Source organism: Salmo trutta, chromosome 40, assembly GCF_901001165.1.
Source record: "Salmo trutta chromosome 40, fSalTru1.1, whole genome shotgun sequence".
NCBI lineage: Eukaryota > Metazoa > Chordata > Actinopteri > Salmoniformes > Salmonidae > Salmo > Salmo trutta.
In genome coordinates, this window is record NC_042996.1 from 11,112,298 (window position 1) to 11,172,948 (window position 60,651).

The 60,651-nt window shown below is 42.0% G+C and overlaps 1 protein-coding gene, 2 long non-coding RNA genes and 1 pseudogene across 3 annotated transcripts; 1 reads left to right on the top strand and 3 right to left on the bottom strand.

The window, feature by feature from the left end:
- Nucleotides 1-717: 717 nt before the first annotated feature.
- LOC115180151 (zinc finger and SCAN domain-containing protein 20-like) lies at nucleotides 718-4,848 on the bottom strand (annotated as a pseudogene).
- Nucleotides 4,849-8,024: 3,176 nt separating this feature from the next.
- Nucleotides 8,025-11,480, top strand: LOC115180152 (immunoglobulin kappa light chain-like). The gene is made up of 3 exons (XM_029742035.1): nucleotides 8,025-8,259; nucleotides 9,610-9,726; nucleotides 10,908-11,480. The coding sequence occupies exons 1-3, from the start codon at nucleotides 8,025-8,027 to the stop codon at nucleotides 11,222-11,224; spliced, it is 669 nt and encodes a 222-aa protein (XP_029597895.1). The 3' UTR covers nucleotides 11,225-11,480.
- Nucleotides 11,481-30,337: 18,857 nt separating this feature from the next.
- LOC115180566 (uncharacterized) lies at nucleotides 30,338-31,428 on the bottom strand. Its single transcript, XR_003873112.1, has 2 exons — nucleotides 31,017-31,428; nucleotides 30,338-30,867 (listed from the first exon to the last, which is right to left on the bottom strand). It is a non-coding gene; the product is annotated as an uncharacterized LOC115180566 (long non-coding RNA).
- A 16,202-nt stretch (nucleotides 31,429-47,630) lies between these two features.
- LOC115180568 (uncharacterized) lies at nucleotides 47,631-59,233 on the bottom strand. Its single transcript, XR_003873114.1, has 2 exons — nucleotides 59,158-59,233; nucleotides 47,631-49,650 (listed from the first exon to the last, which is right to left on the bottom strand). It is a non-coding gene; the product is annotated as an uncharacterized LOC115180568 (long non-coding RNA).
- Between the last annotated feature and the right edge of the window lie 1,418 nt (nucleotides 59,234-60,651).

Below are 60,651 nucleotides of genomic sequence, written 5' to 3' on the forward strand. Positions count from 1 at the left end.
TACAAATGATGTCATACAGAAAACATCCCTGGTGGACGGAACCTGTATGAAAGCTGGTTACACAAAGGAAAGGGGGTTGGGCTTGAATGAAAGAGCGGGAAGATTTAGGAACACAGAAACAGCAGCAATGCTATCGTAAATACATTATCTTATGCATTCTAAATTACCGCCCATTTGGAAAAGGAAAATGCAATAAATATTTACTCTGAGCTGCGCTTCGGTAGATTGGTCGTAGATGCTGGCCGGGTTGGCCAACAGATCTTCCTGTAGTGGAAGAATATCAATGGTGGTAAATTGGATACGTGGTGGTATCTTCGTCTGGTTGTTAGACTGGATCCGTCGTCCGTCCTTTCCTAGCCCACGTTAGCAGCGGCTAACTCAACGGCTAGGAAGTATCACTTCTGTAGTGAATAAGCTCAAAGTTCATACCAGTTCATACCATAGCTCACGCCGAGGTTAGCTTAGTTCTGTCCTTGATATGTGTGCCTGTGCTTCCAGAATTAGGTGCCTGTGCTTCCAGAATTCTAGTGGTTTATTCCCAAGTCATGTTGAGGATAAAAATATGATTTGTTCACAGTCTCCCCCCAATGGTTAAAGCTGTTAACAACACAAACCTCAGTGTTTCGGTGAACCAAGATATAGGTTAAAACACATTGAGAGAAAGAAATCCCACAGTCACAGATATGATACAGTACCCAAACAGTCAGGCAATCAAACTCCACTCAAATGAATTTTATCTAAATTAGTTCACTTGAAAATAGCCCTAAAAGTACAGTGAGTTTGCTAAAACACAAATGTATATAAAATACACAAATATATACATAATAGCCAGCCTTTTGTTTGGTAAATCATAATGCAAGATGTTCATAACGTCATGAGGTTTTGAACAATTCTCGTTAGAGTATTCACTCAAGCCAATCCCTTTAAAAAGGTTTTGTTACGTTTAGTGAAAAGGACCTTATGTCACAACACATGTGCACTTACTGTGACATACATGACAAAGAACATACAGATAGTCCATTACACTTAGATTTAAGCACCTATACAAAGGTTAAATACATGTGTCTGATTTCCAACAGGAAACGTAGGATGGATGTTGAGTCCCTTCAGCAATATCCAACAAAGCAACAGTGCCTCTTTGATAGAATACAGTACCTCTCTGAAAACAACGCAGGAGACAGGTCTTTGTAATTGTTAATAAACCTCTTTTCCAAAGTCATTGTTGAGTCATTGCAGCTTTCCTGTGGCGCTACAAAGCTGTCTTCAGATGATCCCTAATCCAAGCTGCATCACATCCGGACGTGACTGGGAGTCCCATAAGGCGGCACACAATTGGCCCAGCCTCGTCCTGGTCCTCAATAAGAATTTGTTCTTAACTGACTTGCCTAGTTAAATAAAGGTTGAATAAAAAATGTAAAACAAATGCTTCCTTGTCGTAAGAATGAAATAATACTCAGGTTCAGTTGTGTTGACCTTGTCTGGCACTGCTCTGCTGTTTTCATGAAGCCCTGGTCAGCCATCATTTGAGAGATCTCTGTATGAATGTGTTCCAGTTCAGTGTTTCCCCTCAGGACCACTTGGATTCTGTCACTGACCCATATGTCGAGGGCTTCAGTCTCCTCAATGCTCCAGGGGAGATCTAGTTCCCATGGTGATGGACAGCTGCCTGATTCTGGAGAGCCTGAAATAAAAACAAAAAAAACAAAGGCCCAACGTTGATAGTATAATGAAAGATTAGGAGATTGTTTCCTTACCTGTTTCTTGGACTTGGCCACCTGGGACCTCTCCCATGTCTGTGGCGTCATTTGGTTCCTCAGCCAGAGAGTCACAGAATATATACTTGTTCCCGAATATTTGCACAAACTGATCGTAGAATTTGCACTCCACTTTTTCCCCTCCAATCCTGGGAAAATAAAACATAACATTTGGTTGTTGACACAATGCTTATTCCTCATATCTGGTTAGTTAATGAGCTTTGCTTTACTAACATGAGCATGGTAAACCTCTAACCTTGAATACAAAACTGATCCATCAGTATGGCGTCTTCATAATCAATTCACAATTATAAATAGTGGTTATCAATTTCAGATCCATATCTTATCCCCCATGGCTTACTGTTTGCTCTCGCAGAGCTGGCGGAAGTTGGCCTTTAGCAGCTCACTCTAGACTGGCACTGTTCGGCTGTCCTCAGGTAGCCCTCGTTGGCCATTGCCTGAGAAATCTCGGTGAAAATGTGTCTGTTTTTGGTGCAGCCCTTCAGACCCTCCTGTACCTCATCACTCCCCCAGATACTGAGGATGACCAGGGTCACTGTCGCTCCAGGGGAACTTGGAACCATCAGTTAAAGTAGGGCTAGCTGAAGACAGACACTCAATAAAGACATTGTTTACAGTGGGAAGGGGGTTAGGTTAGTTGAAATAAGACAACTCATAGAACATTTCATGAACATTTCAAGGGATGGTATGGCTTTGCTTTACCTTTCCTTTGGTCAACTTCATGTGTACACTCCCAGACAGCAGCTTCCTCATTGTCTAACGAATCTTCGGCCAAACTGTCGACGTTGAGCTCCCTCGAGAAAATCTCCTCCATCTGGTCGTAGAACTTACATTCCCTTCTGAGGAAACGAAAGATTAGACACACTGTTCAGAGGGAATTTCAGTTGGATCATTATATCCTCTGACCACATGTACTATGTAACAATAACAGTGATATAAACAAGACTGCAATTACATAGTTTATTAATGTGATGAAATTAAGTAAAGCATTGATTTGATAAATAAAAAATATAGCATCTCAATTTATACCCGATGTTGCGGTGTAATTTATGAAGTAAATAATTAGACATGAAATGGTAGTTATAAATCTTTTGCACTCACTTGTCATGGTGGAAGCTTGGCTTGAGTCGTTTGATGGGGGTGTGGCACTGTCAGCCGTCCTTATGAACCCCTGGGTCGTCATCCTCCGTGAGATGTACTCAAACACGTGTCTGTTCTTCAAACAGCCGCGGAGGAAGAGCTACACATAGTCCTCACCCCAGACCTCCAGCAGAGCCTGGGTCTCCCGACCAGACCAGGGCATCTTTCTGCTGGACTCTGTCACAGCGTAACTGGCTGGAGAAAAAAGAAACGTCCCTTTTTCAGGACCCTGTCTTTCAAAGATAATTCGTTGAGTGAATGGCAAGACTGTGCAAAGCTGTCATCAAGACAATGGGTGGCTACTTTGAAGAATTTAAAATATAAAATATAATTTGATTTGTTTAACACTTTTTTTTGTTACTACCTGATTCCATATGTGTTATTTCATAGTTTTGATGTCTTCACTATTATTCTCCAATGTAGGAAATAGTAAAAATAAATAAAAACCCTTGAATGAGTAGGTGTGTCCAAACTTTTGACTGGTACTGTTCATACACTTATAAATACATACAAATACACATACATACATATAAATACATATACATAACTATATATACACATCTTTAAAAAAATATATATATTTTCCTTTATTACTTTCTAACCCTACCACCCTTCCCCTAAATGGAGTAAACTAGTGAACAACATATTTTATTTTATCCTGCACATGTTAGCTTTTATAACAACAAACAGCAACTTTTTACTCTAATAAACGCCCCTTCTTCAGGACCCTGTCTTTCAAAGATAAATCGTAAAAAATCCAAATAACTTCACAGATCTTCATTGCTTGTTCAATGAACCATAAACAATTAATGAACATGCACCTGTGGAACGGTCATTAAGAGACTAACAGCTTACAGACGGTAGGCAATTAAGGTCGCAGTTATGAAAACCTAGGACACTAAAGAGGTCTTTCTACTGACTCTGAAAAACACCAAAAGAAAGATGCCCAGGGTCCCTGCTCATCTGCGTGAACGTGCCTTAGGCATGCTGCAAGGAGGCATGAGGACTGCAGATGAGGCCAGGGCAATAAATTGCAATGTCCGTACTGTGAGACCCCTAAGACAGCGCTACAGGGAGACAGGATGGACAGCTGATCATCCTCGCAGTGGCAGACCACGTGTAACAACACCTGCACAGGATCGGTACATCCGAACATCATACCTGCGGGACAGGTACAGGATGGCAACAACAACTGCCCGAGTTACACCAGGAATGCACAATCCCTCCATCAGTGCTCAGACTGTCTGCAATAGTCTGAGAGAGACTCGACTGAGGGCTTGTAGGCCTGTTGTAATGCAGGGCTTCACCAGACATCACTGGCAACAACGTCGCCTATGGGCAGAAACCCATCGTCGCTGGACCAGACAGGACTGGCAAAAAGTGCTCTTCACTGACAAGTCGCGGTTTTGTATCACCAGGGGTGATGGTCGGAGTCGAGTTTATCGTCAAAGGAATGAGCGTTACACCGAGGCCTGTACCTCGATTTGGAGGTGGAGAGTCCGTCATGGTCTGGGGCGGTATGTCACAGCATCATAGACTTACATAGAGGGTAAGGATGATGAGGAGGCACCATACATGTTTCCTGATCTGCTCCTTCAGTGGGATCTGGATTGAAGTCATCACACAAATCAACAATCTCTGCATCGAGGGAGAGAGTGTCGTTGCCTAGCACCGGCTTCAGGAACCTGTTGTATCTGAAGAGTAAGGGCTCCCCTCCATTTCTGTAGGTACGACCAGAGATAGAGGGAGGTGGAGAACAGTGAGAGGTGAAGGATTCATTTGTAACAATTCTCAATTTAGGCACCATGACTCGCCTTACCCACAAGTGATCTGTGCTTTCCACTTACGTCCTGCTGTGGAGACACTGTCGATAGGTTTTTCTCAGCCGCTTAACCCTCGAGTGGCACTGCTCAGCCGTTTTGAAGTGCCCCATGGAGGCCAGCTTCTCCGCTATGTCGGCGAAAATGTGCCCATTGCGGATGCAACTTCGGTGGCTCGTCTGGACCTCCTCGTTCCCCCACAGCTCATTGAGGACCAGCGTCTCTGGCTCCGACCACGGGGTGTATCACATCCCATCAGCACCTGCTCCGGGAGACATATACATTGGCAACCTCCAGATCGTAGGTACGGCTGATCGGATTGACTGAGTCTTCAGTGTAAACAGATAACCGTCTGTACTACCAATGTACCTGTGTCCTGGTCTACTGTTTGATCATCTCTTTCATCATACTCATCAATGGAGACTGCTTCATGACCAAGTATTCGCTCCAACTGATTGTAGAACTTGTATTCTAATCCTGTCACGTCCTGACCAGTAATAGGGGTTATTTGTTATTGTAGTTTGGTCAGGATGTGGCAGAGGGTATTTGTTTTATATGGTTTGGGGGTCATGTGTTTATAGAGGGGTATTGTATTTATGTGCTCCGGGGGTTTTGGTATATGTTCTTGTGTTGGTGTTCTAGGTTTTTCTAGTTTGTGTATTTCTTTGTTGGTCTGTGTGGCTCTCAATCAGGAACAGCTGTACATCGTTGTTCCTGATTGAGAGTCATATTTAGGGAGCTTGTTTTCACTTGTTTGATTGTGGGTAGTTGTTTTTGCATTGCTTGTAGTCTAGCCTGCAAGCCTGTTTACTGTTGTGTTACTCTGTTTTCTTGTTTTTCCCGTGTTCAAGTTTATAATGATGAGCACGCAACCCGCTGCGCCTTGGTCTAATTCCTATGACAGCCGTGACAAATCCCTTTCTTCCACATCTGAGAACAGCAGACAGAAAAGGAAGCCATTTTGAAGAGATAAAAAATTGTGGTCCGAAAATGTTTTAGGATACAGTAGTGTGGCTAGGGGTTAGATTAGAGTACACTTGTTTCTATGTTTCTCTAAGTTAATATCAATTAGGCAGGTTGCCTAGTGTTTAGAGGGTTGGACTAGTAACCGAAAGGTTGCAAGATCGAATCCCCTTGAAAAGGTAAAAATCTTTCATTCTACCCCAGAACAAGGCAGTTAACCCACTGTTGCTGGGCTGTCATTGAAAATAAGAATTTGTTCTTAACTGACTTGCCTAGTTAAATATAAAATTAACATTGGAAAGTGTCATTTAAACATGTGGGGCACAGACATAGTTTTTCCTGTTGTAGCACTGACGGAAGTTGTTCCTCATGGACTTGACTTTCCAAAGACACTGCTCTGGAGTCTTGGAGTACCCTTGGTCATCATCTTTTCTGATATGTCCATGTAGATGGGGCCATTGTGGATAAAGTCTCTCAGCACCCTCTGAACCTCGTCCTCCCCCCAGATGTCAATGAGGGCCAGGGTCTCAGGATCCGACCATGAGCCTGGTGTGATCCTCTCAGAAGTGGTGTTGTTGTCCACTTCTGTACACTCTAAATACAAAACAGCTCAATAACAACAACGTTTCTCTGTTTAGACTTGGCAAAGGTACTTGTGTTGAGGGGACGGCACTTACAGTAAAACCAGTAGCTTAACAAACAGGATTCAATATGACATACCCATGCAGGGTGTCATTAGAAAGTTTGCATAGTTTGAAATGAACTGAACTTTTACCTTGAGGTGAGTCACTGTTTGATTCCTCTGATATGTCCTTGGTCAAGTCTGTCACCACTGTTCTGGTGGTGGGAGGCTGCATCTCAAGTATTTGATCTAAAATATCATAGAACTTCAAATCAACCTGCTCAGATCCAGATGAACTAAAGAGCACAGGTAGAGAGAGATTGCAAAATTAGAATCAATCTGTAATCCAATTCACATTAGCTAAATAACAAATGTATCAATAACAGAAACTGAAACGCAATGATTACCAGATGGTTTCCTGACACTGCCGATAGCCGGCTTTCAAACGCTTTATCCTTTTGTGGCACTGCTCTGCAGTTCTGTAATTAGTACGGAAGTTGAGCTTTTCTGAAATCTCTGAGTATATGTGTCTGTTGTGCGGGCAGCGCTTCAGGTTCTGCTGCACAGTGTCGTCTCCCCAGAGCTCCAGGAGGATCATCGTCTCGCCGTCCACCCAGGGGATCTTCTTCCTGTCCTCTGGCACGCCCACCGCAGCCTCTGGATGGATCAGAGTAAAGGGGAAAGAGTGTGTGAGAAAGATTGGCCCAATCCCAAACCATCCACTCACCAGGTAAAAAACCTAGTTGTTATTTTAGATTCTGAACACAATTTGAAATCACACATTAGGAATGAGACCAAAATGCTGCAACACGGTCCTGACCAAGACCAGACGGAGAGTACACATTACACTGTTTTTAAAGGTCTCTGCACTGGATGCCTATGAGTTTTAGAATTCATTTTAAGATTTTTTTTTTTAATCAATCCATTATTGTGCACACCAATACATATCAAACATGCTTTTAAGTTATGCACCCAGTAGGTCCCTCAGTTCCTCTGGCACCTTTTAACCATCCCAAAGCCTAGGACCAAGAGGCATTGAGAGGCAGCCTTTAATTTGAAAGTGGTCTTAAAACACATATTTTTAGCTTTCCTTTCCTTAGGGTGCTTTTTTGTTGTTCAGTTTGTGTCAGTATTTTGTTTATATCTTGTTTGTTGTGTAGAAAATATTTCAGCTTTTATTTTCATTGTTATTTATTAGTTTGTTTTCCTGTAAAGCACATTGCATTCCATGTCTAGAAATGTGCTGTATAGATAAAGCTTGATTTGATTTGATTGTATTATACTAGTACTTCAGTACTAATAGTCCCTATTGTATTATACTAGTACTTCAGTACTATCAATCCCTATTGTATTATACTTGTACTTCAGTACTATCAGTCCCAATTGTATTATACTAGTACTTCAGTATGGTAGATATTAACACTGACATGGTTTAAAGGTGAACCTCATCTATAGTTTTGAACAGTATGTTGAGGTCATTTTGATATGGAAATGTACATTGTGAATACTAAATCTGATTATTAAATCTGAATATGTGATATCTGTTTACTGCATATCTCCTCTCCTCAACTCTCCTCTCCTCTCTTCCAGCTGGTCCCTCTGTCAGGCCCACAGTGTCTCTGCTCCCTCCTGTCCTCTGAACAGCTCTCTGGGGGCTCGGCCACTCTGGCCTGCCTGCTGAGCAGCTACTCCCCCCAGGGGGCGATGGTGAGCTGGGAGGTGGAGGGGGCGGAGGTGAAGGAGGAGGTCCTGACCAACTCAGAAGAAGAAAAGGGTGGCCGCTACAGCCACAGCAGCACCCTGACCCTGAGCAAGGCACGCTGTACAGTCTGTCTGAGGGAGGTTTTGTACGGCTCTGTATCACTGTGTGAACACTCCACCACTGTGGTAACTCTGACAGTAGTAATCTCCTGCATCTTCAGCCTGGACTCCACTGATGGTCAGAGTGAAGTCACTATGAGATCCACTGAATCTAGATGGAATCCCAGACTGAGGTGTTTTAGCATAGTAAATAAGGAGTTTAGGAGTTCCTTCAGGTTTCTGTTGATAGCAGGCTAGGTAGATATTACCATGGACATTACTGCTGGTTTTACAGTCAATAGTGACTTTCTGTCCTGGGAGAACAGCTTTCACTGCAGGAGTCTGAGTCACAATGTACTGTCCTCTGGATTCTGAAAAATAGAATAAAAACATGTATATGAAAGAAATATTACATAAAGTAATGAATAGTTCTGGATAGAAATTGATCACATTTCCGTTGTGTAGATTTAATTCACTTTCAACAATAAATTCAGAAAGTGTTAACCTAAAATGTTAACCTGCATGTAGCAATATTCAGACGAAGATGGTGATAAAAGTCATGGTTGTTGTGGGTTCTGTTGTCATGAAGGACAGCTCTCAGTCATGAAGTGTTCAACTGACAGGGCTATAAACACTCTTAGAGCAGCAGGGCAGATGCATTATGCAAATGAGTGTTTCAACTCTATTTCAGTGTCAATGAATTAGAATATATTTTGTCCTGCATGGGCTTGCTTTTATAATAATAGTAATTAGGTGGGTCCTTATATTTGTCCTATTTCACACATGTATATTATACACTCCACTACTGTGGTCACGGCCAGCATCTGCCATTATTAATGACGACCCTGGAGCAATTAGGGCTAAGTGCCTAGCAAAAGGGCACATCGACAGATGTTTCACAGTTTCGACCTGGGGATTTGAACTAGCAACCTTTTGGTTACTAGGCCAACACTCTATGCGCTAGCTACCTGCTGCCCTTTAATGACATCAAACATTAACTGTTTACTCAGGTAACTGATGTATGGCCACTTTTATGTCACATCACCTTTGTATTTTTATTCTGATGATGATCAGATATAATGAACTGTCTGTTCACTCATGCTTGGTCTCTCATGTAAGTTCCTCTAATCAGTTAGTGAACACATCTCTAAACTAAAGCTGGTAGGATTCCTCTGGAAGTGTTGTCTGTCCTCTGTGACTTTACCACCACTGTTAAATCTGAGATCAACATGTTTAATAAAGGAATATACAACATGGATCACTATCACTACTGCTGCTGCTGTTGTCTTTCATATGGACAATATGGAGGAATACTAGCAACACTGATCTAATGCAGGACTATAACGACAAACTAGGAGAACCTGAAACAGAGGAAGGAAAAAATACTCATATCTGGATTTAAGATTCAATTCATTTGTATTATCTAGAACAGTTTGTTTTACCTGGAAGATAGTCAAGTGTATTAGTTTTGATTATGATTCTGTATGACTGATCTTCACTGTTACAGCTGCAGCATCACAGCACAGAGAGGTTTTTGTACCAGCAGTAATAGGGATTGTATCACTGTGGAGGACTTTTGGTAGCGGCACCAGACTAGATGTTGGAAGTAAGTAAACAACTAAATTAACTGTTTTCTTCAACTTTTGATGTCGTGTTTCAATATTTCTATGAATTTAGCCTCAATATTGAGGATTTTTTTACTTACTTTTTTTTACATGATTTTGGGAAACAAAACTCAAATAATATAACCAGTTAGAAAATGAATGTTATTACATCTAATCACATTTGACCTGTCTTTAAACTACGAGAGTGTTTAGCCTACATTCTAGATTAGTTGTATGAATAAACATACTGCACCTTGTAGGAAATGTTCAATAAACAGTAGTTCCAGCAAATTCTTTAGGAAAACAAACAAACTTTATTTCTAATGAACAAGATAAAATCATCTTTGGCAAGTATTCATACCATATTAGAGTCAATGATTTGAACCACAGTCTAAAGATATTCAGCTTGCCCAATGGTCAGGAGGTTTTTGTACCAGCAGTAAGAGGGATTGTATCACTGTGGTACACTTTTGGTAGCGGCACCAGACTTGATGTTGGAAGTAAGTAACAAGATCTCTTGATATTTCTTTCTGATTACACCAAGTACATTATTCTTACACTCTGTCTCTATGAAAATATAGCAATTTTAGATTTTCAAATTTTTTAATAGATTTTTACTGAACCTTCTTTCAACTAACATTTTATTGAATCAAAATGTTAAATTGTAGGGTTATTTTTGTCTGATTTGTATGATTGCAGAATATAACTCTTAGTTCTGGTATGCCAATTTTCAATAGTATTGGATATAGTAGTCATTATTGTTGCATTGAGTTCATGGTAGCGTTCACTGTTAGTGTGAAGACAAAAGGTCTCAGTTATGTTTGTAACCAACTTCATGAACTAACATGGTTGATATGTGATTAAATATAATTTAGGCTCAAATTCTGCAAATACTATGAATATGACTAGGCCATTCTCATCAGATCCATTCCTAAATAATATCTGTATGACATGTATAACTGACGTCGTATAACTTGTAACTCTACTTATTTAATACTTGTTCAGTTCATAAATCTGCTTTATCATATTACTAAACAATCTCACTAAACAATCTAACTTTTACATTCATAATTAGAAGACATTTCCAATTCACTTCATTTTGATGTGTACTTTGCTGAAGATGAGCTCTTACTGTAGTTGTACTTGATGTAGTTAATAAGTTGATATGTTCTGTTTGTTCCAGGTAACAGTGCCCCCACCCTCACCGTCCTGCCCCCCTCTAGTGAGGAGCTGTCCAGTACAGCAACAGCCACACTGACGTGTCTGGCCAACAAGGGCTTCCCCTCAGACTGGACCATGAACTGGAAAGTGGATGGGACCAGAAAGGGGGAGGAGGCGAATCCCGGGGTCCTGGAGAAGGACGGTCTGTACAGCTGGAGCAGCACCCTGACTCTCACTGCCCAGGAGTGGACCAAGGCAGGAGAGGTGACCTGTGAAGCCCAGCAGAAATCCCAGACTCCAGTCACCAAGACCCTGAGGAAGGCTGACTGTTCTGGGTAGGACCCACCAGTCACACACCCCTGTGGAGAGAGATTGCTGGTTCCTCTGCTTTGACTTGCTTCGTTCTCTGATTTAGTGATCACTCTCATATAGACTAACAGGTGGCTTGACTTGAGTTCATGTGTCAATCCATTCTGTAGACTGAGATTTTGTTTGTTTTAGATTTGATGTGATTCTTTTTATTCACTATCATGTTTGCTTTGACGCTTCAGTTATGTAATAATGGATTCAAATAAAGATGTATTTTTGCAATGCATATTTGTGTTGTTTCTATTAATTAACTGGATCATAGATATATTTGGAATATTTGGAAAAATAAATGCATTCAGTAAGGCTGATTCATGGTGTCTTTGAAAACTTTCAGTCCTAAACCTCATTCTCACTGAACATCATCACTGACCAGTAATTAATACCATCACAATATACTATGATATAATAGAAGAGGTTCTGCCATGGAAGTAGTTGATGACTCTCTGTATTCATCAGGATACTGAGTCTGTGTCAGACCTGTTTAACTTCACAGACTTAACAGCAATAAAATAAGAACTATCACACAATCTACCGGTATCTTGGACATGTGTTATAGTCTGTGATTAGAAGCTAAATACATTATAAAAATGACTAATATTACAAGTGCCACTACTTCAAGATAGAGAGTAGAGTTATAGTCTTCTCTACCTCCAAGCCCCTGGGGACAGGGAGAACATCTGGTGACAGTGCTGCTCTATTCTGGGACACGCAGAACCACCGAGCCCAGTCTATGCAAATCACTTTCACTCCCACTGCTACCAGTCTAGTTTCAGTTTCACTGCCTGGACTGGGACAGATTTGAGTGGGTGGACAAGTTTTACTGTAACCTCTATGGTGGATTCAAGGAGGGGGACGTTCTTACAATGAATAAACCAGCATGTAATAGATGACATATAAGATGGGTATTACTAAAGACATGACTGCTAGGCGGCAAGATGGCGGACTGAACACAGCACTGCAAATCACCTCAAGATAAAAACTTAATATTCAATATCTATAAGTTAGACTCAATATTAGCACTTCACATACTGTTGGGTAATAACCTTCAATCTAGATAACAACACAAAACAAATCATAAGGTTAGAGAAATGTATCTACAAATATTAGGAAAACAAGCAACACCCAAACATGACGGAGGGTAAACAAGGAGAACCAATCTCCAAAAGAAAACGCCACTCCTCGATGAACACAGACGATTTAATCTTTTCACCCCGGGAATGGTAAGGGTGGAAACTGATCTGTTAAAATTGATAAATGACAAACTGGGCATAATTGAACTACCCAGTAATGATATAAATGAGTTGAAGGCGAGCCTCGAGATGAGTGACGAAAAAGCTGTGACAATGGAGAAAGAAACAAACAAGCTAAAAGGGACAGTCAAGAAGATTGAAATGGACATTAAGGAACTTAAAAAGGAGAACATCTTTCTGAGAGAAGCCTTACTTGACATACAGACTGGAACTATGAGAGAAAATCTGGTACTTACTGGTATCCAAGAGAAAGAAGGAGAAATTCCTGAAGGTGTAGTGAGGGAGTTCCTCCTAACAGCGCTTCAGTTCCCACGCGAAGCTGTTGACAAAATCCAACTCGAAATATACACTGTTTCAGACAGAGAGGACAGAGATATGAGTGCCCAATTGTTGCCAAATTTGCTTTCTTTAAAGATAAAATAATGGTCAAAATCCTTGGTAAAAGACTTGCTGGCATGAAAATAGTCATGAATGTAATTGCAGAACGCCGCAAAGTTCTGTACCCAATCTTCAAGGAGAATAGATTAAAAGGGAAACGTGTAGCTCTCGTAGTCGATAAACTGTATATTGATAACCAAATGTTCCGAGACACAAAGACTACTCCATGGCTAATACTAAACTACCCTATACCATTCTAGATAGGGGCAATGTTGGAAAATAGTATTAGACTTTCTGTTTATAGTATTTCATAAATTGATAAGACAGCATTAAAAGAAAGGATAATCAGCGAAATAATGATTTTTTTAAATATAAGGAACTGGAACACAAAAGTACCCAATCAACATGGTAGAGATAACCCATGCAGTAACCCATGGGAAGGCTGTCACACTCGGACATTCAGAGAGGTGGCATATTATTGTGGCCCTGGTGGCACAAAATAATCAAAGGCCTGACTGCACAGAGATGCTTGGGAAAATGGTCACAACGGGGGACCCTTGTGTGTGTGTTTCAGGGGACGAGGGTGTATCTGATCTCAGTCACCTAGGACTTGACAGTGGTTAATAATCAAATCTCCCAATTTTTGCCAGTTTTTGCTCAATTTTGCATGCCTTCTCAAACATCTGCAACTGTATATGCATTCGAAAATCAAGTCCTTTCTTGAGTTGGGCTCTGGGATGGAACAACTGTTGAGCATCTGAGTTTATGGTTGTTTGTGGGGGAAGGGGGTAGAGTGTGTATGAGTGTCTGTGTGTGTGTATGTATCCCACAACTGTTGCTAGGGAGTAAAGATGTTAGGGGCAATATAGGATGAATCACAATAATTGTTTGCTAAAATAATAATTTATTGACAAAAATAAAAAATTTGTAATGGCAATCCTGGTTACAAGTAATAATTCTTAGCATGAACTGCCTACATTATTATGACAATTATTTGTTAATTATGGAAATTAAGATAAGCAGGATTTTTAATATTAATATATTTTTTAATGACTATATATAATACAAATCGAGCTGAGGGCGATGGAAATGCTTTTGGCGGTTTATCTGCTTCTGTTCTGTGGGTGGCACTGTGTGCTCTTTTCGAAGGATGGGTCCCGGTCGCTTGGGGGTCCTGGGACCCGTGGGAACGGGGGTGGTCTGCTAGTCACTGGGATGACAACCCAACTTAAGATGGGGAGGGGTTTTAGTGGGTGGAATAGTGGGGAACAATTGGAGGTTTACTTAGTAGCAATGCAAATATCATGGTATATGGGCACTCAATCACTATGCTACTTTTTAATGGTGAGTTTACAAACGTGTTATGATAAATAGATTTGAAACTTGTATCTCATTATGGTAAATGGTGAAATAAGGATAGCCAGTTATAATTGTAATGGCTTAGCAGATAATAAGAAAAGACGATCAGTATTTACCTGGCTAAAAGAGAAGGAATATAATATCTATTGTTTACAGGAAACTCATTCAACAATTTAAAAATAAGTTGTGTGGAAAACGGACTGGAAAATATATTTCTCAAATGGGCAAAGAAATTCAAAAGCAATCAAACAATCAATCAAATGAATTTATAAAGCCCTTCTTACATCAGCTGATGTCACAAAGTGCTGTACAGAAACCCAGCCTAAAACCCCAAACAGCAAGCAATGCAGGAGTAGAAGCACGGTGGCAAGGAAAAACTCCCGAGAATGGCCGAAACCTAAGAAGAAACCTAGAGAGAAACCAGGCTATGAGGGGTGGCCAGTCCTCTTCTGGCTGTGCTGGGTGGAGATTATAACAGAACATGGCCAAGATGTTCAAATGTTCATAAATGACCAGCATGGTCAAATAATAATAATCACATTGGTTGTCGAGGTCAGCACCTCAGGAGTAAATGTCAGTTGGCTTTTCATAGCCGATCATTGAGAGTATCTCTACCGCTCCTGCTGTCTCTAGAGAGTTGGAAACAGCAGGTCTGGGACAGGTAGCACGTCCGGTGAACAGGTCAGGGTTCCATAGCCGCAGGCAGAACAGTTGAAACTGGAGCAGCAGCAGGTAGTCCTGAGGCATGGTCCTAGGGCTCAGGTCCCCCGAGAGAGAGAAAGAGAGAATTAGAGAGAGCATATTTCAATTCACACAGGACACTGGAGAAATACTCCAGATATAACAGACTGACCCTAGCCCCCCAACACATAAACTACTGTAGCATAAATACTGAAGGCTGAAACAGGAGGGGTCAGGAGACACTGTGGCCCCATCCGATGATACCCCCGGACAGGGCCAAATAGGCAGGATATAACCCCACCCACTTTGCCAAAGCACAGCTCCCACACCACAAGAGGGATATTTTCAACCACCAACTTACCATTCTGAGACAAGGCCGAGTATAGCCCACAAAGATCTCCGCCACGGCACAACCCAAGGGGGGGTGCCAACCCAGACAGGAAGACCACGTCAGTGACTCAACCCACTCAAGTGACGCACCCCTCCTAGGGACGGCATGGAAGAGCACCAGTAAGCCAGTGACTTGGCCCCTGTAATAGGGTTAGAGGCAGAGAATCCCAGTGGAGAGAGGGGTACCGGCTAGGCAGAGACAGCAAGGGCGGTTCGTTGCTCCAGTGCCTTTCCGTTCACCTTCACACTCCTGGGCCAGACTACACTCAATCATAGGACCTACTGAAGAGATGAGTCTTCAATAAAGACTTATAGTTTGAGACCGAGTCTGCGTCTCTCACATGGGTAGGCAGACCATTCCATAAAAATTGAGCTCTATAGGAGGAAGCCCTGCCTCCAGCTGTTTGCTTAGAAATTCTAGGGACAATTAGGAGGCCTGTGTCTTGTGACCGTAGCGTACGTGTAGGTATGTACGGCAGGACCAAATCGGAAAGATAGGTAGGAGCAAGCCCATGTATTGCTTTGTAGGTTAGCAGTAAAACCTTGAAATCAGCCCTTGCCTTAACAGGAAGCCAGTGTAGGGAGGCTAGCACTGGAGTAATATGGTCACATTTTTGGGTTCTAGTCAGGATTCTAGCAGCCGTATTTAGCACTAACTGAAGTTTATTTAGTGCTTTATCCGGGTAGCCGGAAAGTAGAGCATTGCAATAGTCTAACCTAGAAGTAGCAAAAGCGTGGATAAATTTTTCTGCATCAATTTTGGACAGAAAATTTCTGATCTTTGCAATGTTACGCAGATGGAAAAAAGCTGTCCTTGAAACAATCTTGATATGTTCGTCAAAAGAGAGATCAGGGTCCAGAGTAACGCCGAGGTCCTTCACAGTTTTATTTGAGACGACTGTATAACCATCAAGATTAATTGTCAGATTCAACAGAAGATCTCTTTGTTTCTTGGGACCTATAACAAGCATCTCTGTTTTGTCCGAGTTTAAAAGTAGAAGGTTTGCAGCCATCCACTTCGTTATGTCTAAAATAAAGGCTTCCAGCGAGGGCAATGTTGGGGCTTCACCATGTTTCATTGAAATGTACAGCTATGTGTCATCTGCATAGCAGTGAAAGTTAACTTCTTTGGGATAGGGGGCAGTATTTTCACGGCCGGATAAAAAACATTTAATCTGGTCACTACTCCTGCCCAGAAACTAGAATATGCATATAATTAGTAGATTTGGATAGAAAACACTCTAAAGTTTCTAAAACTGTTTGAATGGTGTCTGTGAGTATAACAGAGCTCATATGGCAGGCCAAAACCTGAGAAGATTCCAGGCAGGAAGTGCCCTGTCTGACAATTTGTTGTCCTTCTGTTACATCTCTATCGAAATTACAGCATCTGTGCTGTAACATGATAATTTCTAAGGCATCCATTGGCTCTCTAAAGCCGCCAGAAAGTGGAATTGGGTGTCTGCTGTCTCTGGGCAAAGTATAGGAGCAGAGTTTGTAAGTGGTCAGCCTGGGGACAGTGAGACTGGAGATGCCCCGAGAACTCGCCATGTTTTTCTTTCTCTCTTTGAATGAATACAACGTTGCCCGGTTGGAATATTATCGCTATTTTACGAGAACAATAGCATAAAAATGGATTTTAAACAGCGTTTGACATGCTTCTAAGTACGGTAATGGAATATTTTGAAATTTTTTGTCACGAAATGCGCTCGCACATTACCCTTCGGATAGTGACCTGAACGCACGAACAAAACGGAGGTATTTGGATATAACTATGGATTATTTGGAACCAAAACAACATTTGTTGTTGAAGTAGATGTCCTGGGAGTGCATTCTGACGAAGAACAGCAAAGGTAATCCAATTTTTCTAATAGTAATTCTGAGTTTAGGTGACCCCGAAGTTGGCGGATGTCAAAATAGCTAGCCGTGATGGCTGGGCTATGTACTCCGAATATAGCAAAATGTGCTTTCGCCGAAAAGCTATTTTAAAATCGGACATAGCGATTGCATAAAGGAGTTCTGTATCTATAATTCTTAAAATAATTGTTATGTATTTTGTCAACGTTTGTCATGAGTAATTTAGTAAATTCATCGGAAGTTTTCGGTGGGTATGCTAGTTCTGAACATCACATGCTAATGTAAAAAGCTGTTTTTTGATATAAATATGAACTTGATTGTACAAAACATGCATGTATTGTATAACATAATGTCCCAGGAGTGTCATCTGATGAAGATCATCAAAGGTTAGTGCTGCATTTAGCTGTGGTTTGGGATTATGTGATATATATGCTTGCTTGGAAAATGGCTGTGTGATTATTTGTGGCTATGTACTCTCCTAACATAATCTAATGTTTTGCTTTCGCTGTAAAGCCTTTTTGAAATCGGACAATGTGGTTAGATTAACGAGAGTCTTATCTTTAAAATGGTGTAAAATAGTTGATTGTTTGAGAAAATTGAATTTTGGTATTTTAGTTGGTTTTGTATTTCGTGCCGTGCGATGCCATTGGCTGTTGGCTAGGGGTTCCGCAGGCGGAACGGGGTTCCCATTGGTGATCAATGGTATCAACAGCAGCACTAAGGTCTTGGAGCACGAGGACAGATGCAGAGCCTCGGTCTGACGCCATTAAAAGGTAATTTACCACCTTCACAAGTGCAGTCTCAGTGCTATGATGGGGTCTAAAACCAGACTGAAGCATTTTGTATACATTGTTTGTCTTCAGGAAAGCAGTGAGTTTCTGCGCAACAGCTTTTTCTAAAAATTTTGAGAGGAATGGAAGATTTGATATAGGTCGATAGTTTTTTATATTTTCTGGGTCATGGTTTGGCTTTTTCAAGAGAGGCTTTATTACTGCCACTTTTAGTGAGTTTGGTACACATCCGGTGGATAGAGAGCCATTTATTATGTTCGACATAGGAGGGCCAAGCACAGGAAGCAGCTCTTTCAGTAGTTTAGTTGGAATAGGGTCCAGAATGCAGCTTGAAGGTTTAGAGGCCATGATTATTTTCATCATTGTGTCAAGAGATATAGTACTAAAACACTTGAGTGTCTCCCTTGATCCTAGGTCCTGGCAGAGTTGTGCAGACTCAGGACAACGGAGCTTTGGAGGAATACGCAGATTTAAAGAGGAGTCCATAATTTGCTTTCTAATGATCATGATCTTTTCCTCAAAGAAGTTCATGAATTTATTACTGCTGAAGTGAAAGCCATCCTCTCTTTGGGAATGCCGCTTTTTAGTTAGCTTTGCGACAGTATCAAAAATAAATATCGGATTGTTCTTATTTTCCTCAATTAGGTTGAAAAAATAGGATGATCGAGCAGCAATGAGGGCTCTTCGATACTGCACGGTACTGTCTTTCCAAGCTAGTCGGAAGACTTCCAGTTTGGTGTGGCACCATTTCCGTTCCAATTTTCTGGAAGCTTGCTTTAGAGCTTGGGTATTTTCTGTAAACCAGGGAGCTAGTTTCTTATGACAAATGTTTTTCGGTTTTAGGGATGCAACTGCATCTAGGGTATTGCGCAAGGTTAAATTGAGTTCCTCAGTTAGGTGGTTAAAACCTGTTAGGGACAGATGTTCCGCTAGGGGAACGCCTCACCAATATCCAATGGTATAGAGTGGCGCGAATTACAAATACCAAAAAAATGCTAAAACTTCAATTTTTCAAACATATTACTTTTTTACACCATTTTAAAGACAAGACTCTCCTTTATCTAACCACATTTTCCGATTTCGAAAAGGCTTTAAAACGAAAGCAAAACATTAGATTATGTCAGGAGAGTACCCAGCCAGAAATAATCACACACCCATTTTTCAAGCTAGCAAATAGGGATATTGTTATCCACGTCGGCACCAACGATGTTAGGATGAAACAGTCAGAGGTCACCAAGCGCAACATAGCTTCAGCGTGTAAATCAGCTACAAAGATGTGTCAGCATCGAGTAATTGTTTCTGGCGCCCAGTTAGGAGGAATGATGGCACAGATGCTGTTTCATCCTTTCCTGCACTGAAATTACCCTTGCCTAACGATTGCATCTGAAGTTGGGTTTGCAGCACAGCTATCCTCGCCTTAAGGCGATCGTTCTCCTATATATTATGAGTACATCGACTGCAACTAGAAGGCATCATGTTAATGTTACTACTTAGCTTCGGCTGTTGGAGGTCTTGACGAACCATGTCCAGATAAATCATCCGGAGTGAAAAGTTGAATGAAAAAAAAGTTGAGTGAGGGAAAAACAAAAAATATAAGCGGTAATTAAAAAGTAAAAATCATATAGTTGTCAGGTAGCAAAGTAAGGTTAGCAACAAACGCACAGCAGCACGTAAACAAGTCTGCAAGTTGTGACCGGAAATTACACCAAAACCTCGGATAAACCTCCGGTAATAGTTGGCAAACCCAAAGAACCGCTGCACCTCCTTTACCATGGTGGGAGTCGGCCAATTTCGCACGGCTGAAATGCGGTCACTCTCCATCTCCACCCCTGAGGTGGAAATGCGATACCCTAGGAAGGAGACAGATTGCTGGAAAAACAAGCATTTCTCAGCCTTGACGTACAGGTCATGCTCCAACAGGCGACCAAGCACCCTGCGCACCAGGGACACATGCTCGGCGCGTGTAGCGGAGTATATCAGAATGTCATCAATATACACCACTACACCCTGCCTGTGCAGGTCCCTGAAAATCTTGTCTACAAAGGCTTGGAAGACTGATGGCGGATTCATCAACCCATACGGCATGACGAGGTACCAGAGGTGGTACTGAAAGCCGTCTTCCACTCGTCTCCCTCTTGGATACGCACCCGGTTGTAAGCGCTCCTGAGATCTAGTTTAGTGAAGAAGCGCGCCCTGTGCATTGACTCAATCGCTGTGGTTATGAGTGGCAGCGGGTAACTATACCTCACAGTGATCTGGTTCATACCCCGATAGTCAAAACACGGGTGCAGACCTCCCTCTTTCTTTTTCACAAAAAAGAAACTCGAGGAGACGGGTGAAGTGGAGGACCGAATGTACCCTTGACACAGGGATTCGGAGACATATGTTTCCATAGCCTCCATCTCCGCCTGTGAGAGGGGATACACGTGACTCCTGGGAAGTTCAGCGTCTACCAGTAGATTTATCGCACAATCGCCCCGTCGATGAGGTGGTAATTGAGTCGCCTTCTTTTTAGAGAAGGCGAGAACCAAATCGGCATGTTTAGGGGGAATGCGCACGGTGGTGACCTGGTCTGGACTTTCCACCGTAGTAGCACCAATAGAAACCCCTAAACACCTCCCCGAGCAGTCCCGCGACCAACCCGTGAGAGCCCTCTGTGGCCAAGAAACAGTGGGGTCATGACAAACTAACCTGGGTAGGCCTAGCAGCACGGGAAACGCAGGAGAGTCAATAAGGAAGAGACTAATTCTCTCCTTGTGCCCCCCTTGCGTCACCATGCCCAGAGGAGCTGTGGCCTCCCTGATCAAACCTGACCCTAATGGTCGACTATCTAAGGCATGAACGGGGAAGGGCACAGCCACGGGAACAATGGGGATCCCTAATCTATGGGCGAACGATCTATCTATAAAGTTCCCAGCCGCGCCTGAATTTAACGAGCGCCTTATGCTGGGAATGCAGGGAAAACTCAGAAGAAGTGACAGACAAACATATGAGCAACAGAGGGCTCTGGGTGAGAATGGTGCCGGCTCACCTGGGGTGACGCCAGAGCTCCCTGCCTGCTGCCTCTATCCCCAGAGGAACCAACCCGGGACCGACCGGCAGTGTGACCTCTGCAGCCACAGATGGTGCACGAGCTGGAACCCCCTCCGGTCCCTCTGCGCATCGCCCCTCCCAGCTCCATAGGTATCAGAGAGCGGGTGCGGGGGGATGGAACCACCAGACCCCGATCTGAATGTCCGCAGGTAGCCAGCAGGTTGTCCAGCCGGATGGACAGGTCAAACGTGAGGGTGGTGTCTCTGCAGGCCAACTCCCTTCGGACATCCTTGCGCAGACTGCAGCGGTAATGGTCGATCAGGGCCCTGTCGTTCCATCCCGCGCCAGCAACCAGGGTCCTAAACTCCAGTGCGAACTCCTGGGAGCTCCTCGTCTCCTGCCTCAGATGGAAGATGCGCTCACCCAACCGGTCTACTCTCAGAAGGGGGTTGGAAGACTACCCGGGAAACGGAGGGTGAACTCCCGAAAGTGGTCCAACGCCGCATCTCCCTCCCTCCACATGGCGTTGGCCCACTCCAGGGCTTTCCCGGTGAGGCACGAGACGAGGGCGGACACCCTCTCATGGCCCGACGGAGCCGGGTGGACGGTGGCCAGGTATAGGTCCAGTTGTAGAAGGAACCCTTGTCAGTTCGCAGCCTTCCCATCGTATTCCTGGGGCAGGGAGAGACAAATCCCACTGGGACCAGGATGAAGAGTGGCGCTCAGTGGAGACCCCGGTTGTGCTGGTGGAGGCACTGGAAGAACTCCCTGTCTCTCCCAGTGGTCCATTGTCTGAACAACGCGGTCCATGGCAGTGCCAAGATGTTGCAGCATTGCTACGTGCTCCCGGACATGCTCCTCCACCCCTATAACCGGGGTACCTGCTCCTGTTGACTCCATAGTATTGGTCCGTAATTCTGTAATGCGATGTTACTGGCGGCAGTGAAATGAGGCGCAGGAGAGCGGAAACTGATTTACAACGGTTGTGTTTAATAACCATAAACCACCGTCAACAGAATAATACAATAAATGGGTCAAACAAAACCCAGTAACTACCAGCATACCGTGCACAAGCGCCACAACAAACAATTACGGACAAGGACATGGGGGGGAAACAGAGGGTTAAATATACAACATGTAATTGTTGGAACCAGGTGTGATGGAAGACAAGACAGAACCAATGGAAAATTAAAAATGGATCGGCGATGGCTAGAAGGTCGGTGACGTCGACCGCCGAACTTTGCCCGAACAAGGAGAGGGACCAATTTCGGCAGAAGTCATGACAGTGTGACAACATGAGGAAGACAGCAGTGTCGATGCAAATGAAGCTGGCCGTCATAAGGCTCAGAAAAGAAATTCAGTAAATCAGGAAAATTGCAAAAACCCTGGGCATGCCCAAGTCAACAGTTTGGTTCATCATTAACAAGAAAAGAACAACCGGTGAACTCAATTATGTCAAAAGACCCGGTAGACTGAGGAAGAACACCGTAGTAGATGACCGGAGAATACACTCTATGGTGAAGAAAACCCCCCTGACAACAGCCCAACAGATCACAAACACTCTCCTGTATGCAGGTGTAGATGTGTCAAAGTCTACCATATGTAGAAGATTACACCAGCAGGACTACAGAAGGTACACTACATGATGCAAACCACTGATAAGCCTGAAGAACAGAAAGGTGAGATTACAGTTTGCTAAAAAGCACCTAAAAGAGCCCCAAGAGTTCTGTAAAAAAGTATTGTAGACAGATGAGACAAAGATGAACATGTACCAGAGTTATGGAAAGAGGAAAGTGTTGAGAAAAAAAAGACATGCCCATGATCGAAAGCATACCACCTCATCCGTGAAACATGGTGAAGGGGGTGTTATGGCTTGGGCCTGTATGGCTGCCAGTGGAACAGGCTCACTTGTCTTCATCGATGATGTGACTGCAGACAGAAGTAGAACAATGAATTCTGAAGTCTACAAAAATATTTTATCTGCTCACATAAAACCAAATGCCTCCAAACTCATTGGAAGGCACTTCATCATGCAACAAGACAATGACCCTAAACATACTGCTAGAGCAACGAAGGGGTTTTTGATGGCCAAAAAGTGGAAAATCCTTGACTGGCCGAGTCAATCACTGGATCTGAATCCAATTGAACATGCATTTTACATGCTGAAGAGGAGACTGATGGCAAAAAGTCCCCAAAACCAGCAGGAACTGTAGATGGCTGCAGTACAGGCCTGGCAGAGCATTCGTGGAAGATACCCAGCGTCTGGTGATGTCGATGCATCGCAGACTTCAAGCAGTCATTGCATGCAAAGTATATGAGACCAAATATTAACAAAGTTTACTTTATTCTCATTATGTTAAACTGTCCAATGTTTTTTTTTATGCCCGAAAATGGGGGGGACTATGTACAAAAGCTTCTATGATTTCTAAACGGTTCATCCGATATGTATGACAATACCCTCAAATTAAAGCTGACAGTCTGCACTTCACCCCCATTGTCATTGTATTCTTTTAAACTCAAAGTGCTAGAGTACAAAATAACAAAAATATGGTCACTGTCCAATGAATTATGGTGCTCACTGTTTACATATATTCATACAGAGTTTTAGAAGTTATTTCCAAAGTGCTTAATTTTGATGTAGTGTATGTGTTGTTTCTCCTTGGTAACAGTTCCCCCACCCTGACCGTCCTGCCCCCCTCCAGTGAGGAGCTGTCCAGTAAGACAACGACCACACTGATGTGCCTGGCCAACAAGGGCTTCCCCTCAGACTGGATCATGAGCTGGAAAGTGGACGGGACCACAAAGAAGCAGGAAGCTAGTCCTGGGGTCCTGGAAAAGGATGGCCGGTTCAGCTGGAGCAGCACCCTGACTCTCTATCCAGGAGTGTATTCAAAACAGAGGTAATCTTTAGGGGTTTTGATTATTGTATCGTCAACAAAACAAAGGAGATGATTGTGGACTTCAGGAAACAGCAGAGGGAGCACCACCGTATCCACATCGACGGGACAGTAGTGGAGAAGGTGGAAAGTTTTAAGTTCCTCGGCGTACACATCACGGACAAACTGAAATGATCCACCCACACAGACAGCATGGTGAAGGAAGGCGCAACAGCGCCTCTTCAACCTCAGGAGGCTGAAGAAATTTGTCTTGTCACAGAAAACACTCACAAACCTTTACAGATGCACAATCGAGAGCACCCTGTCGGGCTGTATCACCGCCTGGTATTGCAACTGCGCCGCCCACAAACGTAAGGCTATCCAGAGAGTAGTGAGGTCTGCACAACGCATCACCGGAGGCAAACTACCTGCCCTCCAGGACACCTACACCACCCGACGTTACAGGAAGGCCAAAAACATCATCAAGGACAACAACCACCTGAGCCACTGCCTGTTCACCCCGCTATCATCCAGAAGGCGAGGTCAGTACAGGTGCATCAAAGCGGGGACCGAGAGACTGAAAAACAGCTTCTATCTCAAGGCCATCAGACTGTTAAACAGCCATCACTAACATTTAGTGGCTGCTGCCAACATATTGACTCATCTCTAGCCACTTTAATAATTAAAAATTGGATGTAATAAATGTATCACCAGTCACTTTAAACAATGGCACTTTATATAATGTTTACATACCCTACATTACTCATCTCATATGTACATACCATCTACTGCATCTTGCCTATGCCGTTCGGCCATCGCTCATCCATATATTTTTATGTACATATCACATTAGTCATTCCTTTACACTTGTATGTATAAGGTAGTTGTTGTGAAATGTATAGTTTACTTGTTAGATATTACTGCACGGTCGGAACTAGAAGCACAAGCACTCGCATTCAAATCTGCTAACCATGTGTATGTGACCAATAAAATTTGATTTGATCTCTATTCAGATTTGTTGATGGATTTCCTTGAGTTACTCAACAGAGTCAACATGTAGTTAATGATCAGGAGAAACATATAGTGATCAGTTATGATCTAAGGTCTTCTAGACATAGTTCTAGTTTGACTCTATTGTTGTTCAGCTCTACTACACACTGTGTCATTGTACTGGATCATCTCCTCCCCTCAGCACCTGCAGTAGGTCCCAGCTGTAGCAGTACAGTCACTGTGCAGTCTGACTGAGGGAGGTTTTTGTACGGCTCTGTATCACTGTGTGAACACATATTTACTATTGATGTAGTGTACACTCTGACAGTAGTAATTTCCTGCATCTTCAGCCTGGACTCCACTGATGGTCAGAGTGAAGTCACTATGAGTTCCACTGCCACTGAATCTAGATGGAATCCCAGACTGAAGTGTTGTAGCATAGTAAATAAGGAGTTTAGGAGCTCCTCCAGGTTTCTGTTGATACCAGGCTAGTTCAGGATAAGAGCCTCCTGCGCCATTCACATTACTGCTGGTTTTACAGTTCAGAGAGACTGTCTGTCCTGGGAGAACAGCTTTCACTGCAGGAGTCTGAGTCACAGTGACCTGTCCACTGGATTCTGAAACATAGAGAATACTATGAATAAATCACCAGGAATAAATAAAACCATATCAACAACCGTCCAGTTTACTCACTGTTTACTTTTCAGTATCCAAACATACTGTAGAATTATTTATTTTTACCCTTGATGTTGAATGCAAGTGTGCAAATGAGGATGGTAAAAAATGTCATGATTGTTGTGGGTTCTGTTGTCATGAAGGACAGCTCTCAGTCATGAAGTGTTAAACTCACAGGGCTATAAACACTCCCAGAGCACTGAAGCATGTGCTGCCAATGCAAAGTGTTTTATGTAAATAAAATAAATAAGGCCCCACATTCATAACACATTCATAACTGTTAACCATGTAACTATTTACAGATTATACAGACAGACTATTTTATAATGTTGTAAATACCTTATACTGTAAATCAGTGATCCAAGATGAAAATGTAATTACCTGCATTCTTTATTAGATTATACTTCTAACCCAGGACTATCAATCCCTATTGTATTATACTAGTACTTCAGTACTATCAGTCCCTATTGTATTATACTAGTACTTCAGTACTATCAGTACCTATTGTATTATACTAGTACTTCAGTACTATCAATCCCTATTGTATTATACTAGTACTTCAGTACTATCAATCCCTATTGTATTATACTCGTACTTCAGTACTATCAGTCCCTATTGTATTATACTTGTACTTCAGTACAATCAGTCTGTAAGTGTTGTTACATAGATGCTGTGTTCACGATGCATGATTAATACATAATTCAAGGTTTATTTGATGTAGTAAATAAATAAATGATTTATTGATGTATAGATAAGAATTTAAATGTGATGTAAGAGGTAAATTAACGTTAGGCCATTAATTGTGTTTTTATGTTCCATCCCGGAACTAACGTTCTCTGTTGTGTTACTGCTACGGTATTTGTTAATTGACTGTGTGCAATCTAACTTAAGCAGATCTTAGTCTGAGTCATAATTGTTGATGGCAGAGGCTAAGAAAGACAGTAAAAGGGACTTTCAAGGGACTTTAAGGATTCAAGAACCTCTTTTCAGGACAAGCAGCCAACAAGGTATATAGAACTTTGTTTATAGTCGCGCCAAGTTCCATTTGTATTGTCGCGCCAAGCGCCATTTGTATTGTTGCGCCGAGCGCCATTTGTATTTCTTTGTTTCAGTACTGTATAATTTATCAACGTTACTGTGTTCATTAAAACATATAGTTCTCACGGCGTGACGTGGATGCATCGGAGAAAAAGACCTGCAATGCAATAAACGCCCGTTTCAAGGAACCAACCTGTGTCTGTTGTCGTGAAGAGAGCTACACAGTCCCTATTGTATTATACTAGTACTTCAGTACAATCAGTCCCTATTGTATTATACTAGTACTTCAGTACTATCAATCCCTATTGTATTATACTAGTACTTCAGTACTATCAATCACTATTGTATTATACTAGTACTTCAGTACTATCAATCACTATTGTATTATACTAGTACTTCAGTACTATCAATCACTATTGTATTATACTAGTACTTCAGTACTATCAGTCCCTATTGTATTATACTAGTACTTCAGTACAATCAGTCCCTATTGTATTATACTAGTACTTCAGGACGATCAGTCCCTATTGTGTTACACTAGTACTTCAGTACTATCAGTCCCTATTGATTATACTAGTACTTCAGTACTATCAATCACTATTGTATTATACTAGTACTTCAGTACTATCAGTCCCTATTGTATTATACTAGTACTTCAGTACAATCAGTCCCTATTGTATTATACTAGTACTTCAGGACGATCAGTCCCTATTGTGTTACACTAGTACTTCAGTACTATCAGTCCCTATTGTGTTATACTAGTACTTCAGTACTATCAGTCCCTATTGTATTATACTAGTACTTCAGTACTATCAGTCCCTATTGTATTATACTAGTACTTCAGTACTATCAGTCCCTATTGTATTATACTAGTACTTCAGTACTATCAGTCCCTATTGTATTATACTAGTACTTCAGGATTATCAGTCCCTATTGTATTATACTAGTACTTCAGTACTATCAGTCCCTATAGTATTATACTAGTACTTCAGTACTATCAGTCCCTATTGTATTATACTAGTACTTCAGTACTATCAGTCCCTATTGTATTATACTAGTACTTCAGGATTATCAGTCCCTATTGTATTATACTAGTACTTCAGTACTATCAGTCCCTATTGTATTATACTAGTACTTCAGGATTATCAGTCCCTATTGTATTATACTAGTACTTCAGTACTATCAGTCCCTATAGTATTATACTAGTACTTCAGTACAATCAGTCCCTATTGTATTATACTAGTACTTCAGGACGATCAGTCCCTATTGTATTATACTAGTACTTCAGTACTATCAATCCCTATTGTATTATACTAGTACTTCAGTAAAATCAGTACCTATTGTATTATACTAGTACTTCAGTATTATAAGTCTTTATTATATTATTCTAGTACTTCAGAACTACTAAGGTGGTACTGCGAGTGCTCTGTGTGTGAAGGTGCTCTGGCGAATTCACCAGAATGTATCACCGTGGTGGACTTTTGGAAGTGGCACAAAACCGGTGCTGAAAAGTAAGTACATTTTTTGTCTTCTATCATACAACAAAATGTAATCTTGCTATTGAACAACGTTATGAAAAGTTATGTTCGCCAGAGGAAATACTTTTAGGCTATATCTTTTTAGAAATGTCTGTGGACAGATTGGTAGATTGGTGAGAGAATTGTTCACATATCACCAAGTTTATTTGGCAATAAAGTTTTCTGACATACGATTTAAAAAGAGCACATTTTGATATACAGTATTGCTTAAATATCACCTCACTGTTCTGTCAAGACGTAGCAACTACTATTTCTATAATAAAAGCAACAATTTGTGTTGTCATTATAGTCGATGATAACACTGACATAGTTTAAAGTTGAACGTCATCTATAGTTTTGAATAGTATTTTGAGGTCGTTGTGGCTTGTGTCTCAGAGTAGACCGGACGAACTTGATATGGAGATTTACACAGTGAATAGTCAATCTGATTATTAAATCTGAATATGTGATATCTGTTTACTGCATGTCTCTGTAGAAATAGGGGCCGTTTGCCAGACACATTAAAACTAGTCCTGAACTAAAAAGCAAGCTCAATGGAAAATCTTAATTGAAAGTGCTTTTTAGTCTTGGATAAGGCTTCATCTGTGTCCTTGAAACCCCCTCCTAGTGTTTTGTTTCTCTTGATGGGCTATACTGTAGAGCATGAATGTAACATACATTTTTCTGATGGATTGTTTAGTCCAAAAATATTTTCAGTTTAGTTTTGCCTTTATCTTTATAGATTCCTTGTTTTGTTGTTGTCAGTTGTTCTCGGTACTGTATCTAATTGTTTATCCTGTGTGTATTGCCTCTCCTTACTCTCTCTCTCTCTCTCCCTCTCTCTCTCTCTCTCTCTCTTTCTCTCTCTCTCTCTCTCATATCCTCTCATCTCCTCTCCTAATATATTCCATTATGGAGTAGTACAAGCTGACCCTGCTCTCTCCTCTCTTCTCCAGCTGGTCCATCTGTCAGGCCCACAGTGTCTCTGCTCCCCCCATCATCTGAGCAGCTCTCTGGGGGCTCGGCCACACTGGCCTGCCTGCTGAGTGGCTACTCCCCCCAGGGGGCGATGGTGAGCTGGGAGGTGGACGGAGCAGAGGTGAAGGAGGGGATCCTGACCACCACAGAAGAAGAGAAGGGTGGCCGCTACAGCCGCAGCAGCACCCTGACCCTAAGCAAGGCATCCTGGGAAGAGGGAGAGGTGTACACCTGTAGGGTCACCCATGATGACACCAGTGATGCGGCCGCCTTCCGTAAAAGTCACTGTAGTGTCTAGTGACCGGAGAGGCAATTGTAGGGGGCTAGAGAGTCCCCACATGGTGCTAGTTCTGGAAACATTTGTATTTTGGAGCTGAATGTTACAGTATAATAGTGAATAATATCAGTAGTGCTGTATGATAAATGAACTATTTTGAGACTCAGTTGTTCATGTCTTCTTGCCTATGAATTAAAATAAAACTTGTTTTGATTGAAAACTAACCCCAATAGTTCATTTAGTCATCACTTCAGTCATCACTATGTCATGAATATGCAGCACATTTCCTACTAATTTAGATCAATCAGGTTCTATCATTTCAGCATTGTAGAATATAGCTACTCTCATGTTTTCAAACAGAATAAAAAAGGCATCTAATCCAACAAGAACTCTGCAATCATTACTACAACTGAATGATCCTGTTATACTGTAGCACCAATACCAGTGATAATAATTAGAGATATTTTATAATAAACCTCTGATCTGCTCTCAGAACTCACACTGCCAAACAGTTACTTTCCATAACATATATATTCATCATGTTTTATTCCTAATATGATTTTACTAAATTCAATGTTTTTGCAATGGTTTTCAACAATGGGGGGTCTTCTCTACCTCCAAGCCCCTGGGAGCAGAGTGAACATCTGGTGACAGTGCTGCTCTATTCTGGGACAAGCATAACCACCCAGCCCTGTCTATGCAAATCTCAGTTTCACTCCCATAGCTACCAGTCTAGTTTCACTTTCACTGCCTGGACTGGGCCAGATGTGAGTGGGTGGACTATATTTTCTGTAACCTCTATGGTGGATTCAAGGAGGGGGACTTTCTTACAATGACTAACACCATGTAATAGATGATATATAAGATGGGTATTACTAAAGACAGCCATTGACAGTTACTGACGTGTCTGAGCCCCACATCATATTATTTTTATACGGGGGGGAGTGGGGGCTTCTGTAAATCAGTGGGGTTACTTTGTATAGATGCACTTACATGTTAGGACAAATAGTGATCATTTAATCAGTATAGTGATGATAGAACATTTGATCTGAATTATCGCTTTCTGATATTGTCACATGCCAGAGTTAATGTCTTCTGCTGACTAGTGTTCCATGTCACTGTTTCTTCCCTCTCAGCACCTGCAGTAGGTCCCAGCTGTAGCAGTGCAGTCACTGTGCAGTCTGACTGAGAGAGGTTTTTGTACAGCTCTGTATCACTGTGTTAACACTGCACCTGTGCGGTCACTCTGACAGTAGTAATATCCAGCATCCTCAAACTGGACACCACTGATGGTCAGAGTGAAGTCACTCCCAGATCCACTGCCACTGAATCTAGATGGAATCCCAAAGTGAAGTTTGAAGAGTGCATCAGGAGTTTAGGAGCTCCTCCAGGTTTCTGTTGATACCAGGCTAGATGATCATTTCTATGCACATTACTGCTGGTTTTACAGTTCAGAGAGACTGACTGTCCTGGGAGAACAGCTTTCACTGCAGGAGTCTGAGTTACACTTATCTGTCCTCTGGATTCTGAAAAATTTATTAAAAACACAATGATTTATTAAATACATATTGTAATAAATAGTTCTGAATATACATATTAAAGCCATATATATTATTCCTTTGTGTTTCTTTTATGATTTCTTCGACAAAATGAAAACAAATCTTAACATTGTAACCTTGAAAGCAGAGGGCCAGTGTCCAGATGAAGATGGTGATGAAAGTCATGATTGTTGTGGGTTCTGTTGTCATGAAGGACAGCTCTCAGTCATGAAGTGTTAAACTCACAGGACTATAAACACTCCCAGACCACTGAAGCATGTTCTGTCTATGCAAAGTGTCCTCTCTATGCAAAAATACTTTTTTGGTCCCACAGGGATACTGTAGTTGAAGGGATCTTTTTCTTTTTTGGGATTTGGTTGGCGGATCGCATCCAACTTTTAGTTGCATACACCGCCACCTACTATACTGGTGTGTGAGGCCATTCACGCCCTACCTACATTATATTATTTGATACAATAATACTACATTGGGAAAAAGGACAATGACACCACCAACTATTAGCCCTCTCTAAAAAATACACCACCTATTCCACTATTAAACCTACCTAGTCCTACTCAAGACCAACGGTCTGAGAGGACATATCACTACCACTCAACACCCACTCCAGCTCTTCTGCAGTAAATCCTAGCAATCCGCTGTCACCACAACTACTATTTTCTGTGACTTATGATCCATTTCTGCAGTACAATTAACAACCATGGCTATAAATGCTAAAAAGCCCACCTTACTAAAGCACATATTCCTCCCATCACTCTCTCTTGTTCTCTGCCTACTCACAGGAATCCTATCAGGATCCCTCACCCTGTATCCATCTTCCTCTACCACTGTCTTCACTGCTTCAGCATGAAACACTTTCTGTATTACTCTAACACTGGCAACCTCAATCTGCCTTTCTCTCACCGAACACCCCCACAACTAACACACACAACTTTCTTCACAGATACCACACATTCCTTGTCTCATGCCCTCCTGCACACTTCTCACATCTAGGCATCTCCCTCTTACACACTGCTACAATATGCCCATAACCTTGACACCTAAAACACAGTCATATTTTCAGAAACATATGCTCTCCTGGGATAACTGACACTTCCTACCTTGACTTTATCTGGTAACGACTCTGCATCAAACCTCAGCATGACAGATAATATCTTCTCAGTTTCCCCACCGGATTTACGTCTCACTAAACGGTGGGCGTCACAGACACCAGGAATCTTCCATTTCAACTGCTCCTCCGACACTTAATTCCACCTCTGTTATCATTCCCCTCAACGAGGCCCTGCTCTGCCGAGAAAATCACGTCACAATTATTGTCCCTAATCTCGTAATCCAGAGCGCCCTCTCCCTCTGGGCAGTACAAACACAATAAATCATCAGGAGTCCAATTTGACTTAACCAGCTCAACAGTCCCCAACCTCTCCTCCACCTAGCCTGACACCACATATTGATCATCCAAACAGCAAAATCATCCTTATCATACTTGGGACGAGGCCCAAACTAGGCGATCCTCGCCGCAGGTACTTCACCCTCACTCTCAACAAGTTCCGTCTCTGAACAACTGGAGCACGTATCCTTGTTTTTGAACTTAGCACCCACCTTCCTCAGTACTTCCCTCTACACTCAACTTCTTCTCAGCAGTCATCACTACACCTGCCACTTCATTTAATTTATCCTCACTCGTCATTTTCCATTTCCTCCTCAAGCTCTTCCAAAAGTTCTGTGCGATCCTCCATTCCATATTTCCTGAAAACATATTCCATGTCTTTCCTTTTTTCCTTGTCCATCATCTTCTCCTTCACCAGATCTTTCATAAGGGTAGTACAATCCCCCACTTCATATTTATTCATAGTATTTTTCCTTTTTTTCTTGTCCTCCATCTCTTCATCTGACAGAATATCAACCCCTCATCCTCCTCCGCACTCGTTTAAAAAAACTGGACGTTGAAGGGATCTGTGTGAACAGAAGTATTTTAAAGGTAGAGGCTGATTGTCTAGCCAATCATGGCCTTGATTGGTAAACAAGGCTCATCTGGGCTCAATCAAAGGCTGGGAAGGTTCTGGAAGGTTCTAGCTGGGTGTGGCAGGAGAAAGGTTATGCCTTGACAGAACCTTAGGTGGTTTAAATGGCTTATAATCATGTTATATCATCTCAAAGCAAAGTGTCTTATATGTCATTATAAACTGGGTGGTTTGAACCCTGAATGCCGATTGGCTGTCACACATGGTATTTGAGACCGTATACCACAGGTATGACAAAACATGTAATTACGTTGGTAACCAGTTTATAATAGCAATAAGGCTCCTTGGGGGTTTGTAATATATGACCAATATACCACGGCTAAGGGCTCTGTCTAGGCACTCCTCGTTGCGACGTGCATAAAAACTGCCGTGGTATATTGGGCATATACCACACCTCCTCGGGCCTTATTGCTTAAATAGTCTTCCTGAACAATCAAACGTATTAATACATGTTGTGGGATGGGGTGTAGAAACATGATAGCTATATAATCACTGACATTATTTCTGTTAGAAGTACTTATTGGGGACTGATATATTGATTAGAGACATCTACAAATGGAGCATATTGTTGTAACTGTGTTACCAGAACAGATAGTATCTGCTTACTGTCTCCCTCCAGTGGTCAGACTCAGTAACTGCAGTCTGTGTGTGGACTGTGTGATGCTGCTGACTGACTCTGATCTAAAGGGGAGATCTCCAGAGCTCTGGCGTCTCCAGTCTCCTGCTTCACCTGCTGATCTCTGGAACTACCACAGTGGTGTGAGGGAGGATGTATGGGTAATGTTTAGGGGCTTTATTGTATGTGTTTGAATCATGTTGATTCAATTCTAGCTATTCAAAACACAGGTCATCTTTAGAGGTTTTGATCATTACACATCATCTCTATTCAGATTGGTTGATGGTTTTCCTTGATTTACTCAACAAAGTCAACATGTAGTTAATGATCAGGAGAAACATACAGTGATCAGTTATGATCTAAGGTCTTCTAGACATAGCTCTAGTTTGACTCTATTGTTGTTCAGCTCTACTACACACTGTGTCATTGTACTGGTTCATCTCCTCCCCTCAGCACCTGCAGTAGGTCCCAGCTGTAGCAGTACAGTCACTGTGCAGTCTGACTGAGGGAGGTTTTTGTACGGCTCTGTATCACTGTGTGAACACTGCACCTGTGTGGTCACTCTGACAGTAGTAATCTCCTGCATCTTCAGCCTGGACTCCACTGATGGTCAGAGTGAAGTCACTCCCAGTTCCACTACCACTGAATCTAGATGGAGTCCCAGACTGAAGTGTTTTAGCATAGTAAATAAGGAGTTTAGGAGCTCCTCCAGGTTTCTGTTGATACCAGGCCAACCACTGTCCATTGCTGTCACTGTATACAGCACTGCTGGTCTTACAGCTGAGACTGACTGACTGACCCACTGAAACAGTTTTCACTGCAGGAGTCTGAGTTACAGTGATCTGTCCTCTGGACTCTGAAACAGAGATGCCATGTAGTATTAGCAATCAATTGCAATCAATTCAGTTGTTATATAGCCTAATATTACAATGGTCTGGAAAATGTTCTGGAAAATATATTACCTTGGAGACAGAGGGCAAATATCCAGATGAAGATGGTGATAAAAGTCATGGTTGTTGTGGGTTCTGTTGTCATGAAGGACAGCTCTCAGTCATGAAGTGTTAAACTCACAGGGATATAAACACTCCCAGACCACTGAAGCATGTGCTGTCTATGCAAAGTGTCCTCTCTATGCAAATGTCCCTCCCTCCTGGAGCAAGGCAGTAGACAGGACAAGGTTTTATGAAGAAAATAAGATCAAAATAATTATTCCAAGAAAATATATGGTGCTACTTCTGGATCACAACATTCTAATTGAATGCTTTTAGCCCTTACTATACAATAAACACACACACACACACACACACACACACACTATTGATTTATATGGAACGTGATTCAGATAATGTATGCCTCATTTGGTAACATATGTTACAGCAAAGCTTCCGTCCCTCCCCTCGCTGGGCTTGAACCAGGGACCCTCTGCACACATCAACAACAACCACCCTCGTCTAGGCAAGCATCGTTACCCATCGCTCCACAAAAGCCGCGGCTCTTGTAAAGCAAGGGGAACAACTACTTCAAGGTCTCAGAGCGAGTGACGTCACCGATTGAAACGCTATTAGCGCGCACCCCGCTAACTAGCTAGCCATTTCACATCGGTTACATATACAATGAGTGTACAAAACATTAGGAACACCTTCCTAATATTGAGTTGCACCCACAATTTTCCCCTCGCGTTTTTTTCTGGGCATGGACTCTACAAGGTGTCAAAAGCATTCCACAGGGATAATGGCCCGTGTTGATTCCAATGCTTTCCAAAGTTGGCTGGTAGTAGATCTCTACTCCAAATAGCTCGTTCCATCTCATCCCACAGATGGTCATTTGTATTGAGATCTGGTGTCTAGGCAGGCCGCTGCAGTAAGCTGAATTCACTGTCATGTTCGTAGAATCATCCCTGGACAATCCTAGCTTTGTGGCATTATAGAGCTGAAAAAAGAAATTTACAGATGGATACACTGCTGCCATGAAGGGATGCACATGATTGGAAATGATGTTCAGATTTCCTGTGGCATTCAAACGTTGCTCCACTTTTGTCAAGGGACCCAATGTGTGCCATGAAAACACACCCCACACTATCACACCACCAGCCTGTAATGTTGACACATGGTATGATGGATGCATGTACTCGTGGTTTTCTCCATACCCTACTCCTCCCATCAGCGTGAAACAGCAGGAACCAGGATTTATCAGACCAGGCAATGTTTTTACAATTCTCCAGTGTCCAGTGTTTTCGTTCCTTAGCCCACTGCAATCGCAGTTTCTTGTTTTTTGCTGAAAGAAGTGGAACTCTGTAAGGTTGTCGGCTGCCATATCCCATTTGTGTCAAGGTAAGACGAGTTGCGTATTCTTTTATGGGTCTTTGGGCACCAATGTTGTACTGGACTGTCAGTTAACTAAATGTAGCCCATCTGTTGCTCTGCACAATTCGTGTCAACCTCATTTGTCCTCTTTCATCAATGACCCAATTTCGACCACTTTCCAAACTCAGTTCTTGTGTTGGGAACATTATATAAAATACAATTCTGTGATCTCAGACATTAATGTCCATGACTGTAGGGTGAGTCAAGTTCTTAAATATAATGCCAGCTGCCCTAAGATGTCCTCAAAGACAAACGTACCAGAGAGTCTGTGACCTCAAATCCTGCTAACTGATATAAGATACAGGGATGTGTTAAAACTTCACTAGGGTAGGGGGCAGCATTCTGAATTTTGGATGAAAAGCGTGCCCAAATTCAACTGCCTGCTACTCGGGCCCAGAAGGTAGGATATGCATATTATTAGATTTGGATAGAAAACACTCTGAAGTTTCTAAAACTGTTTGAATGATGTCTGTGAGTATAACAGAACTCATATGGCAGGCAAAAACCTGAGATAAAACCAACCAGGAGGTGTGGAAATCTGAGGTTTGTAGTTTTTCAAGTGATTGCCCATACAGTATACATTGACTTAGGGTTCATTTTGCACTTCCTAAGGCTTCCACTAGATGTCAACAGTCTTTAGGACATTGTTTTATGCTTCTACTGTGAATGGGGAGAAAATAAGAGCTGACTCAACAAGTGGACTGTCTGAGGCCAATGAGTTGTTTACTGCGTAGTCACGCAGGCGCGCCGTTCCCTCTTTTTCCTCTGTAATGAATACGCTATTGTCAGGTTGGAATATTATCGAAGATTTATGATAAAAAGACCCTAAGGATTGATTGTAAACATCGTTTGACATGTTTCTACGAACGGTAATGGAACTTTTTGACTTTTCGTCTAGGGTTTTGTGCTCGCGCATTATGCCTTTGGAATAGTGATCTGAATGAGCGAACAAAACAGAGGTATTTGGACATAAATATGGAGTTTATCGAACAAAACAAACATTTCTTGTGGAAGTAGGAGTCCTGGGAGTGCATTCCGACGAAGATCAGCAAAGGTAAGTGAAGATTTATAATACTATTTCTGAGTTTTGTTGACTCCAGAACTTGGCGGGTAACTGTATAGCTTGCTTTGATGGCTGAGCTCTGTACTCAGATTAAAACTTTTTTTAAATCTGACACAGTGGTTGCATTAAGGAGAAGTTTACCTTTAATTCTTTGAATAACAGTTTTTTATTTTATCAACGTTTATGATGAGTATTTCTGTAAATTGATGTGCTCATTCACCGGAAGGTTTTGGAGACAAAACATTTCTGAACATTACACGCCAATGTAAAATGGGGTTTTTGGATATAAATATGAACTTTATCGAGCAAAACATACATGTATTGTGTAACATGAAGTCCTCTGAGTGCCATCTGATGAAGATCATCAAAGGTTAGTGCTTAATTTTAGCTGTATTTCTGTTTTTTGTGACGCCTCTCCTTGCTTGGAAAATGGCTGTGTGGTTTTTCTTATTTAGGCGCTGTCCTAACATAATCTAATGCTTTCGCCGTAAAGCCTTTTTGAAATCAGACACTGTGGTTAGATTAATGAGACGTTTATCTTTAAAATGGTGTATAATAGTTGTATGCTTGAGAAATTTGAATTATGAGATTTTTGTTGTTTTGAATTTGGCACCCTGCTATTTCACTGGCTGTTGGCGAGTGTCCCGCGGGTGGAACACATAACCTAGTGAGGTTAAAGGGCTTGTGTTTGGTTACTAATCTAACACCATCATGGTAGAGCGACGAGTGTGTGCAGGTAAGATTCTGGGGCATTCCATAATATCACCATGGTCCAACAAAGGCTACAAAGTGGCTGCAACAAAGTATCTTCTAGATTGAAATGAAAACAAGACATGTTCCTAAAGAAAAAGCCCATCTTAAGTTTTTTGTGATCTTTTGAATGTAGAAAGTCATTTCTGGTATCCTCTGTTTCAGAAGATACCAGATTTGAACCCTTTGAAGATAGCTGGGTTCATGGCTCTCCATGAGATACTCAAGAACATTTTATAAAAATGATATAATGAACCCATAAATGACTGAATATGATTTAACAGCTTTGAGTTATAAGCGTGAAACAGCAGGACCCGTGATTCATCAGACCAGACAATTTTTTTTACAATTCTATTGTGTCCGGTGTTTTCGTTCCTTAGCCCACTGCAACCTCAGTTTCATGTTTTTTTGCTGCAGAAGTGGAACTCTGTAAGAATGTTGGCTGCCATACCCCACTTGTGGCAAGGTAAGACGAGTTGCGTATTATTTTATGGGTCTTTGGGCACCAATGTTGTACTAGTCTGTCAGTTAACTAACTGTAGCCCATCTGTTGCTCTGCACATTTCATGTCAGCCTCCTTTGTCTACATCCGTAATGGGTCTGCGACCAAATGACCACCCCTCATCACTGTCAAATGCTCCCTAAAACACTTCTGCGAGCAGGCCTTTCTAATCGACCTGGCCGGGGTATCCTGGAATGACATTGACCTCATCCCGTCAGTAGATGATGCCTGGCTATTCTTTAAAAGTGCCTTCCTCACCATCTTAAATAAGCATGCCCCACTCAAAAAACTAGGAATAGATATAGTCCTTGGTTCACTCCAGACCTGTCTGCCCTTGACCAGCACAAAAACATCCTGTGGCGTTCTGCATTAGCATCGAATAGCCCCCATGATATGCAACTTTTCAGGGAAGTTAGGAACAAATATACACAGGCAGTTAGAAAAGCTAAGGCAAACTTTTTCAAACAGAAATTTGCATCCTGTAGTAACTCAAACACTTTCTGGGACACTGTAAAGTCCATGGGGAATAAGAGCACCTCCTCCCAGCTGCCCACTGCTCTGAGGCTAGGAAACACTGTTACCACCGATAAATCCACGATAATTGAGAATTTCAATAAGCATTTCTCTACGGCTGGCCATGCTTTCCACCTGGCTACCCCTACCCCGATAAACTGCCCGGCACCCTCCACAGCAACCCGCCAATGCCCCCACCATTTCTCCTTCACCCAAATCCAGATAGCTGATGTTCTGAAAGAGCTGCAAAATCTGGACCCCTACAAATCAGCCGGGCTAGACAATCTGGACCCTCTCTTTCTAAAATTATCTGCCAAAATTGTTGCAACCCCTATTACTAGCCTGTTCAACCTCTCTTTTGTATCGTCTGAGATTCCCAAAGATTGGAAAGTTGCGGTTTACCAACTACTTCTCTGATAGAGTTCAGTGTGTCAAATCGGAGGGCCTGTTGTCCGGACCTCTGGCAGTCTCTATGGGTGTGCCACAGGGTTCAATTCTCGGGTCCAACTCTCTTCTCTGTATACATCAATGACTTTGCTCTTGTTGCTGGTGATTCTCTGATCCACCTCTATGCAGAAGACACCATTCTGTATACTTCTGGCCCCTCTTTGGACACAGTGTTCACTAACCTCCAGACGAGCTTCAATGCCGTACAACTCTCCTTCCGTGGCCTCCAACTGCTCTTAAATGCAAGTAAAACTAAATGCACGCTATTCAATCGATCGCTGCCCGCACCTGCTCGCCCGTCAAGCATCACTACTCTGGACGGCTCTGACTTAGAATACGTGGACAATTACAAATACCTGGGTGTCTGGTTAAACTGTAAACTCTCCTTCCAGAGAGCATCTCCAATCCAAAATTAAATCTAGAATCGGCTTCCTATATCGCAACAAAGCAACCTTCTGTCACGTCCTGACCAGTAAAGGGGTTATTTGTTATATTAGTTTGGTCAGGACGTGGCAGGGGGTATTTGTTTAGAGTGTTTCGGGGTTTGTTGGGCTATGTGTTTTGTAAAGGGGTGTTTGTTTAGAGTGTTCCGGGTTTTGGTTAATGTTTTATGTTAGTATATTTCTATGTTCTAGTCTAGTCTTTCTAATTCTATGTTTAGTTTATTGATTTGGCCATCAATTGGAGGCAGCTGTTCCTCGTTGCCTCTGATTGAAGGTCCTATGTATATAGGGGTGTTTTGGTAATGGGAATTGTGAGTAGTTGTCTCCTTGTTTAGTGTCTGAGCACCTGACAGGACTGTTAGTGTCGTTTGTTGTGTTTGTATACGTGTTTTGTTTGTTTTTTCCTTCTTTTGAGTAATAAAGAAGATGAGTATACACTTTCCCGCTGCACCTTGGTCCAATCATTACGACACCCGTTACACCTTCACTCATGCTGCCAAACATACCCTCGTAAAACTGACCATCCTACCGAACCTCGACTTCGGTGATGTCATCTATAAAATAGCCTCCAACACTCTACTCAACAAACTGGATGCAGTCTATCACAGTGCCATCCGTTTTGTCACCAAAGCCCCATACACTACCCACTATTGCGACCTGTACGCTCTCGTTGGTTGGCCCTCGCTTCATACTCGTCGCCAAACCCACTGGCTACAGGTTATCTACAAGTCTCTGCTAGGTAAAGCCCCGCCTTATCTCAGCTCACTGGTCACCATAGCAGCACCCACTCGTAGCACGCGCTCCAGCAGGTATATCTCACTGGTCACCCCCAAAGCCAATTCCTCCTTTGGTCGTCTTTCCTTCTAGTTCTCTGCTGCCAATGACTGGAACAAACTGAAAAAATCTCTGAAGCTGGAGACTCATATCTCCCTCACTAGCTTTAAGTACCAGCTGTCAGAGCAGCTCACAGATCATTGCACCTGTACATAGCCCATCTGTAAACAGTCCATCTATCTACCTACCTCATCCCCATACTGTATTTATTTATTTATCTTGCTCCTTTGCACCCCAGTATCTCTACTTGCACATTCATCTTCTGCACATCTACCATTCCAGTGTTTAATTGCTATATTGTAATTACTACGCCACCATGGCCTATTTATTGCCTTAACTTACCTCATTTCCACTCACTGTATATAGACTTTTTGTTTTCTTTTGTTCTACTGTATTATTGACTGTATGTTTTGTTTATTCTATGTGTAACTCTGTGTTGTTGTATGTGTCGAATTGCTACGCTCTTATCTTGGCTAGGTCGCAGTTGCAAATGAGAACTTGTTCTCAACTTGCCTACCTGGTTAAATAAAGGTGAAATAAATAAATAAAAATACATTTGTCCTCTTTAATCAATTACCCATTTTCAACCACTTCCCTGTTGTTGGCTGGATGTACTTTGGGTGGGCGACCATTCTTGATACACACAGGAAACTGTTGAGCGTGAAAAATCCAGCAGCATTGCAGTTCTTGACACACTCAAATTGGTGCGCTTGGCACCTATCACCATGCCCGTTCAAAGTCAATTAAATATTTTGTCTTTCCCATTCACCCTCTAAATGGCACACACACACACAATCCATGTTTTAATTGTTTCAAGGCTTAAAAATCCTTATTAAACCTGTCTCTTCCCCTTCATCTACACTGATTGAAGTTGATTTAAGAAGTGACATCAATAAGGGATCATAGCTTTCACCCGGATTCACCTGCTCAGTCTGTCATGGAACATCTGTAATGTTTTGTCCTCTCAGTGTAAATCCTCCATTCTGTGACTGTTTTCATTTTGAGGTATTGGTCGGTCAAATGATAAAATGAACCAATGATACTCTACACTGTAGTCCTCAACACTATCACTGGTCTAGTCCTGAACACCATCACTAGTCTAGTCCCTAAGACTATGACTGGTTTAGTCCCTAACACTATCACTGGTCTAGTCCTCAACACCATCACTGGTCTAGTCCTGAACACTGTCACTGGTCTAGTCCTCAACACTATCACTGGTCTAGTCCTCAAAACTATTATTGGTCTAGTCCTCAATACTATCACTGGTCTAGTCCTGAACACTATCACGGGTCTAGTCCTCAACACTATCACTGGTCTAGTCCTCAACACTATCACTGGTCTAGTCCTCAAAACTATTATTGGTCTAGTCCTCAACACTATCACTGGTCTAGTCCTGAACACTATCACGGGTCTAGTCCTCAACACTATCACTGGTCTAGTCCTCAACACTATCACTGGTCTAGTCCTCAACACTATCATTGGTCTAGTCCTGAACACTATCACTGGTCTAGTCCTGAACACTATCACGGGTCTAGTCCTCAACACTATCATTGGTCTAGTCCTCAACACTATTGCTGGTCTAGTCCCTAACACTATCACTGGTCAAGTCCTGAACACTATTACTGGTCTAGTCCTCAACACTATCATTGGTCTAGTCCTCAACACTATCACTGGTCTAGTCCCTAACACTATCACTGTTTATAGTCCTCAACACTATCACTGGTCTAGTTCCTAACACTATCACTGGTCTAGTCCTCAACACTATCACTGGTCTAGTCCTGAACACTATCACTGGCTTAGTCCTCAACACTATCACTGGTCTAGTTCCTAACACTATCACTGGTCTAGTCCTCAACACTATCACTGGTCTAGTCCTGAACACTATCACTGGCTTAGTCCTCAACACTATCACTGGTGTTGTATTCAACACTATTACATTTACATTTAAGTCATTTAGCAGACGCTCTTATCCAGAGCGACTTACAAATTGGTGCATTCACCTTATGATATCCAGTGGAACAACCACTTTACAATAGTGCATCTAAATCTTTTAGGGGGGGGGTAGAAGGATTACTTTATCCTATCCCAGGTATTCCTTAAAGAGGTGGGGTTTCAGGTGTCTCCGGAAGGTGGTGATTGACTCCGCTGTCCTGGCATCGTGAGGGAGCTTGTTCCACCATTGGGGTGCCAGAGCAGCGAACAGTTTTGACTGGGCTGAGCGGGAACTGTGCTTCCTCAGAGGTAGGGGGGCCAGCAGGCCAGAGGTGGATGAACACAGTGCCCTTGTTTGGGTGTAGGGCCTGATCAGAGCCTGAAGATACGGAGGTGCCGTTCCCCTCACAGCTCCGTAGGCAAGCACCATGGTCTTGTAGCAGATGCAAGCTTCAACTGGAAGCCAGTGGAGAGAGCGGAGGAGTGGGGTGACGTGAGAGAACTTGGGAAGGTTGAACACCAGACGGGCTGTGGTGTTCTGGATGAGTTGTAGGGGTTTAATGGTACAGGCAGAGAGCCCAGCCAACAGCGAGTTGCAGTAATCCAGACGGGAGATGACAAGTGCCTGGATTAGGACCTGCGCCGCTTCCTGTGTGAGGCAGGGTCGTACTCTGCGAATGTTGTAGAGCATGAACCTACAGGATCGGGTCACCGCCTTGATGTTAGTGGAGAACGACAGGGTGTTGTCCAGGGTCACGCCAAGGATCTTAGCACTCTGGGAGGAGGACACATAGGAGTTGTCAACCGTGATGGCGAGATCATGGAACGGGCAGTCCTTCCCCGGGAGGAAGAGCAGCTCCGTCTTGCCGAGGTTCAGCTTGAGGTGGTGATCTGTCATCCACACTGATATGTCTGCCAGACATGCAGAGATGTGATTCACCACCTGGTTATCAGAAGGGGGAAAGGAGAAGATGAATTGTGTGTCGTCTGCGTAGCAATGATAGGAGAGACCATGTGAGGATATGACAGAGCCAAGTGACTTGGTGTATAGCGAGAATAGGAGAGGGCCTAGAACAGAGCCCTGGGGGACACCAGTGGTGAGAGCACGTGGTGCGGAGACAGATTCTCGCCACGACCTGTCAGGTAGGACGCAATCCAAGCGTGGGCCGCGCCGGAGATGCCCAACTCGGAGAGGGTGGAGAGGAGGATCTGATGGTTCACAGTATCAAAGGCAGCAGATAAGTCTAGAAGGATGAGAGCAGAGGAGAGAGAGTTAGCTTTAGCAGTGCGGAGAGCCTCCGTGAGACAGAGAAGAGCAGTCTCAGTTGAATGACCAGTCTTGAAACCTGACTGATTTGGATCAAGGAGGTAATTCTGAGAGAGATAGCAGGAGAGCTGGCCAAGGATGGCACGTTCAAGAGTTTTGGAGAGAAAAGAAAGAAGGGATACTGGTCTGTAGTTGTTGACATCGGAGGGATCGAGTGTAGGTTTTTTCAGAAGGGGTGCAACTCTCGCTCTTTTGAAGACGGAAGGGACGTAGCCAGCGGTCAAGGATGAGTTGATGAGTGAGGTGAGGTAAGGGAGAAGGTCTCCGGAAATGGTCTGGAGAAGAGAGGAGGGGATAGGGTCAAGAGGGCAGGTTGTTGGGCGGCCGGCCGTCACAAGACGCGAGATTTCATCTGGAGAGAGGGGAGAAAGAGGTCAAAGCACAGGGTAGGGCAGTGTGAGCAGGACTAGCGGTGTCGTTTGACTTAGCAAACGAGGATCGGATGTCGTCGACCTTCTTTTCAAAATGGTTGACGAAGTCATCCGCAGAGAGGGAGGAGGGGGGGAGGATTCAGGAGGGAGGAGAAGGTGGCAAAGAGCTTCCTAGGGTTAGAGGCAGATGCTTGGAATTTAGAGTGGTAGAAAGTGGCTTTAGCAGCAGAGACAGAAGAGGAAAATGTAGAGAGGAGGGAGTGAAAGGATGCCAGGTCCGCAGGGAGGCGAGTTTTCCTCCATTTCCGCTCGGCTGCCCGGAGCCCTGTTCTGTGAGCTCGCAATGAGTCGTCGAGCCACGGAGCAGGAGGGGAGGACCGAGCCGGCCTGGAGGATAGGGGACATAGAGAGTCAAAGGATGCAGAAAGGGAGGAGAGGAGGGTTGAGGAGGCAGAATCAGGAGATAGGTTGGAGAAGGTTTGAGCAGAGGGAAGAGATGATAGGATGGAAGAGGAGAGAGTAGCGGGAGAGAGAGAGCGAAGGTTGCGACGGCGTAATACCATCCGAGTAGGGGCAGAGTGAGAAGTGTTGGATGAGAGCGAGAGGGAAAAGGATACAAGGTAGTGGTCGGAGACTTGGAGGGGAGTTGCAATGAGATTAGTGGAAGAACAGCATCTAGTAAAGATGAGGTCTAGTCCTCAACACCATTACTGGTCTAGTCCTGAACACTACCACTGGTCTAGTCCTCGACACCATCACTGGACTGTACCTGTACCTGACCATCCAACCAATCCTCGACTTCGGCGATGTCATTTACAAAATAGCCTCCAACACTCTACTCAACAAATTGGATGTAGTCTATCACAGTGCCATCCGTTTTGTCACCAAAGCCCCATACACTACCCACCACTGCGACCTGTATGCTCTCGTTGGCTGGCCCTCGCTTCATACTCGTCGCCAAACCCACTGGCTCCAAGTCATCTACATGTCTCTGCTAGGTAAAGCCCCGCCTTATCTCAGCTCACTGGTCACCATAGCAACACCCACCCGTAGCACGCGCTCCAGCGGGTATATTTCACTGGTCATCCCCAAAGCCTTTCCTTCCAGTTCTCTGCTGCCAATGACTGGAATGAATTGCAAAAATCCCTGACTAACTTTAAGCATCAGCTGTCAGAGCAGCTTACCGATCACTGCATCTGTACACAGCCCATTTGTAAATAGCCCACCCAACTACCTCATCCCCATATTGTTATTTATTGTTTTGCTCTTTTGCACCCCAGTATCTCTACTTGCACATCATCATCTGCACATCTATCACTCGTGTTAATGCTAAATTGTAATTATTTTCGCCACTATGGCCTATTTATTGCCTTACCTCCCTAATTTTACTACATCTGCACAAACTCTACGTAGATTTTTCTATTGTGTTATTGACTGTACGTTTGTTTATCCCATGTGTAACTCTGTGTTGTTGTTTTTGTCGCACTGCTTTGCTTTATATTGGCCAGGTCGCAGTTGTGAAAAAGAATTTGATGTTGGAAAACGTGTGATTTGAAAGATACTTTCCAACCATTTTCAAAGTTGACCTCTACTGACCTCTACTGATTAGTGTTCCATGTCACTGTCTTCCCCTCAGCACCTGCAGTAGGTCCCAGCTGTAGCAGTAGAGTGACTGCGCAGTCTGACTGAGGGAGGCTTTTGTACGGCTCTGTATCATTGTGTGAACACCCAGGCACTTAAGTAGTGTGCACTCTGACAGTAGTAATCTCCTGCATCTTCAGCCTACCAGGCATCTTAAGCCTACCAGGCTACCCCGAAACGTTTGACCCAAGTTAAACAATTTAAAGGAAATGCTACCAAATGCTAATTGAGTGTATGTAAACTTATGACCCACTGGGAATGTGATGAAAGAAATAAAAGCTGAAATAAATCATTCTCTCTATTATTATTCTGAAATTTTTACTAGGATTAAATGTCAGGAATTGTGAAAAACTGAGTTTAAATGTATTTGGCTAAGGTGTATGTAAACTTACGACTTCAACTGTATATATATATATACATTTATATGCTCCCTCTGCTGTATATATATATATATATATATATATATATATATATATATATATATACAGTACCAGTCAGAAGTTTGGACACACCTACTGATTCCAGGGTTTTGCTTTATTTTTTACTATTTTTAACATTTTAACTTTTTTAATAGTGAAGACATCAAAACTATGAAATAACACATATGGAATCATCTAGTAAGCAAAATAGTGTTTGTCACACCAGCCTTCGTTTTGGCTCCCCCTCCTGTCCAGTTCAGGCTTTCGGCGAAGCCGACCTGCTGCTTGCAAACACCCTTCACTAATCAACCCCGGACTTGTCTCGTCATCATTACACACACCTGGTTCCAATCCTCCCTCCATCACTGTATATATACTACCTCTGTCATTTGTCTTTGTCGGTCATTGTAAATGCTGCTTGTTTTCCTGAGAGGAATCTTGCCTACTATTTCCTGAGTACTTTATTATTTGGCACTTTTGGTTTAGTCCAGTTTTTATATATGGTGCTTTAATAAATTCAGTAGTCCTAAACCTGTGACTGCCTCCTGCCTACTCCTCTCTACACTTGTGACAGGGTCTCAGATATGTTTGTATCAAACCTCTTGGATTCAAAAAATACAATAAATTTGAGTATTCTGATCAGATACGTTCCTAAAAGAATATCTGCATGACAAAGTAATGTTTAAGTTAAACACGTCATACCTGTATGTTTTCTGCTTGTATACTTTATTCTTGTAAACTGATTTACATTAAGTTACTGTTTTCTTCACATCTTTTAGCAATATAACTTTTATATTCATATACAGTTTTAGAAGTCATTTCCAAAGTGCTTTATTTTGATGTAGTTGATGTGTTGTTTCTCCTTGGTAACAGTTCCCCCCACCCTGACCATCCTGCCCCCCTCTAGTTGGATGTAATAAATGTATCACCAGTCACTTTAAACAATGCCACTTTATATAATGTTAACATACCCTACATTACTCATCTCATATGTATATACTGTACTCTATACCATCTACTGCATCTTGCCTATGCCGCACGGCAATCGTCATCCATATAATTATATGTACATATTCTTATTCATTCCTTTACACTTGTATGTATAAGGTAGTTGTTGTGAATGTTATAGTTTACTTGTTAGATATTACTGCACGGTCGGATCTAGAAGAACAAGCATTTTGCTACACTCGCATAAAAATCTGCTAACCATGTGTATGTGACCAATAAAATTGTATTTGATTTCTTTTCAGATTGGTTGATGGTTTTCCTTCAGTTACTCAACAGAGTCAACATGTAGTTAATGATCAGCAGAAACATTTAGTGATCAGTTATGATCTAAGGTCTTCTAGACATAGCTCTAGTTTGACTCTATAGTTGTTCAGCTCTACTACACACTGTGTCATTGTACTGGATCATCTCCTCCCATCAGCACCTGCATTAGGTCCAGTATGGGAATTCTGCCCTATGTGCACATAAGAGACTACATGAAACTTTTTGATCAGCGGTTAGTTCGTTTAATAATAATTGCAACCTGGAGTATACACTTACAGTAATTTGCAAGCAAGACATTCAGTTCTAAAGATGGTGTTTTCCCTTTTTATCCCCTACTGAGGATCACCCCACCCAGGGTGATGTTCCTTAACTTTAATACCATATAAGCTCATAATAAATAGTTGCTAATACAAAGTTGTCTCTGTTAGGCAGAGTTCAGCTTATGTTGTCATTGGCAGTTAGTTTCCCAATCCTTCTTATTGCTATCATGTGCTAGCAGAAGTAAGACTGGAAGATAGCATCAACAGGAACTGGCTTCGTTCTCTTTATCCATCTGTTGCCAACAGTATAGTTCAACACACAGGCATATGAATTGCACAATTGACCTCTTAATGCACTTGTAATGTGTTTAACACTGATCCTTAATCGCAAGCTAAAGCAAAACATCAAGCATTGTACTTTTGTAATTACAGGTGTTCCTAAGTAACAGTTCATGCATACTATGTATTTTCCATGCACAAACGTCTTCCTGTAATGTACATATATGATACAATTCCTTACACTCCCCCCTTTGGAGGTACAACCTCCAATACCATTGATTACACCTTTAGTTATTGTGGCTCGCATGGGAATGTGGAACAAATACACATAGCACACAAGCTTCATTACAACACACAGGACAATCGTCACACTAGCACAATAATAAGGGTCAGCATGGTGCAAATGACCATCGACTCACGTCTTCCCTTTGAACACCATCTGCAGTTGCAACTCTTAGGACAACGTTTACAAACCAAAATGGGCCGTCAGATCAATTTGGGCCCTCTGCTCAGGGTTTGGATCAATATTATCAAAATGTAATTTGGTAATGGATATAGGTCAAATAGATTAGGATCAGTTTCACTCTCAGGATCAGAGTTCACCCTCTCCATTCACCAGGGAATGCTGAGAATAGTGTCAACATCTTTATTACACAACTTCTTTCCCATGTCACAATTATCATAACAATCAAAACAACCCATGATACATGAATTGCTTCATTCATATAGTTATTAACATACTAAGAACTTACTCAAATCAATTGGTCAGTTTTAAAAAAATCATTCCGTTTCCAAATCATAATAAAAATCCAATTAATTATCCAACCCAAAATTAGAATGACAATGCTTCAGTGATTAGCATTGGTCCTAGCACTCAAAGTTAAAACCCTCAACTTAGTACACATCAACACTGGCAGAATGTACATTTATATCAACATATGGTATTAACTTTCTCATCACGATTATAACTACAGATCAGTATCTTAATGGATTCTTAATCTAATTTGCTATGAAGATGGTGATAAAAGTCATGGTTGTTGTGGGTTCTGTTGTCATGAAGGACAGCTCTCAGTCATGAAGTGTTAAACTCACAGGGATATAAACACTCCCAGACCACTGAATCATGTGCTGTCTATGCAAAGTGTCCTCTCTATGCAAACAGTCTTTCTTGATCCCCCAGGGAAACTGTAGTTGAAGAGATCTGTGTGAGCAGGAGCAATTACAAAAAGTTTGAGGCTGGTCTTAATTGGTTAACAAGCCTCAGCTGGGCTCAATTAAAGGCTGGGAAGGATCTGACGTGTTGACAGGAGAGACAGGACAGAACCACAGGACATTTTAGGGGATTATAATCATGTTATATTATCTCAATATATTAGCTTGAATCTTTGCTTTAAATTCCCTAACTGACTGAGGGACCTTACAGAAGCTAGGTCATTTATTCTTAAATTATGTTAGACATTACTATTGCACATAGATGGATTCCATTCAACTTATTGTGTGACATGTTATGAAAAGGTTTGTTGGCCATAGCAGCAGGGAAGTAATATTTATGTCATCTGGATCTGTGGGTGTTATCAGTTCAGGAATGATTTAACATGAGGGTGGAAGAGTTGACATATTGTCAGCATCACTGTTATATTTAGCTCAGTGTCTTTTAGTTCAGTCAGTGTTCCATGTCACTGTCTCTTCCCCCTCAGCACCTGCAGTAGATCCCAGCTGTAGCAGTAGAGTCACTGTGCAGTCTGACTGAGGGAGGTTTTTGTACGGCTCTGTATCACTGTGTGAACACATCACCACTGTGGTAACTCTGACAGTAGTAATCTCCTGCATCTTCAGCCTGGACTCCATTGATGGTCAGAGTGAAGTCACTCCCAGATCCACTGCCACTGAATCTAGATGGAGTCCCAGACTGAACGGTGCTTGTAGAGTAAATTAAGAGTTTAGGAGCTCCTCTAGGTTTCTGTTGGTACCAGGCTAGATAGTTATTTCCATACACGTTACTGCTGGTTTTACAGTTCAGAGAAACTGTGTCTCCTGGGAGAACAGCTTTCACTGCAGGAGCCTGAGTCACAGTATACTGTCCTCTGGATTCTGAAAAATATAACAAAAACACAATTAATTTTTAAATACATAATATTTAGTTCTGAATATACATATTAAAGCCATATATATGATTCTTTCATGTAGCTTGAATTATATTTTCTATAATACGAAGAACAAAAACACTTGTAACCTTGAAAGCAGACAGCCAGTGTCCAGATGAAGATGGTGATAAAAGTCATGGTTGTTGTGGGTTCTGTTGTCATGAAGGACAGCTCTCAGTCATGAAGTGTTAAACTCACAGGGCTATAAACACTCCCAAGAGCACTGAAGCATGTGCTGCCAATGCAAAGTGTCCTCTCTATGCAAACAGATCAGCTTGATGCTGGGATCTGTGAAGAGAGAGGGCAGAAGATTCATTTTAGTCATTTAGCAGATGCTCTTCTCCAGAGCAATTTACAGTAGTGAGTGCATACATTTCCCATACTGGTCCCCCATGGGATTGAACCCACAAACCTTGCATTGCAAGTGCCATGCTCTACCAACTGAGCCACACGGGACCAGTTAACTTCTTTCTACATAGACAATCCTGGAACCAGAGGGTGGCTATTTAGGGTGCAGGTGATGTTTAGACTTGAGGGTCTTTTTACTCTGGTTTATGGAGTTTATTACTAATTTATAACATCAATAAATATGGTTGAAATCTTGCTTGAAATGCTCTATTCAGCAGGGGGCCATGACTGGGGTATTTATTCTGAAACAATGTGAGACATTATTATTACACACATAATTATGCTGTCCATTCAATGTATTGCACATTCTTGCATATAATGAAATGTTTGCATTGGATTTTTCAAAGCAGATGTGGAATAATCAATTCTGAAATGGGTGAACATTGTAGGATCTAGGGGAAAATGATCAAGGTGGTTAAGACTTTCTATAGATAATATAATTCCTAGACATTTATAAGAATGTATGTGCCGCCACTGATGGGTTACCACTTCAGGAATGCTTTGGTGACAGTATATGGGTTACCACTTCAGGAATGCTTTGGTGACAGTATATGTGTTACCACTTCAGGAATGCTTTGGTGACAGTATATGAGTTGCCACTTCAGGAATGCTTTGGTGACAGTATATGAGTTGACAGATTAACTTTCACTGATATATTTAGCTCAGTGTATTTTAGTTCAGTCAGTGTTCCAGGTCACTGTCTCTTCCTCAGTACCTGCTGTCATACCCAACTAGTGCAGTTACTGTGAAATCTGAGGGAGAATTCTATACGTCTCTATAGCACTGTGTGAACACATGTTTATCATTGTGAAGGTGTAAACTCTGACAGTAGTAATCTCCTGCATTTTCAGTCTGGACTCCACTGATGGTCAGCGTGAAGTCACTCCCAGATCCACTGCCACTGAATCTAGAGGGAGTCCCAGAGTTAGGGGTACTAATGAAATATGTAAGGAGTCTAGGAGTTTCTCCATTTCTGTTGATACCAGGCCAACCTTTGTCTATGTCCATAAATGATTACAGCACTGCTGGTCTTACAGCTGAGACTGACTGAGTAACTCACTGAAACTGTTTTCACTGCAGGAGACACAGTGATCTGGACTCTGAAATAGAGATGTATAATAATTAGCATTCAATTGTTAATTCCTTTATCCAGTACTGTATAAAATAATAACTTTATATTGTCAGGGTAATTTTCTGTAAACGATATAACATTGAAAGCAGATGGAAAGTGTCCAGATGAAGATGGTGATAAAAGTCAAGGTTGTTGTGGGTTCTATTGTCATGAAGGACAGCTCTCAGTCATGAAGTGTCATGTCCTGACCAGCAGAGGGAGTAGTTGTTTAGTATTGTGGTCAGGACGTGGCAGAAGTACTGGGTATGTGTTTGTCTAGTATTTCTGTTTCTATGTTGGTCTGTGTGGCTCCCGATCAGGGACAGCTGGTTATCGTTGTTCCTGATTGGGAGTCATATATTAGGAGTGTGTTTGTCACCTGGTTTTTGTGGGTTGTATTTTACACTGCTAGTGAATGTATAGCCTGTGAAACTGTCACTAGTTGTTCTTGTTTATTGGTTTCCCGTGTATGCTTTATTCAAAATAAATATAAAGATGAGTATTCACATCCCGGCTGTGTTTTGGTCGATTCAACACGGCTACACCTGTGACATGAAGTGTTAAACTCACAGGGCTATAAACACGCCCAGAGCACTGAAGCATGTGCTGCCAATGCAAAGTGTCCTCTCTATGAAAACATACAGCCAGTGTCCCTCTGGGATCATGAAGGTGTCTACACAGGCAGGCCAATTCTGATCTTTTTCCCACTTGTTTGTCTTTTGACCAAACACATCAGATCTTTTGACATCAGAGCTGATTTAATTGGTCAGACGACCAACTAGTGAAAAAAAGATCTGAATTGGGCTGCGCAGACCAGTTGGCTGGAGTGTTTACGGACATATTCAATCTCTCCCTATCCCAGTCTGCTGTCACCACTTGCTTCAAGATGGCCACCATTGTTCCTGTACCCAAGAAAGCAAAGGTAACTGAAATAAATGAATATCGCCCCAATAGATCCACAGACAATGCAATCAGCATCGCACTGCACACTGCCCTATCCCATCTGGACAAGAGGAATACCTATGTAAGAATGCTGTTCATTGACTATAGCTCAGCCTTCAACACCATAGTACTCAGAACATTCAGAACATGATTCAGAACATGATGCTGATCTTTGTCCCCATGTGCAGTTGCAAACCACAGTCTGGCTTTTTTATGGCGGTTTTGGAGCAGTGGCTCCTTCCTTGCTGAGCGGCCTTTCAGGTTATGTCGATATAGGACTCGTTTTACTGTGGATATAGATATTTTGTATCTGTTTCCTCCAGCATCTTCACAAGGTCCTTTGCTGTTGTTCTGGGATTGATTTTTAACTTTTCGCACCAAAGTAAGTTCATCTCTAGGAGACAGAACGCGTCTCCTTCCTGAGCGGGATGACGGCTGCGTGGTCCCATGGTGTTTATACTTGCGCACTATTGTTTGTACAGATGGACGTGGTACCTTCAGGCATTTGGAAATTGCTCCCAAGGATGAACCGGACTTGTGGAGATCTTGGGCTGATTTCTTTTGATTTTCCTATGATGTCAAGTAGACGCACTGAGTTTGAAGGTAGGCCTTGAAAGACATCCACAGGTACACCTCCAATTGACTCAAATTATGTCAATTAACCTAACAGAAGCTTCTAAAGCCATGACATCATTTTCAGGAATTTTCCAAGCTGTTTAAAGGTGCAGTCAACTTAGTGTATGTAAACTTCTGACCCACTGGAGTTGTGATACAGTGAATTATAAGTGAAATAATCTTTCTGTAAACAATTGTTGGAAAAATTACTTGTGTCATGCACAAAGTAGATGTCCTAACCAACTTGCCAAAACTATAGTTTGTTAACAAGAATCTTGTGGAGTGGTTGAAAAATTAGTTTTAATGACTCCAACCTAGGTGTATGTAAACTTCCAACTTCATCTGTATATGAAAGAAATATTACATATATTAATGAATAGTTCTGGATAGAAATTTATCACATTTCCGTTGTGTAGATTTAATTAATTTTCAACAATAAATTCAAAAAATGTTAACCTTGAAAGCAGAGGGCAAGGATCCAGATGAAGATGGTGATAAAAGTCATGGTTGTTGTGGGTTCTGTTGTCATGAAGGACAGCTCTCAGTCATGAAGTGTTCAACTGACAGGGCTATAAACACTCTTAGAGCAGCAGGGCAGATGCATTATGCAAATGAGTGTTTCAACTCTATTTCAGTGTCAATGTAGGCTCCCATCATTAGAATATATTTTGTCCTGCATGAGCTTGCTTTTATAATAATAGTAATTAGGTGGGTGCTTATATTTGTCCTATTTCACACGTATATTATACACTCCACTACTGTGGTCACGGCCAGCATCTGTCATAATTAATGACGACCCTGGAACAATTAGGGCTAATTGACTAGCTAAAGGGCACATCGACAGATGTTTCACTGTGTCAGCCTGGGGATTTGAACTAGCAACCTTTTGGTTACTAGGCCAACGCTCTATCCGCTAGCTACCTGCTGCCCCTTTAATAACATCAAACAGCAACTGTTTACTCAGATCACTAATGTATGGCACCTTTTATGCCACACCACTATTATATTTTGATTCTGATGATGATCAGATATAATGAACTGTCTGTTCACTCATGCTTGGTCTCTCATGTAAGTTCCTCTAATCAGTTAGTGAACACTTCTCTAAACTAAAGCTGGTAGGATTCCTCTGGAAGTGTTGTCTGTCCTCTGTGACTTTACCACCACTGTTAAATCTGAGATCAACATGTTTAATAAAGGAATATACAACATGGATCACTATCACTACTGCAGCTGCTGTCTTTCATATGGACAATATGGAGGAATACTAGCAACTCTGGATCTAATGCTGGACTGGACCTCCAGACTAGGAGAACCTGATAGACAGAAGAAGGACAAAATAGTCATATCTGGATTTAAGATTCAATTCATTTGTATTATCTAGAAACAGTTTGTTCTACCTGGAAGATGGTCAGGTGTATTAGTGTTGATTATGATTCTGTATGAGTGATCTTCACTGTAACAGCTGCAGCATCACAACATACAAGTAGAGAAGTTTTTGTACCAGCAGTAATAGGGATTGTATCACTGTGGTGGACTTTTGGTAGCGGCACCAGACTAGATGTTGGAAGTAAACAACTAAGAACTAAATTCACCGGAAGTGTTCGGTGGGTACGGTAGTTCTGAACGTCACAGGCTAATGTAAAAAGCTGTTTTTTGATATAAATATGAACTTGATTGAACAAAACATGCATGTATTGTATAACATAATGTCCTAGGAGTGTCATCTGATGAAGGTCATCAAAGGTTTGTGCTGCATTTAGCTGTGGTTTTGTTTTTTGTGACATGATATGCTAGCTTGAAAAATGGGTGTCTGATTATTTCTGGCTGGGTACTCTGCTGACATAATCTAATGTTTTGCTTTCGCTGTAAAGCCTTTTTGAAATCGGACAGTGTGGTTAGATAAAGGAGAGTCTTGTCTTTAAAATGGTGTAAAATAGTCATATGTTTGAAAAATTGAAGTTTTCGGATTTTCGAGGACTTTGTATTTCGCGCCACGCCCATCACTGGATATTGGAGCAGGTGTTCCGCTAGCGGAACGTCTAGATGTAAGAGGTTAACCTGTTGATGACAGACGTTCCGCTAGTGGAACCCCGTTCCACCTGCGGAACCCATAGCCAACAGCCAATGGCATCGCACGGCGCGAAATACAAAACCAACTGAAATACCACAATTCAATTTTCTCAAACAATCAACTATTTTACATCATTTTAAAGATAAGACTCTCGTTAATCTAACCACATTGTCCGATTTCAAAAAGGCTTTACAGCGAAAGCAAAACATTAGATTATGTTAGGAGAGTACATAGACACAAATAATCACACAGCCATTTTCCAAGCAAGCATATATGTCAAATAAACCCAAACCACAGCTAAATGCAGCACTAACCTTTGATGATCTTCATCAGATGACACTCCTAGGCCATTATGTTATACAATACATGCATGTTTTGTTCAATCAAGTTCATATTTATATCAAAAACCAGCTTTATACATTAGCATGTGATGTTCAGAACAAGCATACCCACCGAAAACTTCCGGTGAATTTACTAAATTACTCATGATAAGCGTTGACAAAATACATAACAATTATTTTAAGAATTATAGATACAGAACTCCTTTATGCAATCGCTATGTCCGATTTTAAAATAGCTTTCCGGCGAAAGCACATTTTGCAATATTCTGAATACATAGCTCGGCCATCACAGGCTAGCTAATTTGACACCCACCAAGTTTGGGGCTCACCAAACTCAGATTTACTATAAGAAAAATTGGATTACCTTTGCTGTTCTTCGTCAGAATGCACTCCCAGGACTTCTACTTCAACAACAAATGTTGTTTTGGTTCCAAATAATCCATAGTTATATTCAAAAACCTCCGTTTTGTTCATGCATTCAGGTCACTATCCGAAGGGTGACGCGTGAGCGCATTTTGTGACAAAACATTTTTAAATATTCCATTACCGTACTTAGAAGCATGTCAAACGCTGTTTAAAATCAATTTTTATCGTAAAATAGCGATAATATTCCAACCGGGCAACGTTGTATTCATTCAAAGGTTGAAAGAAAAAATGGAGTAGTCTCGTGAATGCGCATCTCCAGTGTCACTGTCCCCAGGCTGACCACTCACAAACTCTCCCACTGTTCTTCGCCCAGAGACAGCAGACACCCCATTTCACTCTCTGGCGGCTTTAGAGAGCGAATGGAAGCCTTAGAAAATGTCACGTTACAGCACAGATGCTGTATTTTCGATAGAGATGCAACAGAAGGACAAGAAATTGTCAGACAAAGCACTTCCTGTATGGAATCTTCTCAGGTTTTGGCCTGCCATATGAGTTCTGTTATACTCACAGACACCATTAAAACAGTTTTAGAAACTTTACAGTGTTTTCTATCCAAATCTACTAATTATATGCATATTCTCGTTTCTGGGCAAGAGTAGTAACCAGTTTAAATCTGGTACGTTTTTTATCCGGCCGTGCAAATACTGCCCCCTAGCCCCAACATGTTAAACTGTCCAATGATTTTTGATGCCCGAAAATGGGGGAAGACTATGCACAAAAGCTTCTATCATTTCTAAACGGTTCATCCGATATGTATGAAAATACCCTAAAATTAAAGCTGACAGTCTGCACTTCACCCCTATTGTCATTGTATACAGTGAGCACCATCATTTATTGGACAGTGACCATTTTTTTGTTATTTTGGTTCTGTACTCTAGCACTTTGACCATTTTTTTGTATTGTATATATATATATATACCAGTACATGTACCAATCAAAAGTTTGGACACACCTACTCATTCCAGGGTTTTGCTTAATTTTTTTTACAATTTTTAGCTTTTTTACTTTTTAATAGTGAAGACATCAAAACTATGAAATAAGACTTATGGAATCATCTAGTAACCAAAAAAGTGTTTGTCACACCAGCCTTTGCTTTGCCTCCCCCTCCTGTCCAGCTCAGGCTTTCGGCGTAGCCGACCTGCTGCTTGCAAACACCCTTCACTCATCAACCCCAGACTTGTCTCGTCATCATTACACACACCTGGTTCCAATCCTCCCTCCATCACTGTATATATACTCCCTCTGTCATTTGTCTTTGTTGGTCATTGTAAATGTTGTTTGTTTTCCTGAGAGGAATCTCTCCTACTATTTCCTGAGTACATTATTATTTAGCACTTTTGGTTTTGTCACTTTTTTATATGGTGCTTTAATAAATTCAGTAGTTCAAAACCTGCAACTGCCTACTCCTCTCTACACTTGTGACAGGGTCTCCGTTATGTTTGTATCAAACCTCTTTGATTAAAAAAATACTATACATTTGAGTATTCTGATCAGATATGTTCCTAAAAAAATATCTGTATGACAAAGTAATGTTAAAGTTAAACACGTCATACCTGTATGTTTTCTGCTTGTATACTTTATTCTTGTAATCTGCTTTACATAAAGTAACTGTTTTCTTCACATATTTTAGCAATATAACTTTTATATTCATATACAGTTTTAGAAGTCATTTCCAAGTGCTTTATTTTGATGTAGTTGATGTGTTGTTTCTCCTTGGTAACAGTTCCCCCACCCTCACCGTCCTGCCCCCCTCCAGTGAGGAGCTGTCCAGTACAACAACAGCCACACTGATGTGCCTGGCCAACAAGGGCTTCACCTCAGACTGGATCATGAGCTGGAAAGTGAACGAGACCACCAACAAGCAGGAAGCTAGTCCTGGAGTCCTGGAAAGGATGACCTGTTAAGCTGGAGCAGCACCCCGACTCTCTATCCAGGAGTGTATTCAAAACAGTGGTAATCTTTAGGGGTTTTGATTATTGTATCTTCAACAAAACAAAGGAGATGATTGTGGACTTCAGGAAACAGCAGAGGTAGCACCCCCCTATCCACATTGACGGGACAGTAGTGGAGAAGGTGGAAAGTTTAAAGTTCCTCAACGTACATACACATCACGGACAAACTGAAATGGTCCACCCACACAGACAGCATGGTGAAGGAAGGCGCAACAGCGCCTCTTCAACCTCAGGAGGCTGAAGAAATTTGTCTTGTCACCGGAAACACTCACAAACTTTTACAGATGCACAATCGAGAGCACCCTGTCGGGCTGTATCACCGCCTGGTACTGCAACTGCTCCGCCCACAACCGTAAGGATCTCCAGAGGGTAGTGAGGTCTGCACAACGCATCACCGGGGGCAAACTACCTGCCCTCCAGGACACCTACACCACTCGATGTCACAGGAAGGCCAAAAAGATTATCAAGGACAGCAACCACCCGAGCCACTGCCTGTTCACCCCGCTATCATCCAGGAGGCGAGGTCAGTACAGGTGCATCAAAGCGGGGACCGAGAGACTGAAAAACAGCTTCTATCTCAAGGCCATCAGACTGTTAAACAGTCATCACTAACATTGAGTGGCTTCTGCCAACATATTGACTCAAGTCTCTAGCCACTTTAATAATGAAAAATTGGATGTAATAAATGTATCACCAGTCACTTTAAACAATGCCCCTTTATATAATGTTTACATACCCTACATTACTCATCTCATATGTACATACTGTACTCTATACCATCTACTGCATCTTGCCTATGCCGTTCGGCCATCGCTCATCCATATATTTTTATGTACATATTCTTATTCATTCCTTTACACTTGTATGTATAAGTTAGTTGTTGTGAAATTTATAGTTTACTTGTTAGATATTACTGCCGGTCGGAACTAGAAGCACAAGCATTTTGCTACGCTCGCATTAAAATCTGCTAACCATATGTATGTGACCAATAAAATTTGATTTGATCTCTATTCAGATTTGTTGATGGTTTTCCTTGATTTACTCAACAAAGTCAACATGTAGTTAATGATCAAGTGAAAGATTTAGTGATCAGTTATGATCTAAGGTCTTCTAGACATAGCTCTAGTTTGACTCTATTGTTGTTCAGCTCTACTACACACTGTGTCATTGTACTGGATCATCTCCTCCCCTCAGCACCTGCAGTAGGTCCCAGCTGTAGCAGTACAGTCACTGTGCAGTCTGACTGAGGGAGGTTTTTGTACGGCTCTGTATCACTGTGTGAACACCCAGCCACTGTTGGGGTAGTGTAAACTCTGACAGTAGTAATCTCCTGCATCTTCAGCCTGGACTCCACTGATGGTCAGAGTGAAGTCACTATGAGTTCCACTACCACTGAATCTAGATGGAGTCCCAGACTGAAGTGTTGTAGCATAGTAAATAAGGAGTTTAGGAGCTCCTCCAGGTTTCTGTTGATACCAGGCTAGGTAGTTAGTACCAAGCACATCAATGCTGGTTTTACAGTCAATAATGACTGTCTGTCCTGGGAGAACAGCTTTCACAACAGGAGTCTGAGTCACAGTAATCTGTCCTCTGGATTCTGAAAAATATAATTTAAAAATTACATTAAAAAAATATTACATATAGTTCTGAATAGAAATATTAACATAGATATACATTTCAATTGTGTAGATTTCATTAATTTTCAACAGTAAATTTGGAAATGTGTAACCTTGAAAGCAGACGGCCAGTGTCCAGATGAAGAGGGTGATAAAAGTCATGATTGTTGTGGATTCTGTTGTCATAAATGACAGCTCTCAGTCATGAAGTGCTAAATCGACAGGGCTATAAACACTCTTAGAGCAGCGGGGCAGATGCATTATGCAAATTATTGTTTCAAATCTATTTCAGTTTCCAAGAAGGCTCCCATCATTACAATATGTTTTGTCCTGCATGAGCTTGCTTTTATAATAATAGTAATTAGGTGGGTGCTTATATTTGTCCTATTTCACACATGTATATTATACACTCCACTACTGTGGTCACGGCCAGCATCTGCCATTATTAATGACGACCCTGGAGAAATTAGGGTTAAGTGCCTAGCTAAAGGGCACATCGACAGATGTTTCACTGTGTCAGCCTGTCACGTCCTGACCAGTATAAGGGTTATTTGTTATTGTAGTTTTGTCAGGATGTGGCAGAGGGTATTTTGTTTATGTGGTTCGGGGTGGTGTTTTATGTAGTAGGGTGTTTGATTTATTATTTCCGGGTTTTTGGGGTTATGTTCTAGGTTTGTATTTCTATGTGGTCTCTAGTCTTTTGTATTTCTTTGTCTAGTTTATTGGGGTTGGACTCTCAATTGGAGGCAGTTGTTTTCTAGTTGCCTCTGATTGAGAGTCCTATATATGGGTATGTGTTTGGTTAAGTGTTTGTGGGAGATTGTTTCTTGTTTTGCCTGTGTGAGCCTGACAAGACTGTTTTGTTGTTCATGCGTTCTTCATTTTGTTATTTTGGTGTTCTCTTTATTTTAAAATAAATACAAGATGAGCATCCACATTCCTGCTGCGTTTTGGTCCTCTATTCCCGATGACAACCATTACACAGCCTGGGGATTTGAACTAGCGACTGTAAGGGCTGTCTTCAGGAATGGACCAAAATGCAGCGGAGTTAGTATTCATCTTTCAATTTAATTAG

Bases quoted from the DNA above. Each gene is read 5' to 3' on its own strand.
- LOC115180152 (XM_029742035.1), top strand. From the start codon at position 8,025: ATGGTGAGCTGGGAGGTGGAGGGGGCGGAGGTGAAGGAGGAGGTCCTG. The intron at 8,260-9,609 runs GTCAGAGTGAAG...ATTCTGTATGAC, and splicing joins CAGCCTGGACTCCACTGATG to TGATCTTCACTGTTACAGCT. The intron at 9,727-10,907 runs GTAAGTAAACAA...TGTTTGTTCCAG, and splicing joins CACCAGACTAGATGTTGGAA to GTAACAGTGCCCCCACCCTC.